Source organism: Hippopotamus amphibius, chromosome 13, assembly GCF_030028045.1.
Source record: "Hippopotamus amphibius kiboko isolate mHipAmp2 chromosome 13, mHipAmp2.hap2, whole genome shotgun sequence".
NCBI lineage: Eukaryota > Metazoa > Chordata > Mammalia > Artiodactyla > Hippopotamidae > Hippopotamus > Hippopotamus amphibius.
The window spans coordinates 97,632,404-97,704,492 of NC_080198.1; the positions used below are offsets into that span (position 1 = coordinate 97,632,404).

The 72,089-nt window shown below is 45.2% G+C and overlaps 1 protein-coding gene and 1 long non-coding RNA gene across 3 annotated transcripts; both read right to left on the bottom strand.

The window, feature by feature from the left end:
• Positions 1-14,218: 14,218 nt before the first annotated feature.
• LOC130835277 (uncharacterized) lies at positions 14,219-51,633 on the bottom strand. 2 transcript variants are annotated; one of them, XR_009048855.1, is made up of 5 exons: positions 51,360-51,633; positions 41,086-41,149; positions 26,040-26,168; positions 20,997-21,051; positions 14,219-14,586 (listed from the first exon to the last, which is right to left on the bottom strand). It is a non-coding gene; the product is annotated as an uncharacterized LOC130835277 (long non-coding RNA). The 2 variants fall into 2 exon arrangements; XR_009048854.1 differs by lacking the exon at positions 41,086-41,149 and having other exon boundaries at positions 51,360-51,625.
• Positions 51,634-58,781: 7,148 nt separating this feature from the next.
• On the bottom strand, positions 58,782-59,851 carry FGFBP1 (fibroblast growth factor binding protein 1). Its single transcript, XM_057705237.1, has one exon. The coding sequence runs from the start codon at positions 59,849-59,851 to the stop codon at positions 59,138-59,140; it is 714 nt and encodes a 237-aa protein (XP_057561220.1). The 3' UTR covers positions 58,782-59,137.
• Positions 59,852-72,089: the final 12,238 nt, after the last annotated feature.

Here is a 72,089-nt window from a genome sequence, read left to right on the forward strand (position 1 = left end):
CATTGCTGCACACGAGCTTTCTCTAGTTGCTGAGAGTGGGGGCTACTCTTTATTGTGGTGCGTGGGCTTCTCGTGGTGGCTTCTCTTGTTGCAGAGCACGGGCTCTAGGTGCGTGGGCTTCAGTAGTTGCAGCACGTGGGCCCAACAGTTATGGCTCATGGGCTCTAGAGCGCAGTCTCAGTAGTTGTGGCACACGGGCTTAGTTGCTCCACGGTATGTGGGATCTTCCTGAGGCAGAGCTCAAACCTGTGTCCCCTGCATTGGCAAGCAGATTCTTTAACACTGCACCACCAGGGAAGTCCCCATGCATTTTGTTAAGAGTGAACTGTTTAAGAAATCTGATGAGTTATTTATGGATAAACCTAACCTCACTAGCTTCTTGAAATTATCTAATTGATGTATAACCCCTCAGTAGAGAGATTTCCAGAGCTGGAAATTGTGTCTTCAGGACAATGAGACACGGGGTTGTCATCTTTTGAGTACTGCCGGGAACCAGAGGCTCACCTATATTCACTCACTCAGCCTCTACAAATCTACGTGAGATGAGTGTTATAAGCCCAGCTATGGATAAGGAAGCTGAGATCCAGAGAGGTTTTTCCATCCACCAGCATGTGTACCCACACGCTCTACCGTCTCAACTACCACCGCAGGCGATATCGGAAGCCAATGACTTTGTGACCAGCTCGTACTCCTCTTATCTATTCAAGCACATGTTCTTAGACATTCCCCTTTGTGCTCTATAAGCTCAGTTTTTTGCTTTCTGTTGTATTATCCTCATCAGCACACAAGCATGCAGTTAATTTTGCCATTTAACAAAACACAGACGTACAAACAGAAAAAGACATTTCTTCTGCCTGCCTTGGTAATTTCACTTCTCCCCTTTGCAGCAAAATTCCATGGAAGAATTGACTATACTTACTGATTCCTATTCCTTTCCTTTCTTTCTCTCTTGGACTTACCCCATCTGCTTTTTGGCCTAACCCTCTACCAAGAGAGTCCTTGCCATGTTCAAAATGACCTCCATGGTGCTAAATCCACTGGTCCTTCATCAGTGTTCACCTTCCTTGGCATGCAACATAGTTGATCACAGCATCCTCAGTAATAAACCCTCTTCACTTGTCTTCCAGGATACCATGCTCTCTTGGTGTATGACCTGCCTATTGTCTGCTCCTTCTTTGTCTCTTTTACTACTTTCTATTTTTCACCCAGATCTCTTCACGTTGGAAGCGCATGTCTCAGTCCTTGGATTTCGTGCACTCCCTTGCTTGCCTCTCATCTCATGTCTCTAAATACCACCCACACTGATGCTTAGCACAATCATCTCTCTTTCCGACCTCTTTCCTGAACTCCAGACTCAAATATTCAGCCATCTCTTGAAATCTCCACTTGGCTATTTAAGAGCTATCTCAAATTTAGCACATTCCCGATGGACTAACCCCATCCATGCTCTCCACCTCCTCCACTCCCCCAGCAAAGCCCTTGCTTAATTCTCAGGCTTCATCCATCTCAGTTGTTGGTACTTTCTCCTTTCAGTCGGTCAGCCCCAAACCCTTGGAGTTGTCCTTGGCTTTCTCTTTATATTCCACATCTACACCAGGGAGTCCAATCATTGTACTTTCAAAATATGTCTAGAATTTGCACATAAAGTGGCATTTTTTTTGTCTTGTCCCCATGATCCAAGATACTCTCACTCCTTATCTTCAACTGTCTGGTGGCCCAGTGGTTAAGAATCCACCTGCCAACACAGGGTACATGGGTTCGATCCCTAGTCCAGGAAGATCCCACATGCTGAGGAGCAACTAAGCACGTGTGCCACAACTACTGAGCCTGTGCTCTAGAGCCTGAGAGCCACGACTATTGAGCTCACGTGCCTCAACTGCTGAAGCCTGCGCACCTAGAACCTGTGCTCTGCGATAAGAGAAGCCACCGCAATGAGAAGCCCACGCACCACAACAAAAAGTAGCCCTCACTCCCTGCAACTAGAGAAAGCCCATGCACAGCAACAAAGACCCAACTCAGCCAATAAATAAATAAATAAATAAATAAATAAATAAATAAATAAATTCATATATAAAAAACAGATACTCTCACTTCTTATTTGGATTCTGGCAACAGTCTCCTAACCAGTCCCTGCTTTTGCTACTTGTAGTATATTTTCCACAAAGAAGCCAAAGTGGTCCTCTTAAAACAAAAATCACAGCAGGACACTCTTCTGCTCAAAACTCTCCAGTAGCTCCTCATCTCTCTCAAGTAAAAGCTGACATCCTTACTGTGGATCTCAAGGCCCAGATGATCCCTCAGCTCTCGTCTTCTACTTCCCCTACACGTCGGTCCCTCCTCTAGCCTCACTTCTTCATTAGCACGCCAGGCTCTCCCCTGCCTCAGCACCTTGGCACCATCTCTTCCCTTTGCCTGAAATCCTCTTCTCCAGTTAAGTCCCTCCCCATCTTCAACGTTTTCATCAAATGATACCTTCCCCATGAGAACAATCATAACATCATAATTTGCTTCTTTCTGACTCATTTTTTGTCATCTCCTCTCCCCACTGTGATGCAAGCTCTTTAAGAGCAGTGACTCTTGTCTGTTTACTAAGGCACACCAACTTCTAGAACAGGGCAGGGCACATGGTAGGTGCTCAGTAAGCCTTGATTGAATGGATAAATGAAGTCAACTATTGTTGTACCCCCAGTAGTAAGTACTGGTGTCCAGATCTGAATCCTAGTCTACTTACCTCCAATGTACTCGTACTTTTCACTTTACCATAGTACTCATAGTTCAGCTTGCCAAGGCCCAGGTAGTATCGAAGTGCTTTCTATATACTATCTCATTTGATCCTACAAACAATTTTATTAGGTAGATCCTAATCTCTCCTCCTTTCATATAAGGCATAGTAGAAAGTTCATAACTTGCACAAGGTACACAGCTAGTAAGTGGTGGAATCATGATTGGTACTCAGGCAATGTGACTCACGAATCTTTGCCCCTAGTATTGCAAGATACTGTTTCCACCAATAATGACAAGGACAAAGAGTTGGGAGATCATCAAAATGTGAATTAGGGGTGCACAAAACTTCTGAGTTGCCTCCAAGCCATTTTCTTAGTTGGAGGAGGACTGCAGTCAAAATGGCAGTATAGCCTCTCTTTTTTTCTCTCTCTTTCTTGATTCCAGGTCTGATTTTATCACATGACAGAAGTAACCACAACGATGTGCACAGTTGTCTATAAAGAGCATAAGTAACCCACGCTCAGAGGGTCAGAAAACAGCTGACGGATTTAAGCCAACTTCTTGGTTGGGATAGCTGCAGCTTGAGATTCGTCTATAATTTCTGCCTTCTTATCATTTGTCCTTGTGCTAGGAGAGCAAAGAGAAGTTTGGGGAAAAGAAAATAGAAAAGAAGTGAAAAGCAAGACGTCCCTCAGGATGCAACGGAGTCCACAGGCTGTTTCTTCTCACTCAAATGAACCCAGACCAGATTCATTCTCCCTCACCCAACGCCACCAGAGAGACTAGAGAACCAGGTGGCACGTGAAGGTCATCAGAGAAGGAAGAGGCCATTGTAATGAGGACTGAGGAAGGGACCTCCTACCAGGCAGCACGATGCAACACTTGGACAGCACAACTACAGAGCAGGAAAGGTATGTGGTAAACTGAATCACAGACCCCAAAGATATCCAGGTCCTAATCCTGGGAATTTATGAATGGTACATTATACGTCAAAAGAGACTTTGCACACATAATTAATTAAGGCTTTGAGATGTGGAGATTATTCTGAATTATCCAGGGGAACTCTAAATGTAATCATGGATATCCTTACACGAGAGAGGCAGAGGGAGATCTGACACAGAAGAGGAGGGCAATGTGACCCCTAGAGGAATGTGCTATACTTTGAAAATGAAGGAGAAAACCACAGGCAGTCCCTGCGGGTTGGCGTTTGGGTGGTTTTCAATCGTTGCCTCTGCAGACATTTCCATGGTGAGTGACCTTGCACACGTGACATTTCTTGCTGACACTGGTTTACACAGGATGGGTTCCTAGGAGCACAACCACTGGATAAAAGGTAAAGGTATCTGTGCTCCTGTCAAATACCAACCAATTCCCTTCCACAAGGATCATCCCATTTTGCCTTATCGGCAGTAGCAAATGAGAGAGCCTTCCTTTTAAAACAGATTTGTGGCGACTTCCCTGGTGGTGCAGTGGTTAAGAATCCGCATGGGTTCGCTCCCTGGTCCAGGAATATCCCCCATGCCGTGGAGCAACTACGTCCGTGTGCCACAACTACTGAGCCTGCGCTCTAGAGTCCGTGCGCCACAACAAGGGAAGCAGCCGCAATGAGAAGCCCTCGCACCACAACGAAGAGTAGCCCCCGCTCGCTGCAGTTAGAGAAAGCCCGCGCGCAGCAACGAAGACCCAGTGCAGCCAATAAATAAATAAATAATTTTAAAAATAAATAAAACTGATCTATGTTTTAAAAAAATTGAATTATTTTAGAAATCATTTTTAAGTGAATAATAGTTGAGGAAGGACTTAGACCTTGAGGAGGCTATGCAGGAAGCAAAGAGTTAACTGCATTCAACAAAATGCAAACAGGTCAGCGATGTGATTGAATGATCTGTCTGGTATGGTTAGTTGTTTTTATGCGGTTAATGATCTGTTAGTTGAATGTGACTTGCTCACTGACACTGCGGTTTGGTTTCTTCTAAATTAATCCCTCAGGTCTCAACTCTTTGTGTCGGGTCTTGTTAGCAGCCTGGCATTTTCCTTGACCATTTCTGCCAAGTCACCTGTTAAATGGATAGTAATGATATCATTGTACACGGAATTTAAAAGAACCTTTCTAGTGTGGGGAACTCTCACTAATAACAGCGAAACAGCCCTTTGTACAGTGTTCTCAAGCGCACGCTAATACAGACCACTATTTATAATAATAGCAAATGCTTCTCTACTGCATAATTTGTGCCAAGCCCTGTTATCTGAGCTTTATTGGTATAAACTCATTTGAGCCTCAAAAGAACTCTATGAAGAATATACAGTTATTATGTCTCATTTCATTTGAGAAAACTGAGGCAATGTGGGTTTAAATAATTTGCTCCTGGTCTCAGGAGTAGTAAACAATAAACTTGGAATTTGAATATAGTCCATCCTCTGAACCACTGCAGTCTTATACAGTGGATAAAGGCAGGTATCATAATTGTCCCCATTTTACAGATGAGTAAATGAAGTCTCGAAGAGCTCAAAAGACCGGACTTTCCTGGTGGTACAGTGGTTAAGAATCCTCCTGCCAATGCAGTGGACACGGGTTCGATCCCTGGTCCGGGAAGATCCCACATGCTGCAGAGCAACTAAGCCCATGTGCCACAACTACTGAGCCCAAGTGCTGCAACTACTGAAGCCTGCACGTACCTAGACCCCATGCTCTGCAACAAGAGAAGCCACTGCAATGAGAAGCCCGTGCACTGCAACGGAGAGTAGACCCCGCTCGCCGCAACTAGAGAAAGGCTGCGTACAGCAACAAAGACCCAACACAGCAAAAAAAAAAAAAAAAGAGGTCAAAAGACTTGTCCAGCAACCCACAGCTTAATAGATGGAAGAGCTAGTGTTAAAATCTTTCTTGTAACCTTACATCATGTCCTCCTACTTCACATTGTTTTACATGCCAGACTCTTTTAATGTGCTATAAAATTACCATATTATACACTCATTATAACTAACAACATTTCAATCGTGAAAAAATTACATTCTCCTTTTCTAGGATGCAGATCTTTTTTAATGCAGAAAATGATTTATAAGAAAGTTCCAAGTATGAGGAGGGAGTGACCAATCTTTAACTCACGTCACTGGGAGTGGGTTCGTGAGGGATTTGTTTGTGGTACACTTGTATATTTGGTCAGCATTTTCAATGACAGTTTGCTCTCCTCAGTCCTTGGTTTTGTCCCCCAGAGGTTAAATATAAGGGTATCAGGGGTCCACGGGAAGGTAACCCACTATTACTGAAAAACATTCGCCTTCTGCTAGAAGGGAACACAAGACCTTGGTCTCAGGACAGAACAGGCAGCATGCGGTTTAGAGTATAGGCTCTGTAGGTGTTCGACTCAGGTTTAAATCCTGACTCCTCTGTTCCCTAGATGTGTACTCTTGGCAAGTTTGGCTACTCAGAACCTATTTCCTCATTTGCAAAGTGGGAATAAAAATTCCTATCTCATGCAGTTGTTGGGTGGATTGAATGAGAAAATCTATGTAAAATACCTGGCTTGGTGCTGTGACAGTATATGTATTTCATAAACAATAGCAATTTAAACCGTTTCGATATGGCTTCCACCACTGGGGGCTGCTCTATATTCTAACAGGCTGTCTCCTCTGGCTCCAGACTTTCTTCTTTTCTTTTCTTTTTATTTATTTATTTTTTGTGGTGAGGATGAAATTTTTTTTCCATCTTCATTGGAGTATAATTGCTTTACACTGTTGTGCCAGTTTCCACTGTACAACAAAGTGAATCACCTGTATGTATACACATATCCCCATATCCCCTCCCTCTTGAGCCTCCCTCCCACGCTCCCTCCCCCACCCCTCTAGGTTATCACAAAGCATCATGGCTCCAGACTTTCTAAACGTACCTGGTGGAGTAAAAGGAAGGACAGACTGACCGAGATGGACCAGACTTGTGTCAGACCCCAGGAATTCAAGAGTGATCTACCACAGGATTGTGTGAGCAGCACAGCCAGAGGTAAGGAAGGAAGTGTTAGACTCTTAGACCCATTCCTCCAAAGCCTCCAGTCGAGTGTTGCATGAAGGAAAGTGGAAATAAGGCAAAAGAAAAAAAATGCAAGAATAAGAGATCTACAAGTTGGAAGAAGACGTCAGGGTATTATCTGGTCTAGTCCCTTGCTTTTAGGTAAGCAGGATTTCATTACCTCCTTTCTACAGATGAGGCATCCGTGGTCCAATTGCGCTATATGACCTGGCTTCATAGTGCTGGAGGCGGTGCAAAGGAGATGAAACCCAGGTTTCTGTGAGTCCCCATTGTCACAGATTCAGATGCCTGTAGAGGTGGGTGATGTGAGCACGTGAAGCAACAGTGGGGACTGTGGAGGAGGGGAGCAGCCTTCCTCTGTGGCAGTAGGTTGTTGCCATATGTCCTGTGATGCTGCTGGATCTCCAAGGCTTTTTCGAGAAGCAAGGAGGGGAGGGCATTCAGATTTTTATGCAGACCTTTTAGAATGTTGCTGACTAGTTACAAATGTTAAGAATAGTGTACAGGACTCTAAAACCACATGTCATCTTGTCTCCTTTTCTTACCTTTGCACTAAGCTCAACTCTCTGCAGCAAAAGGCTGTTCTGGCCTCTCTCTAGACTCAAGTTCCAGCGCAATGTGTTGGTAGTTTTAATATTCTTTACTTTTTCCTGTTTTGTGCTTGTGTGTGTGTGTGTGTGTGTGTGTGTGTGTTTGGTTCTTTTTGGGAGGGGAGTGACTTTTTATTACAGTATAACATACATACAGAAAAGTACATAAATCATAAATATACACTTTGATGAGTTTTTCACAAGATGAACACACTCATGTAGTAAGGCCTCAGGTCAAGAAACAACCCTTTCCACCACCCGAGAAGCTTCCTTCACAGTTTCCAGTAACTACCCCCTAAGGGTAAGCACATGCTGTCTTCCTACACCCCAGAGTCCTCTCGCATCTTTTTGAACTTTATATAGGTGGGATCATAGAACATAAATGCTTTCGTTTTGGGCTTCATCAGCTTGGCATCCTGTTGGTGAAAGTCATCCCTGTTGTGGCATGCTGTAAATTTTCTTGTTTTAATTAACGTATGGTGTTTTATTGTGTGAACAGAACATAATTTACTTACGTATTCTACTGTTGATGGGCATTTGGGTAATTTCCAGTTTGGGATTATTAGGAACAATGGTGCTACATTCTCACACATGCCTCTTGGCGGCCCTGCGTACATACTCCTCTTGGGTATATATTTAAGGAGTGGATGTCTGAATCATAGGTTATGCATGTGTTCAGCATTAGTAGTCGCTACCTGTGGCGTGCTCCAAGGGCAAGGAACAAGATAGACTTAAAGGGCCAATACTGCTGGAACAAAGAGCTACAGGACTCCTCTCGCTCTGTACGATGCAACCATTGCAATGTCCCGAAACTTTTGCAAGCAACCTGCCATGTCCCTTGCCCAACCCATATAAGGAAAGATATTTGCCCTATTTTTCTCCCGCTCAGAACGCTAAAATTATACATGCTCTGCCCAGTTAGCATATAACTGCGGGTTCCCTGGCTATAAAAACAGGCAAGCAACCCATGCTCAGGGTCGACTTTCCCTGGCTTCCAGGAGCTCGATCCCCTGTTCTTGCAGCGACCCTTCTCTCTAATAAGCTCTATCTTCCTTGCATTCTGCCTTGTGTCTGGAAACTCTTTTCTAACCCACACTCAGACCACGACACTGCCAACAAAGTTTGCCAAAGTGATTGTCACAACATGCACTCTCCCAGTGTGTGAGAGTTTGGGTTGTTCCACATGCTTGCCAGCACTTGGCACTGTTTATTGTTTCCATTTTAGCCCTGCTGGTGGGTGTGAGGAGACCGGTTTTAGATCGGTCTGCTTTTCCTTTATTTTTAAATTTTTCTTCTGCAGATCTTTATTGGAGTATAATTGCTTTACAATGTTGTGCCGGTTTATACCGTACAACAAAGTGACATACACATATGTCCCCATATCCCCTTCCTCTTGAGCCTCCCTCCCACCCTCCCCATCCCACCCCTCTAGGTCCGCACCCAGCATCAAGCTGACCTCCCTGTGCTCTGCCGCAGCTTCCCACTGGCTGTCTATTTTACACTTGGTAGTGTGTACATGTCAATGTTATCCTCACTTCGTCCCAGCTTCTCTTTCCCTCCCTGTGTCCTCAAGTCCATTCTCTACGTCTGCATCTTTATTCTTTAAGATTCCATATATATGCCTTAGCACACAGCATTTGTTTTAAATTTGTGTGACGCAGATCTTACTGTCCGTGGTACTACTAATTAATCTAGATGCTACTTAAGGAACCCATTTAATATAAATCCCTCAAAGGGTTCTCCCCTGCTTTCAGGGTAGGGCTAAAACTCTACAAACTCTTCTCCCACCATAACTTCGAAGTGCTTTACTCAAGTCGCACTGAGCATCTGTTCAGGCTTTTGTCCCACGTTTTTCCTCTTTCATGCTCTTTCCCGCCTTTCTGTGTGTTGTTCTCTCTGCATAGAACCCCATTCTCTGACATCTGTTCAGCCCTCAGGACTCAGCCCAAACACTGCCTCTTCCAGGAAGCCTCTCTTGATGTTCACAACTTAGCTGCTCACACTGCACCAAAATGGTCAATTTGCTTATCAACATCCCTCAGTTCTTCAAGGGAAAAGGCAATGTATGTGGCTGTCATAGTGTATAAGCAGCACATTTTTTTTTTAAATAAAAAGATTATTTATTTATTTACTGGCTGCATTAGGTCTTCATTGTTTCGAATGGGCTTTCTCTAGTTGCGGTGATCAGGGGCCACTCTTTGTTTCGGTGCGTGGGCTTCTCATTGCAGTGGCTTCTCTTGTTGTGGAGCAAGGGCTCTAGGCACGTGGGTTTTAGTAGTTGTGGCATGAGGGCTCAGTAGTTGTGGCTCACAGGCTTAGTTGCTCTGCAGCATGTGGGATCTTCCTACCAGGGCTCGAACCCGTGTCCCCTGAATTGGCAGGCGGATTCTTAACCACTGCGCCACCAGGGAAGTCCCTCATGTTTGTTGAATGAATGAATAAATGAATGAATGAATAAATGAATGAATGAACAAATGAGGGCATGAATGAGGGAGGTTTGGAAAGGGGAGCAAACAGAGGTTTGATTTTTTTTTAGAGATTTTTTTTTTTAAGCTCTTTATTGGAGTATAATAGCTTTACACTGTTGTGCCAGTTTTTGCTGTACAACAAAGTGAATCAGCTGTATTTATACAAACATCCCCATATCCCCTCCATCCCGAGATGCCCTCCCAGCCTCCTTATCCCACCCCTCTAGGTCATCACCCATCATCAAGTTGATCTCCCTGTGCTATGCGGCAGCCTCCCACTGGCCGTCTATTTTATGTTTGGTGGTGTGTATACGTCAAAACTTAGAGATTTGATTGTGGTGTGTATCCAAGAGGGATTTCTAATGGTAACAACAACAATAATAATAATAACGACAGCATCCAGTGTCTCCTTTTGCTCAACTGGCTTAAGCAAAGGTTGGTTCTGGAAAGCATGAGAACACATTCTTCATTCAATTCAATTCCAGTGTGGAAAGGATATTAAGAGATGCTTCTGGATTATGCAAAAATGAGTTCCTCTCATCGCAGTTTACTCAAGAAGTCACAGGGAAAGTGATTAAAGCAGATGATTCACTACTAGGTTTAGTGAAAAGTTGTTTCAAATCTGCCCTGAACGTCTGATGGGCGGAGAGGTTTGCTGTCCTTTCAGCAGTCTTCAGGCTCAAACATGGTCAATACAAGTTAGATCGCTTAGTATTTCTCTCCAGATTTCCTAAATAGGGAAGATTTTATCGTCTAAGAATTACCCAGGGAACAATGCGTCACCAATTAGTCAGCTGATTCCTCCTTCAATGTCATACCACTGTGATTTTTAATTAATTAATTTATTTATTGGCTGAGTTGGGTCTTTGTGGCTGCTGGCACGCAGGCTCAGTAGTTGTGGCTCACAGGCTTAGTTGCTCCGCGGCACGTGGGATCTTCCTGGACCAGTACTTGAACCCATGTCCCCTGCATTGGCAGGCAGATTCTTAACCACTGCACCACCAGTTCCCACTGTGATCTTATTGAATGGTAACACCTTGATTAGCTCCAGACTTAAAAGTATTGATGGACAAAAGTATTGATGAATGAAACAGACTTAAGACACACTGCTCTGAAGCAGTGACCAATGTATGCTGGTAAGATCAGACTGAAATAGGAAGAGGAAATCTTGAATCCATAACCCGGATGGGGCTGTCAACTTGATTTCTCCAACTTCAAATAGTCAGGATTGGGTGAGAGAAAATCACCTGCTGGCAGAACTCATTCATTGTTTTAAGAACACAGTATTATTTTAAAGTTATTTTAAAATTATTTTTTTACTCTCAAAAGTAACAGGATGGAGAAATCAATGTAAAACCCTATGAAAAAGCTTTTGTCCCATGGGAGACAACTCACCCCCATCGTGTCCCTCCCGCTAGTGTGAGCTCCACGAAGGGAGGGACAGTGTCTTCTTCATCTCTGCATTCTCAAGGTGTGGTCCAGTGCCTGGGTCTAATAGATGCTCAATAATCACTTGAATCAAATGGCATTTATAACCCATACATTGACTGTCTCTGACTGCAGACTTTGTTTTTGCTGTGTAGCAACTTTGAAGCACAGCTCAGCACTTTTTTTACGTTCATAAAGAATTCATTGCATTACCATCCAATGTAGATTTTACTGAAGGGTTCTCAGGAAAAATAGAAGTATTTACTTACAGAGCATGTAGCATTTCTTCCCTCAGGTCCCCATCAAATACGTACCTTCAGTCTCTCTCTCTCTTTTTTAATTTTAGACACTCCATCTCCATGTCTCCCAAGGAGTAAGATTTGAATCCATGAGAGAAACTTTTTGGTTGTATATGTAATGATTTTAGATCATTCTTAGAAACTATATAATATTGAATCTTGTGGTAAGAAAAACTATTCCCTTTAAATTTTTTTCTCAATCCAATTACATCAGAGAGAATGGTTTCAATTTGCTGCTGTTATATCTCTTGGTTTTTTTCAATGCCTTTTTTTAATTTTGATTTTATTTTTCTTTCCTTTTAACAAAGAGAAAACAGGACTCAGGCTCAGAGCCTAAATGAGGCCGTGGTTTCTAGCTAGACTTTAAAATTTTGAATTTCTTCACATTATATTTATTTTCATAATTACTTTATATACATATATATATGGTTATACTAGCTTCTATTTTAATGTAGTGAAATAAGCCTTCCTTTTAAAATAAATTTAAATTCAAAATTGAGTCAATTGAAAGATAATGGTAATTGAGAGTTTCTAACTTTAGAAAAGTAGAAAATAGTAATATTTGGGGTTTGGAAAAGTGCCATGAGAGCAAGTTGGATTTCTTGTCATTACTGTTGTTTAAAACAGAAATTCTAGTATTGTGTTATGGCTAATATTTTGGTGTCAACTTGGTTAGGCCATAGTACTCAGGTAGCTAGTCAAACATTATTCTCGCTGTTGCTGTTGAAGGAATTTTAAACATATGATTAACATTAAATCAGTAGACTTTGAGTAAAGCAGATTACGCTTCATGATGTAGCTGGGCCTCATCCAATCAGTTGACAGTTTTTTTTTTTGTTGTTGTTTGTTTATTGGCTGCATTGGGTCTTTGTTGCTGCATACGGGCTTTCTCTAGTTGTGGAGAGTGGTGGGGGCAGGGGGGGCCTACTCTTTGTTGTGGTGTGCGGGTTCCTCATTGCAGTGGCTTCTCTTGTTGCAGAGCATGGGCTCTAGGCGCATGGGCTTCAGTAGTTGTGGGCACACGGGCTTAGTTGCTCCGCGGCATGTGGAATCTTCCTGGGGCAGGGATCGAACCCATGTCCCCTGCATTGGCAGGCGGATTCTTAGCCACTGCGCCACCTAGGAAGTCCCAGTTGACAGTTTTGATAGAAAAAGACTGACCTCCCCCAAGAAAGAAGGAATTCTGTCAGCGGCCGGCCTTTCGACTCAAACTGCAACTCTTCGTTGGGTCTCCAGCCTGCTTGCCTGCCCTGAAGATTTTGGACCTGTCAAGCCTCCACAATCATGTGAGCCAGCTCCTTAAAATGTCTCTCTCCCTTCTCTCCCTCTCTCTATTGTTAGTTCCACTTCTCTGTATTACACTGATTGATACATAGTGTTACCTGCATTTTAAATATGAGGCCCAAGAGGTAAGTGACAGCCCCCAAACCAGAGTATTTACTAAGCGCTAGCCTAAGGACTCAACAACCATGGTCTGTGATACCATGTGGCCTGTGCAGTTGCAGAAACTGTTACTGAAGAAAAAGAAGACACAAATTTTCAAACTTCAGTGGTGTTGCCGAAACTCAAAACTTGGAGTTTTGGGTGAAGTAGAAAAGAGTAGCTTTTAAATTGTTTTCCCAGGCAAAGGGGTCCACAGTGGGGTGATGTCTTCAAGACAGTGACCCCCCCCCACCCCCAGAAGGGGTAGTGAGGAGTTTTAGTGCGCAAGGAGCAGGGCGTGGTCAGCTCTTGCCCCATTTGGCATCAAGGTGAAGTTTCAAGCATTACCAGTCTTCTGGTTTCAACCAGTCTAGGGTCTATGTTCTTGCAATCAGCAGTTTTCATCTGGTGGGTGTCTGCTTCCTGTAAAAACAACTTAGGAATGTATGTCAGGCCTTAATCTATATCTTTCAGGGAACTGGCAGTTTGGTGATTCTGCTATGTGGCAGATTTATAGCCTAAATTGTTACCAGTTCCCCAGTCCAACAGCTATTCTTTGTTTCTACATCTTCACAGTTCCCAATCGTTAACTCTTTTAAAAGAAAATGTATATTTATGTATTTATTGGCTGTGTTGGGTCTTTGTTGCTGAGTAAGGGCTTTCTCTAGTTGTGGTGAGTGGGGGCTACTCTTCGTTGTGATGCACGGGCTTCTCACGATGGTGACTTCTCCTGTTGCAGAGAATGGGCTCTAGGCACGTGGGCTTCAGTAGTTGCAGCATACAGGCTCTGTAGTTGTGGAGCACCAGCTTAGTTGCTCTGCTGCATGTGGAATCTTCCTGGACCAGGGCTCGAACCTGTGTCCCCTGCATTGGCAGGCAGATTCTCAACCAGTGTGCCACCAGGGAAGTCCCCAATCATTAACTCTTGAGTTGGCCTTTTACTTCAAAAGACAAGGACACGGGGGCTTGTATATGGTTTCAGTGGTGGCCCAGGAAAAGAGACCCATAAGTTTGGCTGGTCGGGAGAAAGCAGGTAAAAAATAGGTGAAACCTACATGGCCAAAGAAAGACTCCACTTGGGTATCAGTCTTCAGAAAGCGCCTGACAGCGTGTAATGTACACACACACACACACACACACACACACACACACACACACCCCAAACACATACTCACATACTAACAGAGCCCAGGTCTAGGGTTGGTTATCTGTATTTATTCTCAAGTGCTTGTTCTCTAAAAATACCACTGAAACAACTGGTTGTTCAGTCATCAAGTTTATTGCCACCCTGACAGGGTCTTAACAGAGTCTTAGAGTGGGGAGAACCAAGTTAGGATCTTTAGATATTTACGGGGTTTCGGGGTCTGGTTTAAGGTGGGTCTTTCAATGCAGGGGCTTGATGAGGACTGGTAAGGATCATGCCATAATCCTTTAGGGTTAATGGACACAGAAAGGCAGGGGTTCCCAGGCAAAGCTATAGATGAGTCTTGGGGTATAAATGTCATTTTATACTCTCTACTGAAATATCCAGCAGTCTGATGTTCACTTAAATCAGTTTGCCCTCAGGAAGTTCTAGACCCAAATAATAATGTCATTTGCGACTCCTTATCTTCCTGGCAGACAGATGTTTCCTGGAACAAGAATCAGGTTGTTAAAGACAATGATGGTGCAGTTTGTTTTTGCCACTCAGTAACTTTGAAGCATGACTCAGCAGTTTTCTCCGTTCCTATCATTGCCTTGCTGTACAATGATGATTTCACTGAGAGTATTTTTAGGGGACAAAAGAGAAAAGGGTTACCTTGCAGAGTAAAGTCATGCTGATGAAGACAGTAGAATCTGAAGGTCAAGGTAGACAGCGCATGGGCATAGATAGGTTTGGTTCCTATAATCAAGACTCTTGATTGCAGATGACAGAAAAAACAACCCCAACTGGGTTTCAGAACAAAGACATTCTGTTGACTCAGGATACTGCAGAGAATCCAAGTTGAAGCATGGCTAGAACCAGGGGCTCACAGTATTACATCATCTATTATGGATCTATGATTAGAGAAAGCTATTTCACTACTGTATTTCTCTCTATTTCTCAACTCTGCTGTCCTCTGTGTTGGCCTCATTCTCAAGCCAATTCTCCCTTCTCATGGGGAACACAGAAAATGATGGTGGGGTGTTATCTTAGAGACAGGGATCAAGAATGTCTCTAGGAAGAGGTGAGTTAATCAGCCATGTGAATATCTAGGCCAGGTCTTCTTGGCAGAGGGAAAAGCAAGGCACAAAGACCCAAGTGAGGAAGAAGTCTGAGGAGTGTGAAAATTGCAAGCAGGCCAATGTGGATAGGAACAGAGGAAGCAAAGCAAAGCAAAGAGTCAGAGCTGTTAGAAATTAGAAATGAGACCAGAGGCAGAAGCAGGGTTCAGATTATATAGGGATTTACAAGCCATGGAAAGAGGTTGGATTTTATTCTACATGTAACAGGAAGACTTTGAAGGGTATTGGGCAGGAGAGTGAAAAGTCTGTTCTGTGTTTTAAACAATGCTCTCTGGATGCCAAGGGGACAATTACCTATAAGGGAATGGAAGCAGGAAGCCCAGCTGGAGACAAGGTGCGAGATGATGGTGGTTTGATGGTAGAGCCAGCAGGACCTGTTAATGGAGCTGATGTGAGACTAAAGGAAAAAAATGATCAAAGACGGGTGCTGGGATGGCCAGCCATTGCCCGCTGCTGGCTTGTAATGTGGAGAGAACTGAATTAAAGCAATTTTATAACAACAACAACAACAACAACAACAAAAGATGGGTGCTCAGTTTACGACCTGAGTAAATGAATAATCTTGAGAGTCATTTACAGATGTGGGGGTACCTGGGAAAGGAGCCAGTTAGGAGTCAAGAGCTCTGGACACGCTTACTTTGAAATGCCGACTAGACATCCACGTCCTATGTCAAGTAGACACTTAGACATCTGAGTCTGAACCGGGAGGACAGAAGGGTCTTGGGATAGTCTGGGAGGCAGGAATGTAGATGACAACAGCAGGGCTCCCAGGACGGATCCTTGGGACCCTCCAAGAAAGAGAGGTTGGGAAGAGGAGATGACGATGTCAAGGTGACCGAGAAGAAGCGACCTGTGAGGTGAGGCAAACCCGGAGTGTGTTGCCCAGCAGCCACGCAAAGGGAGCATTTCCAGAGAGGCTGATCCAGGTGTCAGAAGTCCCTGAAAGTTGGAGTAAGATGAGCTCTGAGAGTTGGCGAATGGAAATGAGTACATTACGGTTTAGGTCTGCAAAACACATGTATTTTCTGTGAACTGCGGGCATTGTACTCAGAAGTCCCCGCTCCTGCTAATGACAGCAGGAGAGGGGGTTAGCAAGGCGGTTAAAGGTTCCTTTCTCTCTGGGTATTTTAATTGTTCTCTTTGGAGATAACGCAGTCTCTCTGGGGTAACAAGTAAGTTCAAAAATAAAACTGCTGGGACTTCCTTGGTGGTCCAGTGGTTAAGACTCTGAGCTCCCAAAGAAGGGGACCCAGGTATGATCCCTGGTCAGGCAACTAGATCCTGCGAGCCACAACTAAGAGTCTGCATGCCGCAACTGAAAGATCCTATGTGCCACAACTAAGGATCCCGCATGCCGCAACTAAGACCCAGTGCAGCTAAATAAATAAATAAATAAATAAACATTAAAAAACAAAAAAACCCTGCTCCTCAAGGTGATTCTCTCCCTCTCTCAAGGGGTTTCTTCACCACTTTAACCTCCAAAAGGCATCTGGGGGCAGAAGGGAGCATGTGGAGCAGGAGTGGGGCCCTGGGCCTTGGTACCTGTTCTTTGCTGGCGTGCGTGGCTCCTGCTGGCTGGTTCCCGGTCCCAGCTCTGTTCCTGAGCTCTCGGCCCTGGGGTCTCCCTCCTTGTCTGCATCCCGGGCCTTTTCTCATCCACCAGCTCTCCCTGCACCTTGTGGTCCCTCTTCTCAGGATGGGGAGCCCAGGAACACGGGTGGCTTTCACTGCCCTCACGAAGTCGCTCAGCCACGGCCACCTGATGCGGGTGTCACGCCCAACGAAGGCATTCTCTCAGGGTCTCGGGATTTGCCTGAGTGATGGCAGGAGGAGCAAGAACAGAGTCCCCTTTAGATTAGCTCCAAACCCACGCAGAGGCTTCTACTCTCCTTCACTCCCCTCCACCCTCGGGGCTTTAATCCTGGGGTGGGGGCCGCCAGGACACTTGGTTATGACCGCTTTTTCCTATTATTCTTGGACTTCCTCTTCCGGCACTGAGGGCATGTCACTCACATCACACCTGGGGTCTTCCCTCTGGCTGGTGGTGTGACTCTGGAGGCCAGGCTTGATAAGTAAATGGGAATATTTCCAGTACAGAAGAGCCCAAAGCCTCGTATTTAACACTACTGTCTCCCTAGGGACACTAGAAAGTCAGGCTAAGAAGTGATTTTTTTTTTAAAGATTTACTTTATTTATTTATTTATGTACTTATGGCTGCGTTGAGTCTTTTTTTGCTGTGTGCGGGCTTTCTCTAGGTGCAGAGAGCGGGGGCTACTCTTCGATGTGGTGCGAGGGCTTCTCATCACGGTGGTTTCTCTTGCAGAGCACGGACTCTAGAGTGCAGGCTCAGTAGTTGTGGCACGTGGGCTCAGTAGCTGTGGCGCACGGGCCTAGTTGCTTTGCGGCATGTGGGTTCTTCCCGGCCCAGGGATGGAACCCGTGTCCCCTGCATTGGCAGGTGGATTCTTTTTTTTTTTTTTTAATTTTATTTATTTATTTATTTTTTTTGGGGGGTACACCAAGTTCAATCGTTTTTATACACATATCCCCGTATTCCCTCCCTTCCTTGACTCCCTTCCCCTCAAGTCCCCCCCACCCTCCCCGCCCCAGTCCTCTAAGGCATCTTCCATCCTCGAGTTGGACTCCCTTTGTTATACAACAACTTCCCACTGACTATCTATTTTACAGTTGGTAGTATATATATATGTCTGTGCTACTCTCTCACTTCATCTCAGCTTCCCCTTCACCCCCCACCCCCTCCCAAACCTCGAGTTCTCCATTCCATTCTCTGTATCTGTATCTGCTTCCTTGTTCTTGTCACTGAGTTCATCAGTACCATTTTTAGATTCCGTATATGTGAGTTAGCATATCATATTTATCTTTCTCTTTCTGACTTACTTCACTCTGTATGACAGACTGTAGGTCTATCCACCTCATTACATATAGCTCCATCTCATCCCTTCTTATAGCTGAGTAATATTCCATTGTATATATATGCCACATCTTCTTTGTCCATTCATTTGTTGATGGGCATTTAGGTTGCTTCCATATCCTGGCTATTGTAAATAGTGCTGCAATAAACATTATGGTACAAGTTTCTTTTGGGATTATGGTTTTCTTTGGGTATATGCCCAGGAGTGGGATTACTGGATCATATGGTAGTTCTATTTGTAGTTTTTTAAGGAACCTCCAAATTGTTTTCCATAGTGGCTGTACCAATTTACATTCCCACCAACAGTGCAGGAGAGTTTCCTTTTCTCCACACCCTCTCCAACATTTGTGGTTTCCAGATTTTGTGATGATGGCCATTCTGATCGGTGTGAGGTGATACCTCATTGTGGCTTTGACTTGCATTTCTCTGATGATGAGTGATGTTGAGCATCTTTTCATGTGTTTGTTGGCCATCTGTATGTCTTCTTTGGAGAAATGTCTATTTAGGTCTTCTGCGCATTTGTGGATTGGGTTATTTGCTTTTTTGGTATTAAGCTTCATGAGCTGCTTGTATATTTTGGAGATTAATCCTTTGTCCGTTGTTTCATAGGCAATTATTTTTTCCCATTCTGAGGGCTGGGCAGGCGGATTCTTAACCACTGCACCCCCAGGGAAGTCCCTAAGAAATTATTTCTAATAAACCCTAATCCCAAAGCAGAGAAACCCCCCATGGTGTGGAGCCACAGGCAATAGCCTCTGAAAGGAATGAAGAAACAATGATTTAATCTATTTTAATAATATTTTGTTGTTGTTGTTGTCTGCACCTTTACAGCACCCCTTGGTGTAATCTCATGAATTGCATTGTTTTTACTTCACATGTGACTTTCAGCCACATCTGAGCAGTCGCCTCTCACTCTAAACTCCTCTGGGCACCCATTCTTGTTCTGTCACTCAAAGAATCCTCGTGCAACTAGGGGTGACCTCAACGCTCTCAGCCTGCTTCTGCCTTTGCCAGGCAGGCAACGTCACACAGTCCTGAAATCAAATTTTTCTTCATCTGTCCCACAGTGTGCGACCATGTGTCAGTTACCTAGGATTTCTGAGGCCTTGGTTTATCTTAATTGTAAAACGAGCATAAAAATACTGATCTCAAAGAATCATTGTGAATATTGAAAATAAGAGAATTAATCCATGTAAAGGAGCTGGATATGGTGTGGGCATTCCAAAAACTACAAGTGGTAAAAGAGTAATTACTTAGAATAGAAATCAGATTTTGCATTATAGCCTATAAAGTTCCTCACGGTATGGTCCCTGGGCACGTTCTGCCTCTAGAGCTTTTTTTTTTTTTTCCTTCTAACTAACAAACTCTTGAACACGCATTGGGATGTCCTGAAATTCAATTAGCTTCTGACACTAACCACGTGGCGTTAGTCTCAGACTCCGCTAATTTAAGGGCTCAGCTCTCAAGACTGCAGTCACTTCAGACACCACTCGAAAGGATCAGGTCCACAGGTTTCCCACTGTTTTGTCCAATTTGGCTACAAAGTCAAGGGTTCCCGCAACCCCCTCGCCCCAGTTCCATAATTTGCTTCTATGACTCACAGAACTCAGGAAAAAGCCCTGCTTCCCGTTACAGTTTATCATAAAGGATACAAGTGAACAAACACATGGAGAGGTACACAGGGCGAGATGGAAAGGGTCCTGCGTACAGAACCTTCTGTCCTTGGAGTTGGGGACACCACCCTTCCAGCACACGGGTGTGTTTGCCAACTTGTAAGCTCTCCAAACCCCATCGTTTGGGGGGGCGGTTATAGAGGTTCATCATATAGGCATGACTGATTAGATCACTGGCCATTAGTGATTAAATTCCATCTCCAGATCTTCTCCCCTCTCCAGAAGTGACGGTCTGGGGCTGAAATCATACAGCTGGTTTCCCTGACAACCAGCCCCCATCCTGAAGTCATCTAGGGACCCTCCAAGAGTCACCTCATTAGCATAAACTCAGGTATGGTCAGTTGTAAGGGACTTGTTATAAATAACAAAAGACATTCCTATCACCTCCATCACTCAGGAACTTCTAAAGACTTTACCAGCTCTAGGCCAGAAACCATGGAGGGAGACCAAATTATTATTATTATTATTACTAATACTATTATTCCACAGCCACTTTTCTTACCATCTTTCATTCCAGCCACGTCGTCCCCTTGCTTGAGCACAAAAAGAACATTCTCCACCAGGAGCTCTACTCATGCTCTTCCCTCTACCCCAGACCCAGTTCCCTCACTTTACTCTCTGCTCAAAGGTCAGCTTCTCAGGTGGTCATTCCAATCACCCAGGCTCTCTTCCAGGCTCACTCTTTGTTTGTCTTTGTAGCACTTATCAGTGCCTGACATTATTATATTTACTTTTTTTATTTGTTTATTTCCCATCCCCACCCTCAAAAAGATTATGAACTCCATAAAGGCAGGAATTTTGCTCTCTCCACTGTGAACCCACAGCAACGACACTGTCCCCTGACACAGGCAGGACTTCATCAAACATTAGCTGAATGGAAGGGGTGAGTGATGTTGCCTGCCTCTGACAGGCGGGTGGTCTTGGGCTCAAATGCCTTGCTTGATGAGCAAGGGGATTGAGGTGAAGCACAGCTTTGCAACCTTGCATTTCACGTTTGTGGGGGTGAGGGTGATGAGGTCTTTCCCATTCCTTTCCTTTCCCTTTTGCGGGGGGAAGCAGAGCTGCAGAGGTCTCTTCTGGCGTGACTTGCCCTCACCCAAAAATGGGTCTTCTCCACTCCAGGCTCTCCAACTGCCCAGAGCTCAGTAGGAAATTTCTGAGTGTTCCTTACCTTGGGGCAGGGAGGGAGTTCACTTCCTGGGATCTCCTGTGTCTGAAATCAGGACCTAGAAAGAGGAGACACTTACTGCCCGTTTGATCAATATAAAAATAAGTAAATGAATGAACACATGAGTGGAAGACACCAAAACCCAATACACACGGGTCAATCCATCTACAATATTTGCCAGAACCGGTGATGCGAGATCTGTTCTTCTATCTTCAAATTCTCCATCAACTCAGATTTCTCCTCACCTCAAGTTTTATTATGAGCATCTTCCAATATGAGAAAATTGAAAGAATATACAATGAACTCATTGTATGCAGAAGCCCTCCACCAGATTGAATAGGAGTAAACATTTTGTCATATTTACCTTATTTCTTTCTCTTTGCTTACTCCGGTTTTCTTTCTCCCTTCCCTTACTCATCCTTCCTCCCTTCCTTCTGTTCTTTTATTTAGAAACTACTGAATATTTGAAATTAAGCTGCAGACACCATGATACTTTAGCCCGAAATATTCTAGCAAGAATTTTTCAGGAATATTCTACTAACCATAATTCCATGATCACACCCAAGAATGTTAACAATAACTCTAAAATCTAACCTAATATATAGACTGTAATAAATAATAAATCATAAAAAATAAAAATATTAAAACTTCATTTATGTCAAGAATGTCTTTTATAGTTTTTTCCTTCTCTTTTTTTGAATCAAGATCGAATCAAATTGCTTTTGGTTACATCTCTTTTGTCTAGTTTAACCCAAAGCAGCTCCTCTCAGATTTCTCACTAGGCTAAAATCAAGGGGTAGTAGGGTTGTATTCCTTTCTGGAAGCTCTTTTTCACCTTCAAGAGGCCACCCACACTCCTTGGCTGTGGTCCCTTCTCACATCTTCAAAGCCTGCAGCATTGCATCTCTCTGACCATTCTTCTGTAGTCACATCTCCCTCTGAAGGTTCTCCTCTTTTAAGGGATTGTGTGATTAGATGTGGCCCACCTGGATATTCAGAGGACACCCCCGTCTAAAATTCTTTAGCTTAATCTGCAAATCTTTTTGCCGTGTAAGATAACATATGCATAGAGTCCAGGAATTCGAACACGAGCATCTTTGGGGAGGCAGGATTCTGTCAACCACAGCTTCATAGGTGTGTGTCATCATATCAACAGTCGCATTAGGAAACGGTCCCTCTGCCAGTGAAGCTAAGTTTCAGGGGGCATACATTCGAATTGGAGAGGAAGCAGTTGGAAAAGCTGTGTGCCTCAGAACTACCTGGGTGTGTCAGGGGGAGCAGATAAAAAACTGTAGCTGCCAGAGCCCCTGCTCAGCGATCATTAGATCAGAGCCGGTGGCTGCCTGGCTGCCGTATTAGGTCCCCTTTCCTCATGCAGAAGGGGGTGAATCACACTTGCCCAAGCTTGGGACCCCACCCTGGAAGAAACTGGTGAGAGATCACAGGTGGATGCTTGTTTTCCTGATCCTTTGTTGAGGTCTGGCCTCTCAAGGACACCTAGCTGGCAGAGTCATTTCCCAACCTGTCAACAAGTCACCAGCAAGAACAAACAGAACATGCAGACTCCAGTCCAAACAGATGAGCTTCCCTGGGGGAATGTTACTGATAGATTTCCTTCCTTAAGGGGACAGCGGACTTATTCATCCAGATCATCTGCAAAAAAGGGGGGGACAACAAGACCTCCTTGCAAACCATTTTTTGGCAATATTTAGTATTTCTGTTATAGGAATATATTTCATTACATTTTTAGTTAAAAAGCTAATAAAAATTGAAAAAATACAAATGAGTATAAAGTAAAAAGACACCCTCCCTCCCTGGTACTCCTCCCCAGAAACAGTTGCTATCAATTTCTTGTGTATCTTTCCAGAAATATATTATATATATACAAACATATTTATGTAGACATGTTCATATTTCTCTTATCCAAATGTAACCATCTTGTGTACACACTGTTCCCTATTTTGCCTTTTTCCCTTGGAGCTGATTTACTAGTCCTGGCATGTGAAATCAACTGCATAAGATCTATTCCTTTTCACAATTGTACCCTTTGTAGGGATGACTATGATTTATCCTGACACTTCCCTATTAGTGCCCTTTTAGATTGTTTCCAGATTTTGCTACTACAAACACTACGGTAATAACTAATCTTGTAACAACTAATAACTAATGTCATTTCCTGCCCACCTGAGTCTATTTTAGGGCAAAAATCTAGAAATGGATTTACTGGGTTAAAGGGTTTGCTCATTTACAAGTTTGATTCGATATTGGCAACCTGCTTTAAAAAGAGGTTCTGGCAACTTTACTACCATCAGCAGAGTGTGACAGTGTCTGTTTCAAAACGTCCTCTTTTGTACCTGCTTTTAAGCAATTGGAGTTTCATTTTGGAGTCTGTTTTAAAAGATGCCACTTGCCCCAGGCCCAGCTTTATAAGTGTGGGAGAAAAGGCACCATTCTAAGAACCAGAGCAACTAGGTCCTAGTCCTGGCTCTCTAATTCCCTAAAAGACCTCAGGCCAGTTACTTATCCTCTCTGGGATCCAGGTTTCTCATCTGATGACAGGGTCTTTGAACTAGAGAAATGCTGACTCCATGATTCCAAATCTGTGATTCCCAACTGACACGGCCGTTCACCATGTCAGTGGTCATTCACCACAATGTCCAAAAGCAGCTCAATCAATAAGCTCTGATCAAGTCCCATTAAGAGACAAGCTTGTGTGTTAGGTATCCTGTGAGATGCAAGAGGTAAGGCATGAGCATTGACCTTTTGAGAACAATAGCTAGCAAACCTCAAGGAAGTTGTGGACCACAAATGACAACATATAATCAAGTGTCACGCTGGGTGGCATAGACCATAAGGGTCAGGAGATTGACACCAGGCGCTTAGTGCCAACAGAGGATTATTATTTGAAAGGTGCCATTTACCTAAGATATTGAAGATAAGTAGAAATTTACTAGGCAGCAGTGGTAGAAAGGAAGCTGGGGGCATGACGTGGTGTGAAAGCCCCACTGACACAAGGAAACTGCGTGCTGCAGCTCAGGGAAAGCCTCCACACCAAATGTGCTTGTGCCTTATCAGTTGCTTACACAGCTGCTGAGAAACAAAAGTGACCTCCTAGGCCCCACCACAAACATGCCTTCACAGTACTTCCCATCCCAGGTGGAGCAACTCTATTCTTTCAGTTTGGTCAGACCTTCAAATTGCCTTTGACTCCTCTTGTTCATGACTGATGTCCAGTTCCATCACCAAATCCTATTGACTCGATCTTCGACGTCGATCCCAAATCAAGTCCTTCTCTTCACCTTCACTGCTCCCACCTTGGTCCTGGGTCACCATCATCTCTCAGCTGCATTGCTGTGAATGCCTCTCACCTGATACTCTGCCTCCACCCCAGACTTCCCACCTACTACTCTGGGGTAGAGTGATCCTATTCAAATGAAAATCGAATCATGTCATCCCGCAGATGACCTCCGATGGCACCCAGAGTGAAAGTCAGACTTTATAATGACCTACAAGACCTTACAGGACATGGCATCTCCCTCCACCTCCTCAAGACCGTAAATGCTACCATCCCCTCCTCGTTGCTCACTCCTTCCCTTCTTCCCAGCCCTACTAGTGTCACGGTTGCTCCAGTTATACTCCAGCCTTAGAACCATTGCATAGGCCACACCCTTTGCCTAGAAAAGTCTTTCTTAAGACAGCAGCCAACTCATCCCCTCAGTATCTTCTCAATGAATCCTACCCTGAAACCCCTATTTATAACTGCAGCCTGCTCCCACTTCTCCTATGCTCTCAATTCCCCTTATCATGCTCTACTTTTTCTCACAGCACTTACTTTACTATGTAATTGATTATTTTCTTACATTTACTGTTTATTGCCTGTCTCTCCACTCTCCCCACTAGAATGTCAGCTCCGTGAGGGCAAGGATTTATGTCTGATCGTTGCATTGCCTTCGTGCAAGTGCCTGGCTCATAGGACTCAATGCGTATTTGCTAAATGAATGAATCAATAAATCGTGAGCTTTTCTGATGGGCTGCTATGAAGATAAAATGTGTTGGGCAGTCACTGTCAACATGGTATTTTCCTTTGCCCTGTTTTCTGTCCTGTGACGGAAAAACTGTTGCCTGCCGTATCGGTAAGCAAAGGATGTTGCAGCAGTCACGCCACCACTTGACGGCTGCCCTGATGGTGAGCCCTTGGGGAACTCAGCATGGATACAGGATGCCCAGCATCAAGCCCTCTCCCGTTACAGCCACTCACTCCCCATGGTGCACTCTGAGGAGACTCAGGATGAGAAAGCACAGGATGCCGCCCCACCCAGATAGCCGAGCTGCATGTCAAAGGAATGATTTCGGTGAGCCCAGACTCTTGCCTCTTCCCGTACATAGAAAAGCGCTAAATTCCTTAACTTCAGATGTCTGGTTTTCTTTAGTTAACAGTAATCTTTTGATGTTCTGACTGTCTGGTCTTTGTTGCAAAAACTCCTCTATACCCTGGCTCCTCCTTTACCTCTTTTAGAGAGGTCCCTGAGAACGATCTGAGAGTCCCATCTCCCAGGCTTGAAGTCCTCAGAAATTCTGCCGAATAAAATATAACTCTCAACTTTTCGGTTGTGCATTTTTTTCAGTTGACAGTCCTCTGCCCAGGAAGCTAGTGTGTTCTGTGATGGTTCCCTGCTGGATGTCAACCAACAAAGTAACAGAGGTGGAAAAGTAGACTGTTTACACCAAGAGCTTTGTTTTCTGGCTCTGTCACTTGCTAGCTGTTTAAGCCACCCTTTCTAGACCTCAATTTCCTCATCTGCAAACTGGGGTCAATGATACAAACCTTTGAGGCAAGAAGGTGAAATGAGATAATGTAAAAAGCATTTTAGCAGGATACTTGCCATTTTGTAAAAGAACTTACAACAGACATCAGATCTGCCCCTGGAATTATCTTAAAGGAGGATCTCAAAGTCAGAGGAAGCTCCTGGCTCTAGGGAAACTCATGGTGGAATCAGGTGTGTGTGTGGGGGGGGGGGGGGGCGTGGGGGGTGGCCTGTCACTCACATCTTGAGGCCTTTGTCCATCACACTCTCCGGTCTCCACATCCAGCTGATTTCCCCCAGGTTTCCATTTCCTCCTCCCTGCGGTCGCCTCTCCATGACAATTTCTGCCAGTGAAGCGGAAAAAGCCAATCTGGGTTTTAGGGAAAAAAAAAAAAAAAAAAAAAGTTAAAAGCTGGCTCAAGGCCAACCTTGTAAGCCATGCCCTGCTACGGGTGGTGCTTTCTTCTCCCTCCCCATCCCCCCCCCCCTTAGGAATTAGGTTCCCGCCTTTTCATGGGAGGGTGTCGTCACAAGGAATGGGATGGGCGAGGTGACAGCAAGGGTGGGAGTCAAGACCCGGAGAAGGCCGGCAGCGAGTGCAGGTGGGGGCGGGGGGCCGGGAGAGCGCGCGCGCCAGCATCCTGCGGGCTCGCCGGCAGGTACCCGCCGCGTACCTGGTGAGGGCGGCGGCCGCGCTGATTGGCCCGCGCGCCCATGGGGCGACATCAGGCGGTGGGGAGGGAGCGGCCTGGGGGCGGGGCGGGCCCCGCAGCCCAGGGTGTGTCCAGCCCCTGCCCAGGTTCCCTTCTCCAGGTGTGATTAGGCAAGTGCGTGAGCCACCGGGGCCCCGCTGCTGCCAAGTGGGTGACGATGTCTGCCCCGGGTGGGAGAAAGATTGTGAGTTTAGAAAGAATGATAAATGTTCCCAGAGAGAGAGATGGCCGCCTCCAAAGGGACACGGCGCCCCACACCCTTGCCCCATGAAAAAAGGCGACGTGTCACCCAGTGTATTCAGTCCGCTTCCAGCTCTGGCTCTCTGCATTCTCAAAGCAACCCTAAGAAGCAGGGGTTGTTTTAATTCCCATTTTGTATATGGGCACACTGAGGACGGGAGAGGTTCCGCACTGCACACCCACAGCAGTCAGTAAGTAGCGAAGTCAGAGTTGCAATCCACAGCCTTTTGCCTCCAAGGGGACTAACCTTTATCCTGTCCTTTTTTATTTTTAAAAGAATGGTAAGTTTCTATTAATCAAACACCTCTTTTTAAGTGAAATATCATTGACATAGAACATTGTATTTGTTCCAGGTGTACAGCATAATGATTTGATATGTGTGTGTATGACAAAATGATCACCCCAATAAATCTGGTTAACATCCCTCACCACACAAACTTCCAGTTTTTTTTCTTGTGATGAGAACTTTTAAGAGCTATTCTCTTAAGTGTCATCTTACTTATCCCAGATTGGCTTGGGGACTTGAGACCAATTTCCCGCATTGTAGGTGGTGACAAGGAGACCACACATACCTCACCCTCCACCTACTGAAAACCACACTTCTCATCCTTCTACCCAAACCTGCTTCTCTAGAATCCTTTATGTCACTGAATCAGCAAGTCAGAAATTTAGGAAGGGTCTACGCTGCCCACCTGCTCTAGACTGATCTGGGAGCAGAGAGAGTGGGCTCTCTAAAATGCCCTGTCAGCCCGCTCACCCTTCTTTGTGCCTTGGGGGGTGCTTTCTTTGGCTGACTGGGAGACCCTCCTACGTCCTCTATCCGCTCACTTGTCACCACCTCCCCCGGCTGCTCGCCCTCCAGCCCGGACTCCAGCCCTGCCAGGCTGGTCTAGTCCTTGTCACATCCCTCTGGGTGGGATGCAACCCTGCTCTCTTGACTGCCAGGTCCAGTGGTCAAACAACCTGGTCTCAGGACTTCTTCACACGCTTAAAGATTATTGAGCTCCCCCAACTTTTGTATCTGTCAGCTATAGCTATTAAAATGCACTGTATTAGAAATTAAAAATAAGAAAATTTTAAACTATTATTTTAAACAATAATAAACCAATGGCATGTTAACAGAAACATTTTTGTGAAAAATATCTATATTTTCCAAAAGAAAAATAATTAGAAGAATGGGACTTTGCTCGTTGCGCAGTGGTTAAGAATCTGCCTGCCAATGCAGGGTACACGGGTTCGAGTCCTTGTGCGGGAAGATCCCACATGCCGCTGAGCAACTAAGCCCCTGTGCCACAACTACTGAGCCTGCGCTCTAGAGCCCTCAAGCCACAACTATTGAGCCCAAGTGCCACAGCTACTGAAGCTCGTGTGCCTAGAGCCCGTGCTCCGCAACAAGAGAAGCCACTGCAAGGAGCAGCAACGAAGACAGAACAAAGCCAAATAAATAAATACATAAAATAATTAGAAGAATGACATTGTTTTACACTTTCACAAATCTCTTCTGTCTAGCTTAGTGGAAGCCAGTGGGCTCCTTCTCTCTGGGACTGCGTTCAATCTGTCATGATATTGCTGTAGCCTCTGGAAAACTGCGGTCTGCTCCTGAGGGGCACGTGAAAAAGCAGATGGCATCTTAGTGTATTAGGACAATAGCTTTGACTTTGTGAACCCCTGAAAGGGCCTCAGGGACCTCCTAGAAGTCCCCAGACCACAGTAAAAACAGCTGGCCGAATTCCCTAACTATCCCTACCACCCCCCCCCATTCCCCTCTGGTAACCGTTTGGGATTGACATGTCCACACTGCTGTATTTAAAATGAATAACCAACAAGGAACTACTGTACAGCACAGGGAACTCTGCTCAGTATTGCGTAACAACCTAATTGGGAAAAGAATTTGACCAGGTGTGTAATTCAGATTCTTTTACACGCATCCACACATGTGTTATCGATATGTTGTTTTCTTTAACATTTGATCATAATACAGTAAATATTGTATTATAACCCACCACAGTTCACTAATGCCACCCACCAACTGTGAAACATTTAGGTGGTTTCCCTGTTGTACTTTCAGGTTGTTTTAATTAATCCTTATTGTTAGGCTTTTAGATTGTTCTACCTTTTTGCTCTTGCAGTCCAAACCAGTCATAATAGGCTGAAAATGAAGTAGGAATAAATAACAAAACATTAGAATTCTTTTTCTTCAAACCTAAGAAATTCTGAAATACACTAAAATGATTAAAGGTAGATTTCAAAAGTTCCAGAATGACCCAGAGCATCCAAATGACTGGTAGGTACTGAAAACTCAGCCCCTGGTGCTGTTTGGTTTCGACATGTCTTTATTACTGCCAGGTGGCCTTGTCAGCTGACTGGGTTTTCAACTGAATCATTTTTGTCCAAACCCTGGAACCAGTACATCAGTATCTGCTCCAGTGTTCTCTGAAATTTCCTCTGCCAGAATTTGGGGGTACTGCCAGCTGACAGAGAGGTCCGGGGGCTCAGGGAGGAAGGAAGTTAAATTGTAGAGACTCGCTAATGGAAGAGTTAAGGCTTTTGTCTATTGTCCTTAAGCAAAGTTATACCCGGGTCTGTGCATCCCCAGAAGATGCACTATACTTGGGAAGAGGAAGATGCACATTGACACTTTCCAAGCTCTTACTCAGAAAAAGAATTTTTTTTTTTGGAGAATGCTGGCTTGCTTTCTTCCAAGCTTTTAGTATCGAACTTCACAAAAATTTCCCCTCAGTGTCTTGAATGAAATAACAGTGTAATGACTGCATCTCACCCTGGGTGGATATTTTCTGCCTGGGGAGTAACAGGGCAGCCCACCTCCTCCCTTACTGTCACTCCATAAACCAGTCACTTGGTTGACCCCACAGAATTTGGCCATGGGCCAGCAGCAAAATAAGGTTCCTGATAACTCAGGGCTCAGGACACCTCCAAATCTCCAGAAACATTACTTTCAGCAGAAAGCCAGAGTGGAGCAGGTAAGATCTGAATGTTACTTAGAGAAGTCGTCGATGGGAAATTAAGGCACGGTAGGCATCTGCATGCGTATCTTGATATTTCAAAATTTCTACAATGAAAAAGATCACAGTCCCGGTGTGCCAAGCATGGGGAGCCATCTCGGCTTTTGATGAAGGCTGAGGTGTCAGAGAGGCACCACTTCCCACCCCAAGGTCTCTGTCAACTCTGATGGCCCAGTTTCCCAGGTTGGAGGCCAGCCCATCACAATGAGGTCACATCTATGCCATGACCACCCTCTGACTGGCAGGCTCTGACCTCTCCCAAGACATCCCTGGACTCGGCTTGAACCTCCTCTGCAGCATAAGGACCTCTGCTCCTTGGACATCATGGTGTCCCCCGGATGAGCCTCTCCAGAATGGGCTGAATACTAGAACTCCTTCTCGAACACCTGCCCATGTCAGATGCTGTGCTCAGGCCTAGAGAAACACAGGTGAATGAAACATTATCCCCAACCTGGACTCACAGGATTGTAAGATCAGGAAGGGACCTGAAGGAGCCAAGAAGCAATTTAATAAACTTTAATGAGGACCTGCTATGATCAAGGCACTGGGTGTACAGAGGTGAAGCCCTTAAGAGATGATAGCTAGATAAATGTGTGCAGTAAACTGTCATATCAGAGACAGAAGGGTGCTGCGGATCTGAAGGGCGTGACTGTTCAACTCACCTGGAGGGGTCAGGATTCAGCAGAGGAATTATAAAGAGCTTGAAACTTTGTTTCTAAAATGAGCTAACACTCATCAGAGTAGGCCCTCTCATCCACTCCTGCTGGGAGCATCAGTTGGGGTGCTTTTCGGAAGTGGAGATTTGGCACTGCCCACCAATATGGGGGCTCCTGGGTCCTTTGACCCAGCAATCCACCAGGGAAGAATTTAGCCTAGGGATTTACCGGCAAAAGTTTGCCCAGATCCACGTGCAGTGATGTTCCCTGCAGCTTTGTGTGTGATAGTGAAAGCTTAGGAAGCAACCAAAGTGTTCATCCAGGGGCTGGATTCAAGAAAGCAGGGGGCTTCCCTGGTGGCACAGTAGTTAAGAATCCACCTGCCAATGCAGGGGACACAAGTTCAAGCCCTGGTCCAGGAAGATCCCACATGCTCTGGAGCAACTAAGCCCGTGCTCCACAACTACTGAGCCTGCACCCTAGAGCCTGCGAGCCACAACTACTGAGCCCATGTGCCACAGTTACTGAAGCCTGCACACCTAGAGCCTGTGCTCTGCAACAAGAGAAGCCACTGCACTGAGAAGCCTGCACACTGCAATGAAGAGTAGCCCCCGCTCACTGCAACTAGAGAAAGCCGATGTGCAGCAACGAAGACCCAACGCAGCCAGTAAAGCAAGCAAGCAAGAGAGTAGGTACCTCTCTGTGCTGGAGGCTCCGGAACCCATAAAGAGTGAGAGAGATTTGTATGTGTTGCTCTGGAAAGATAATCAAGGTACGTTATTAAGTGGAAAAAGCAAGAGGCAAAACTGGAGAGATTATAGTCACTTTTTTCTAGGTGATTTTAGTGGGGGAGGGGGTGGTCTATGCATACAAATTAAGGGGGTGGGAATCCCAAGAAACTGTTCCTAGTGGTTTCATGTGGGGAAAGCCACAGGAAAGAGGAAACACGCTTTCTGCTTTTATTTTGTGTCTTGTTTTCTGCTAGAATTGTCTAACCATGTGTTATGGGCTGGGCTGAATTTTGTCACCCCCCAAATTTCATATATTGAAGTCCTAACCCCCAGTGCCTTGAAATGTGACTCTATTTAGAAATGGGGGTCTTTAAAGAGGTGATTAAGTTAAAATGAGGTCTTATGGGTGGGCCCTAATCCAATATGACTGTCCTCTCTATAAGAAGAGGAGATTGGACACCCACACGAGGACAGGGACACACACAGCAGACACAGGGAGAAGCGGGCTGTGCACAAGTCAAGGAGAGAGGCCTCAGGAGAAAGCAGTCCTGCCAAGGCCTTGATCTTGGATTTCTAGCCTCCCAGCTGTGAGAAAGTAAATTTCTGTTGTTTAAGCTACCCAGTCTGTGAGAGTTTAGCAAACTAAAGCACCTTAAGAATGTACTTCTCTCTCGCACTCTCTCCACACACACACACGCATATATATCTCAACAGAAAGTCAGTGGGGTTTTGTTTTGTCTTTGTAAACATATCTGCATGAAAAAAAATTCATTGTCAATGTTCTATTAAAAAATGAATTGGGCACGGCCTGGTGGAGGGGAGGGAAGGAGGGCAGAGGGAGCAGAGGAAGTCACAACATACAAGGTCAAGGTCCCAGGGAGTTCTCCTGTGGTAGGAGCATGCAGCGGGGAGGTCATATTCTATGAGATCTGAGCCTGTGGAAATTGTTCAAGGATGGGACTGATGGGCCTCTGGGTTCTGGTGGGGAGTTTGGTCTTGACCCTGAAGACGTGAGGAACTGCTGGAAGGTTTTATGCAGGGAAGGACGTGGGCTGGCTAGTGTGTGGAAAGACCTTTGAAGGGGACAAGAATGGTGCTAGAAACTAGACAGGAATCTGTTGCTGAAGTTCTGGGAGGGTCACTTAGAGCCTGAATACGCACAGGGTGAGGGGCAGGGACTCTGGACCCAGATTGCCTGGGTTTGAATCCTGCCTGTGCCACTGAGTAGCTGTGACTGTAGGCCAGTTGTTTAACTTCTCTGTGCCCCGAATTCCAAGCCTTCAGGCTGCAGGACAGGGATACTGCTAGTGCCTACCTCATGCATAGGTCATCGTGAGGGTTAACTGGGTCAACGTATGTCAAAGACTCATGGCAGTGTCTGGGTGTGATAAGCACTGTCCTGTGTCTGGGCTTGGTTTTCACTTAATGCAGGATAGACCCCTGATACACGATAGAGGCTTAATCCCTCCTTGCCATGTGATGGAGAAGGCATGGGGTCCCGGGTTGCTGGCTGGTATTAGAGAAGGGAAAACGCTGTCCCAAGGTCACATGATTAGGAAGGTGGTGGGCTGGAATATGAACTCAGGTCTGTCTAGCTTCAAAACCTGCACTCTTATGTAGCCTGGGGCCTGATAATTACTAGGACCTCAGTGAATGGTTCTGAAGTGAGTCAACTGAAATTATGGTGCACGGAGGTTAAATGACTTGCCTAGGGTCACACAACTCATCTTTCTGACTCCACGACTAAATCTCAGGACACTAGAAGGTGGGGCAGTCTTACTAATCATGTGGATGCTAATCAAATTTGCCATGTGAAGAGTAAAACTAAGTTCAAGATCAATCACTCAAAAATATGTCCTTGAAGGTGGAAGCTCTGAGGCAAAGCCTTGCACAGCTCTGGTCCCTCAACCTCAAAAGTGCAACCAGGTGGGCACTAGCCCCTTACTGAGACAAGTTAATTAAGTAGTACTCTGAAAAAATGATGTTCATGGTACTTGGAAAAAGAAAAGAAAACCAACAAAAAGCAGGATAAAACACTCTCAGAGCTGGAGAACTTCTCTTGCAGGGAAATGTCTATGGAGTAAGTTCTCCCTAAAAGAGCAACAATGTGGCATTTCATCAGGAAGTGTATTATAGAATCTACCAGCAGGAGCTTGACTCTCTGCTACTCTAAACATTCTGTGGCATTTGTTTTACTCCCATAGTGTGTCTGATGGACTTTCTTTTAGGTAAAACTCAGTAACACAGCAGCCACCCTAAGTCACCAATCTGACAATCTAGTTGTCCAGTACAGACGTAAGGTTTAGAATTTAGCCTTCAGTAGCTGACAGGTCTAATTTCAAATCCCAGCTCCATGATTTTCTAGCCACCAATCTTTGGGCACTTAGCTTCCTTTAAACCTTGTTTGTCCTGTCTGTAAATGAGGATAGGAAAGAGTCAGTAAACACATCTGATTCTTAATTATGCTAGTAAAAATTAGTATCATGCCAATAGCCATCAGGGAAAACAGTATGGAGGTTCCTTGAAAAACTAAAAATAGAACTACCATATGACCCAGCAATCCCACTACTGGATGTACACCCAGAGAACACCATAATTCAAAAAGATACATGTACCACATTGTTCATTGCAGCATTATTTACAATAGCCAGGACAGGGAAGCAACCTAAATGTCCATCGACAGATGAGTGGATAAAGAAGATGTGGCACATATATACAATGGAATATTACTCAGCCATAAAAAGGAATGAAATTGAGTTATTTGTAGTGAGGTTGGTGGATTTAGAGTCTGTCATACAGAGTGAAGTAAATCAGAAAGAGAAGAAAAAATACTGCATGCTAACACATATATATGGCATCTAAAAAAATGGTATTGATGAACTCAGTGGTAGAGGAAGAATAAAGATGCAGAGGTAGAGAACAGACTTCAGGACATGGGGAGGTGGGGGAGGAGAAGCTTGAACAAAGTGAAAGAGTAGTATTGACATTTATATACTACCTAATATAAAATAGATAGCTAGAGGGAAGCAACTACCTAACACAGGGAGATCGACTCGATGATTGCTGATGACCTAGAGGGGTGGGATAAGGAGGGTGGGAGGGATGCTCAGGAGGGAGGCTCCAGAGAGAGGGGATATGGGGATATATGTATAAATACAGCTGATTCGCTTTGTTGTACAGTAGAAACTGGCACAACAGTGTAAAACTATTATACTCCAATAAAGATTAAAAAAAATTAGTATCATGCCAATTTTCTAAAAGCTAGGAAGAAATAAAACAAGTGTCTCAAACCATCAAAACAGGTATTATCTGGACAATAAAGCTTATGGGGTCTATGACAGGTGAGTATAGGCTTTGGGCCTTCACTAAGAGCTTAAATATTCTTATTTTGGTTGCCTAGTTTATGGCCTGCTGTGCCCCCTTTGAATTCACTTAAGAAAGCAAGGATGTGTGCAATCTGTTTTCAAATACATTTATTTAAAAGGATTCACATTTCATAGGTTAGACCTTGTGAAATAATAGAAAACATATGTATTTGTCTCTGCCCCCAGTCACTGGCACACAGCTCCTAAAACCTTTGTAAATTCTTTTTTTTTCCTCTCAGATTAATGAATAGTCCTTTTTTCTAAATAAAATTCAGCTTGATATAAATTTTTTCAAGAACTTTTATTGAGATACAATTGACATACAATAAACTGCATATATTTAAAGTGTACAATTTGATTTTTTTTTCTTATTAGTAATGTATGTATGGCAATCCCAATCTCCCAATTCATTCCCCCTCAACCCTCCCCCGCTTCCCCCACTTGGTGTCCATATGTTTGCTCTCTACATCTGTGTCTCTATTTCTGCCTTGCAAACTGGTTGATTTGTATCATTTTCCTATATTCTGCACATATGTGTTAATATATGATATTTGTTTTTCTGACTCACTTCACTCTGTATGACAGTCTCTAAGTCCATCCATGTCTCTACAAATGTCCCAGTTTCATTGCTTCTTACAGCTGAGTAATATTCCACTATATATGTGTACCACATCTTCTTTATCCATTCATCTGCTGATGGACATTTAGGTTGCTTCCATGTCCTGGCTATTGTAAATAGTGCTGCAATGAACATTGGAGTGCATGTGTCTTTTTGAATTATGCTGTTCTCTGGGTATATGCACAGCAGTGGGATTGCTGGGTCATATGGTAACTCTATTTCTAGCTTTTCAAGTAACCTCCATACTGTTCTCCATAGTGGCTGTATCAATTTACATTCCCACCAACAGTGCAAGAGCGTTCCCTTGTCTCCACACCCTCTCCAGCATTTACTGTTTGTAGATTTTCTGATGATGCCCATTCTAACCGGTGTGAGGTGATACCTCACTGTAGTTTTGATTTGCATTTCTCTAATAATTAGTGATGTTGAGCAGCTTTTCATGTGCCTCTTGGCCATCCGTATGTCTCCTTTGGAGAAATGCCCATTTAGATCTTCTGCCCATTTAGGTCTTCTGCCTGTTTTCTGATTGAAACCCTTGTAAATTCTTAAGCGATAAGAACACTAGGAGCATCTTTTGTTCTACTATTAGGCCTTTGACCCCGGTTCCTGACACAGAGCTTCTAAATCCCTTGGAATTTTCTGGGTGATAGAAATGTCTTTTGTGATAATGGGGTGACTCCGGGAGGGCTCCTGGATGGGGGCTGGTCACCAGAAAGACACGATTAGAAGCTTGGCATTTTCAGATTGGCCCCCAATCTCCAGGGAGGGGAGAGGGTCTGGAAATGGAGTAAACTGTCAATCATGACCATGTGATGAAGCCTCCCTAAAAACCCCCAAAGGATGGGGTTTGGAAAGTGTCCAGGTTAGTGAACAGTGGGAGTGTGGTGCATCCCAACCCCATGCGGTCAGAAGCTCCTGCACCTGGGACCCTCCCAGACCTTGCCCTATGCATCTCTTCACTTGGTGGTTCATCCGCACCCTTTATCATATCCTTTAATAAATTAGTAAACATAAGTAAGTGTTTCCCTGAGTTCTGCGAGCCTCCCTAGCAAATTAATTGAGCCTCAGGAGGGGTCATGGGAATGTCCAATTTGTAGCTAAGTTGGACTGACGTTGTGGGTCACCCAGGGACCTGCTGCGAACGGTTGGCTTGTACAGTAGGGGGCAGCCTTGTGCCTCCCTGGTAGGTAGTGTCAGGATTGGGGTAGATGGTAAGACACCCAGCTGGTGTCTTGGTGTGGGGGAAAACCCACACATCTGGTGTCCAAGTGTTGTGAGTGTGGTAGTGATGTGAGAGTAAAGGGGAGACATCAGAGAACGGTGGGGTTTTCCAACACAGGTCTTTATGCTCCTTGACCTGTGTTATAGACACCTGGGTTTAAGAAGGCTGTGGGATTTTCTGGGAAGAATGTACACAGGCTTTGGTCTCTGACAAACTTCACTGCAAAACAAGGACACATGGAAACCTTTACTGATTCTCTGTTTTAGGACCTGCCAAATTGTCAGTGACTCACCTGTATGCCCTAGGACTTACCTGGATTTTGTTAATCCAGTGAGACAGAAGTTTCAGGACACCCAGAGACTGACGCTAGTCACTGACCCTTTGTCCCCATCCAAGACAAAGCCGAGCAACATTCCCATATTGCCAGTATTACTTCCAGCCCTCTGCCCAAGGCGGGTGTTTGAAAATGTAGGTTTCGTTATTATTCAGGAATGGTGATGGGGTACAGACCAGGAGATGACTGCCACTGAAAAAAACAGTTTGCCACCCACAGTGCCCAAGAGGAGGGGGCACATCACACCATGCAGGGCCACAGGGAGAAGCACCAGGGCTGGTCAGAAGGCAGAGAGAGTGGGAAGAAAACATGGCAAGAGCTTACATTGGGGTTTCTGTGAGAAGTTATGGGCAAGGCAGGCTTAGCATTGAATTTCATCGTGTTCTGTGGTGTAGGGGCTGTCCTGAGTTGTCTGGTGCCAGCCCTCCCTGGGGTGATCAGGGCAGGGGAACATTGGCCTGGAGTGTAAGAGTCCTATGTGAGGCCAATAAGAGAGGTTTGGGGTGTGGCTTTGGATTGGTCACTTTGCATTTGAAGGGAGCACTTGTGGGTGGAAGTTTTTCTATCTCTAGAAATTGGCTAGTTCTGGGAGCAGCAGTCTCTCCTGTGGCAGCAAGGCCCCGAGATATCAAAGCATCAGAAAATAGAGAAAATAACAAAACAGTTAAAAAGCAGGCAGTGTCCTTGGCTTGAGGATGGGCTCGGAGCAGTTGGTCTGCAATGGACAGCCAAACTCTGTGGCCTCAAGCAGCGAGCAGGGGACCACCTCAAAGGTGTGAGGTGTCCTGAGCCCTGTTATGCCCTCCTTGGACCAGAGTTCCATCTTTTCTATGTCATCTGTAGGGTTGGGTGTTCACTTGTCTCTAACAGGAATATAGCACTCAGCCAGCACTATCTCCCCAACAAGAAGTCTTTGTGTAAGAACTTCTGCAGGTGGTCCATTTGATCCTTCCTTGTAACCATCCTGGTTTTTGTTCATTTGTTTGTTTTCCAGGGAAAGGACATGCAGAGGTTGGTGGCCTTGCTTCAAGCTTTGTTAATTCTATTTGCTTCCCAAGAGGAGGAAGAGCTTTGTCACAGGCCCTCCTCTAGGGTCTAGGGAAACTTTAGAGGCCTGACTGAGGTGAGGACAGGAGCCCTGTTCAAGGCATTAGAGATGTGGGCCTTCTCCATCCCCAGGATGTGCTGGGGATGAGGCAGAGTCCAGCCAGCAGTTATGCATCCAGGGCAAGTAGTAGGAAATGACCCCAACATCATTTGGTGACTGGACACTATTCATTGGTATGATACATCACTCATTCAGCATTATTTTATTGATTGATATATTTAAAAAACATGAACAATACTTGTTAGTTGCTTTAACATTCTAGAAAGGGCATTTATACGTATTCATCATTTAGTTTTATTTGGAATGCTAATTCTACCCATATAGAGGTGTCATCGGGAGCTGGGTCTCCATTTCTGTGGGGGAGAAAGATCAGTAGGAGAACTGACACTTCCCCAAGTGTCTGGAATCCCAGCGCTGGCGTGTAGAAGCAGAGGGTTGGAAATCCCCTGGCCATCAAGTTCATCAGAGACACCCGTGGACCCAGGCAAAGATGTCTCTGCTCTAAATGACAGGGCAGAGCCAAAAGGAAGAGGGAAGGGACCTGCCAAGGAGTGAGATGAGTCCTGGCACAGGGTGAATGGTCTGTTTTGTCCTCTCAGAGTTCTCCGAGAAAAGGTTAAGTAATGGATTAGCTGAAGCCACAATTCTCAGCTCTGTGAAGAGTGTCAGGAAAGGCGATGGACTGAGTTGGAGAAAACTGATGGTTATTTTCACCACCTGCTTCCTCTTCAAAAGAGGGTGAATTCTAAGGAGGGTTGACCATCTGCTAGGACCGTCATGTGTGCCAGACTACAGACTCTAAGAGGCTGAGAGGGAGCACTAAATCGCTTTGCGAAAAGAAAAGGAAGAGCTTTAGGAATGCTGGAGGTGTCTGTGTCAGTGGCCTGGGACAAGGAAGTGAGGCAGATTGCCGGTGGTTAGAGCACAGGTCGGGGAAGAAGAGCGTTGGTGGATGGGGCTTGGTAACCTTGGTAACCATACATTCTGCTGTATGGTGTGTGATGGAAGACTCTTCTCAGACTTCTCACAACATCTTCCATAAAATGTAGATCTTTCATTAAAGAGACATCTCAGGTTTGCTTTTTCAGAGATACAAGTAAGCTGCATCTTCCTATAAGGTGGGCACAGGGGTGAGAACAGAGGCAGCCAAGTGACGGGCTCATTTCTACTTCTTTGGCCAAAGCAAGTCCAGGGGCCACATCCGAGGTCAAGGTTAGTTAATTCTACTTGTTTCCTAAGAGGAAGAATTGTTCATGTCTGTCTCACCCACCAGGATTGGAAGTGCCTTCACAGTCATTCTAATCCATCTCTGTGCCTCCAGAGCCTTGCACAGTGCTTGGCACAGAGTAGATACTCAATTAGTGTTTATTGCATAAAAATGCCTCTGCAGAATTGCCTTATCTTTCCATCACCACCATCTGAAGTCCAGAATGCACCCGGATTATTCCAGTATCTTTTCCTCAGCTGCCATCTTTTCAGGTCCTCCCACTGCAAATGCACCTGCGTTCTATCCCCATCGCCACTGGTCCCCGACACAGCTTTGGTCATTGCCTCTATCGACTTATGGAACTTCACCACTTCTAACCTTCCTCCCGGGGAAATCTTAAAGGTTCCCCATTACCTAGAATCACGTCTACGTTCTTCACCCTGAGGTTTAGAGTCTAAAGATGGAGAGAACTCAAGGATATAAAAAGCTCTTATAAAACATTCAGAGTGAGACAGTTATGAGTTATTTCTAGGAGTCACCACTCCCTGCAGTTTTCTCCCACCCAGCTACACAGTAAGATGGTGTTTTCCAGCCCCCTTAAACTTGGGTGTGGCCACTGGACTTGCTTTGACCAAAGAAGTGGAGACAAGTGTGTCCCTGGCCGGAGGCTTTACCAGCCATGCCTGACTGGTCGTGCTCCTTCTCTCCCAGGAGGAAAGTGACCAGGGCGCTCCATCAACCCACGTCCTGGGGGAGAACCCTGTAGAAGAAACGCCTGGGCTGATCTGAGACAAGCATCGTAGGAACTACTATGCCCATGTATAAAACAGGAGCCATTGCTACCTTGTTTGACAGAGGAGGGGAGGAAGATAAAAGGTTAAGTCACTTGCCCAGGCCACTCAGCTGTTCAGGGGGAGAGCCGAGATCTCCCCAGTTCTAGTGGGAGAGCACATCACTAATACAGCCCCACTTGGTCCCTCCAGGAAGACACGTAGCCGGGGGAAAAGCACAAAACTTTGTTGTTAGACAGACCTGGTTCCAATACCAGCTTTGTCATATACCGAGGAGTTCTGGTTCCCCACCTATAAAAGGGCAACAACAGCAAGAAAAATCTGTCTCATAAGCTTCTGGGAAGGATGGAATAAACTAGGATGGAGAGCTCAGGCAGGCATGCAGTGCAGACATGGAATAGGCCAGTTAACCTTGTCTCCTTCCCATAGTCTGGCTCTCCTCTTTGTCCCCTGGATGGACCATAGCCATCTCACCTCTGAGGTCCTGCTCATGCTGTTCCCTCCCCATCGCCTCCTCTCTCCCCTCCAAAAGCCCAGCTGGAGTCCCAGCTTCTCCACGATGCCTCCTTCCATATTCCTGCTCACATCCCCCCACCCCCAACCTTGGGACTCATGAAGTTTAATCAGCCACACGGATTTAACTGTTTCACCAAAGAGCGGGTTATCGCTCTAATGACATGAGACATACCTTGAGGCATTGAACAGCCTCACGCCCCTTGCATCTTAGCCCTGCCCCAGCTCAGTCTGTTACTGAGTGAGTGGTTTTGGGTACCTCCCTTCACATCACTGAACCTAATTCCTCCCCTATGGACGTGGGGAGTCGCTGGAGGAGCTCTGAAGGCTCTCTCAGGAACCACAGGTGAGTGAATTCAACGGGGCCATGCAGGAAGTGATCCGCAGAGCTAATGGGTCCTGAGAACCTCCATGGACCAGGCATCATAGCCAATGCCTTGCACTTTCCTTGGCTGTCAGCAGGCCCCTAGGTTGTGGGGTGTTGACAGATGCAGAAAAACTTTGAAGGGATTCTGCAACTTAATTGGCCACAGTCAGCCAAGAATGATTTCTTATTAATAAACTAAATATTTATGTGTGAGGGACTGTGCTAGGGGTTCAGAGAGGTGAATACAGCGGAAGGGGTATCTGGCTTCATGGAGCTCACAGCCCAGCTGAGAAGTGAGACATTCAACTCCACGATCATTCTGGCAACCCTCCTCCTCCCAGAGCATCCTTGTATCATTCTTGTCCGTGTATGAGAAGCACCATCATCATTGCACTAACCTCTCATTCAGCACCTCCAGTGAACCATCACCAGGTAATTCGATGTGTACGATCTCATTTACTCCTGAAAGCATTCCGAAGAAGGGGTACTATTATTGTTCACTGATGTTCTCTAAGTGCTTAGAATATAGTGTGTGGTGCACTGCAGAGGCCAGTTAAATTTTACCTGAATGAATTGCCAGATGAGCTTCGTGGGGGTGTACCTGTCCCAGTGGGAGGGGTGAAGCTGAAACCCAGGGAGGGAGTGCATTTTGCTCTTCATGTTACTTCTCAAAAGAAATACTGGTTTGTTTTCCCAATTTACCCTCACTTTTTGCCCCAAATGACTCCGTTTCTTGTCTTGTTTCTCAGCATCTTCTCAGCCAGTCACCATGCACGTGACTTCCCTGGTTGATCCAGCCAACTGCACTCCCAAGATCCTCCTATTGCCAGATAGGAGGGGTGCATAATGGAGACCACGGTCCACAGAGACCTTGGCCAGAGACGAGAACCCCTTCCTCCACTCTCTTTGCAAGTGGCCAAACCATTAGTCGCTCTGGGAGAGAAATTCAACTGAAAACCTAAAGAAATGCCTTGAGAAGAAATCTGACTATACCACTCACCTAAGATAAGAAGCGAGACACATAACCACGGTAGCCTCTTACAAGCCAAATTTAATGAGCTAATAAAAATCAGTGCTATTAAAATGTCCAGTTAATTTAAAGTTTGTTGGTTTCCAACCTCTCTGATTTTAATCCTACAACACTCACCATAGAAGTTGTCATCCAGCGTGATGTGGTTGGGGGATTTAAGTGTGTAGTTATAAAGTAAATCTAGATGATTTCCTGACTGCCAATCATTATTTTGTTTGAGAGGTCTGGAGCTCTGTTGGATGAGTTTGTGTGTTAAACCTTGGCCATCTCACGCAAGTTGCTCTGATCTTATAGCATTGAACGTATATGTACATATACATACATATATGTGGCACTCAGCCACCCACGCTTTCATTCATTCATTCAGCAAGCGTTGGTTGAGCACGACCATGTACCAGGCAATATCAACAGATATGAGCTCCCAGCCAACTAGTGGGGTTTGGAGGGATAGACAAGTATTCAGGCAAGTAGAGCACAGAGGATGTTTGGCTTTGTTCTCTCCTGGTGCCTCCGTGTCTGGACTCCATCAGTGATCTTCCCTCCTCTGAGGGAAGTATCATCAGTTTCTCCTTCTTCTCTGCTTCTTCTCTGCCAGCTCTTCTTCAAAGCCTCCCTCATACCGTAAAACTCTCTGACCTGGAGGTCTTCCAAGGTGTCATCCTACCTTGCTCCCACCTCATCCAGACCTCTGAGCAGAGGAATCTACGTGCTCAGTGTTTCCTTCATCTTCATTTCATTCCTCAATCCATGGCAATGCATCCACCAACTTCAGTCAACGCTGCTCTTTCTAAAGTCACCTACAACCTCCTAATCCAACCAGCAGACACTCTTGTCCTTTTCTCTCTACTGGATTAATGCTGTTGATCACGCCAGCCTCTGCTCTCAGGAAGCTTTATTCTCCTGGCTATTGTCTTCTCTGGTCTCCCTCCTCGTTTGTCTCCCTTGTAGGTGATTCTTTCTCTTCCCACCTCTCAGTGCTCACGCTCCCCAGACAACTTGGCCTCCTTCTCTGGACACCTCCATCTTCCTGGAACTTCTTATCTACCCTCATGGATTTAACTAGAATCTTCCTACGGATGGTTTTAGTATCTAAACCTCTGAACAGAGACTGCTCAATATTTGGACTCAGATCAGAATGTCTGCTAGATGTCTACACTTTGATGTCCCATAAACAGTTTACTCTCAACTTGTTTCGAACAAAACTCATTAGTTACCTTTCTCTAAATCTGTTTGTTGTTCCTCCGACATATATTTTAAAAATCTCACTTGCTGGCGCAGATAATCAGTTGGTCACTCAAATAATAATCCTGGTTTTTGTCTTCACTGAGACCCATCAGTTTCTTTCATTTTTAAGAATCAAAACATAACTTTCGGACTTCCTATGTGGCGCAGTGGTTAAGAATCTGCCTGCCAAGGCAGGGGAGGCGGGTTCCATCCCTGGTCTGGGAAGATCCCACACGCCACGGAGCAACTAAATCCGTGTGCCACAAGTATTGAGCCTCTGTTATAGAGCCCGTGAGCCACAATTATTGAGCCTGTGTACCGCAACCATTGAAGCCCACATGCCTAGAGACTGTGCTCCGCAACAAGAGAAGCCACTACAACGAGGAGTCTGTGCACCACAATGAAGAGTAGCCCCCGTTCTCAGCAGCTAGAGAAAGCCCGTGTGCAGCAACAAAGAGCCAATGCAGTCAATAAAAAAATAAAATAAATAAATAAATAAATTTATAAAAAACAAACTTAGCTTCCATTCTTTCCTTTCTATCTATGCCCTTTTTCTTCTCCTTGCCATCTCTCACCAGGATAAGTGCCATCTTTTCCCCATCTATGCCCTTTCTCTGCTCCTCATTGCCTCTCACCTTGGCCCTTCTGGGCCCTCGTCCAGCTGGTCTCCCTGGCTCATGCTTTACTGCCTGAAGCTCTACCCACCGAACTACTCCCAGGGAGGTCTTATGAAAACCCACATCTGACAATATTGCCTCCCTATCTGAAACTGTTCAGTGGTGCCTGTCCCTGATAGGATAAAATATCAACTCCTGAACCTGGAAGTGCTAGGTGGTCTCCATCTGCCCTTCTAGATTCACTTGCCTCCTTCCCCTACCTTTCTCTGATCTACAAGACTGACCTCCCTGGATAGGCTTAGCTGGGCTCATTTGCCTTTTGCTTCTGGTTGGGTTTGACCATTAACAGACACCAGAAGGATGTCGGGGGCAGAAGGAGAAAGAAGTGGGATGTTGATTCTCCTGCCTCCTTCTGGGCTGGCGGTGAGCTCTTTACCGAAGGCTCCAGCTCCAGCGGTAGGGGCGCAGGGTCTCCAGGGTTAAAGCCACAGCCGCTATGCCCTCCTGGGTTCTGGTAACAGTCTCTCCCTTGACCCCTTCTTGCCCAGGGGAGGTGGTGGCCCTTGGTTCGGAGTTGCTAGTCCAGGTGTCTCACCATCCCTTGGTGGTTTCCCTTAAACTGCCCATATCCTTGTAATAGTCCCTTCATTGAACTCTCTTCAGTCAACCTGCATCTCCTGCCAGCACTTTCACTCCTACGCTGACAAACGAGGCCTTCCCCATCCATCCTTAGGCATTGCATCCCAGCTACGTCCTGCTGCTGGGGTTCCCTGTGGGAGCCATGCTTTTCCTTACCTCCAAGCCTTTGCCCATGATAACCCTCTGTCAGTTCCTTTGAGGCATCCCTTCATCCTGGAAGATTTCTGTCTGTTCCGAGCTAGGTTAGAGTTCTGTATGCTTTTATTGCCTTCTTGTTAAATTCCTCATTTATCTAGCACATAGGAGCACAGAATTTCATGACAGATGCCTTGGGTTCAAACCCTGATCCTGCCTCAACTTCCTCCTCTGAGAAACAAAAGTCCTTACCTCTTGGGACTGCAGTGTTGGTTAAGTGAAAGGGTATATGCTGAATGTACAATGCAGCACTGGACCTGTAGAAACGTTTGGTAACTGTGAGCTTTTAGTTTCTGTCTGCCTCTTGCTCTTGACAATTAGCTCCAAGAAGAAAGGACCTCATCTTCCTCAACTTTCATCCTCCAAAAGTAACTGGTATAGAGTAAGTGCTGATACTAGAAAGCAGGAGTAAAACGATGAAAGGAAGAAGGGAAGGAGGAGATAAGGAGGGAGGGAGAGATGGAGGGGGAGAAGACAAAGAAATGCCGCACTCGAGGGAAGCACGGGGCCACAGAGGTCAGGAAAAGGAGTCCCTGCTCCACTAGGGATGGGAAGGGAGAGGAGGATGGGGAAAGCAGCACTGGAAAAGCACAGCCACCTGCTGGGTGATGGGAAGGGTGGTCCAGGCAGGAAGCCTATGCAGCGGCAGAGGCAGGAGGCTTGGGAGGGCACGGGGCACGCTGCAAAGGGGCGTGGCTGGGCAACAGAGTCTAGCAGGGAAGAGGGGAGACTGGCAAGGCAGGTGGAGCCCAGAGCCCCTCCTGTACCGTGCGCCGACTTTGGGTGATATTCTTCGGGCGATGGACGGGGGGCTGCTGTGGTGCCTGATGCAGGGGAATGACCGGACCAGCCGTGCTGCTGGCTGCCCCTCCCACCCCCAAGCAGCCACGCCCCACAAACAGCCTTTCCATTACCAGCTTTTAGGTCACCAGCTGTCATCTTCAGCGCTTGTCACACCCACGGTGACCAGTGGGAGAATGAGCTTTGGAGTAAGACAGACCTAGGTTCTATGTTATTCAACCTCCCAGAGCCTCATTTTTCTTGCCTGTTAAATGGGCGCAAAGGGCCACACCTTCCTGCCGGGGATGCTAGGCGATAATGTGTGTAAGATGCTTAGGGTTCTGTCAACATCGCCTGCTTCTCCTGCTGTTATTGGTACCCCATCCCGTGCTTTGCTGGCTGGGCTGCAGCACTCACCCAGCCCTCCCAGCCGTGAGATGCTGCTGGTGAATCAGAGCAAGTCTGGTCATCCGTGGGGAGCGCGCCAAGCCCCTGGCAGTTTCTGAAACGTGAAGAGCCTGTGGGTGGTTTTCATCAGAAGCTGTCAAGATTGCTTAAGTTTCTTTTTTATCTCTCAAAGTGAAGAAAATGATACTTAAACTCTGGGAACAGAAAGCTACACATCCTCAAACAGTGGCAGAGGGAGAATCTGCCTCCTAGTCTGGGTTTGTTTTGCAACTCCGGTGGCCTCCAGAGCTGATGGAAAAGCACACACAGCCCCAAACTGCCTCTCAATTCTCCTTCCTTTTAAGCAAGCTGATATCGTCTTGACAATCACGAAGGCTTCCTTGTGTAACTAATTCTCCTAAAAGCACCGAGTTCATGGGATGTCACCCTGGCTTTCCTAACTTAATTCTGTGAAGATATGGGATCACCCTGACACTGAGTTGGGTGACTTATCACTGGTCACCTTATCATGACCTCCAAATTCACATTCTAATGTCATAGCTCTTCCTGAAGACATTTTAAAAATTACTTTTTTCATTGTTAAAATGATGTCAGTCTGAGCCATGTGGAAGTGCTGTTTTGTGGGTCAAAAATGACTCCACGTTGGCAATTTCACATGGTTCCGCCTAATGCAAAACATAGTGAATACATTTTTGAAAGTGTAAAGGGTACAAAGTTCTCTCTCCTGTTCTAATCCCTGCTTCCTCTCCCTGAAGGTAACAGCTGCTGCCAGTGATTTGAGAAACAATTGCACACAATCTGAGAACTATTTTAAACACATATTATCTCGGAAACACATGGAAGCACGATATGCACACTTTAAGTCTTTAGCTGCATCTCTTAGAAATCATTCCAACTAACCCATTCATGTTTTTTTATCTGGTACTTATGACTATGCCAGTTCTTGCCAGCATTTTGCTATAATAAACAATGCAGTAATGAACATCCTCACACACGCACATCTTTGTTATGTGCGAGTATATGTGGCCTACATCTCCAGAAGGGAAATTATTAGGCCAAAGGCTTGTGATTTAAAAGTTTTAGAGATATTGACAAATTCCCCTCCAAATGGGTAGCACTAATTTACGTTCTCCCCAATAGCATGTGTCTTCTCCTCTGTAGTCTACACTTTACACTTGTCAATCTTATGCCTTCCCTGACGACGTGCAGATATTTTTTGACCCATACGTAGCTCGTGTTCATTAAGAAAGTTAAAGTCAAGTGGCGATGCTCAGAGTGCTGGTTATTGGCTTGGCTCTCAGATGCGTTCGCCATCCTCTCCCGGCTGCTTTGCTTAGTGGTGATTGCGGGGAGGGACGGGAGGTGGGGCCTGAAGCCAATTCATAGACCAGACTCTTGTCCACTGGCCTCAGGTTAGGATTGGCCAGTGGAGCAGAGGGAGGAGAGAAGGTAGGACATTGCTCCCCCTTTCTTGTTTCTGGTGGCATCGCTGGCAGCCACTGACTCCAATTCCCCTCAAGGGGTTCCTCCTTCTGGGGTTCTGCCTCCAGTGGGTGCCCTGGCCCTTGGGCTCTGGTTACTTCACCTGTTGCTTTTATCCCTCTTGCCCCAGGGCTGCTAGTGGGAATCTTCCGGCTGTTGGGCTGCGTCACTCTGCCTTTCTGTCCTTTCAGCTTTTCCAATATCTTTGTAACTGGCTCCCCATTTAAAATCACCTCTATTGAACTCTGTGCTTTAGCTTTGTGCATTTGATATACTTCCCTGTCATGGGCACTGAATGCATACACACAGAGTTGAAAAAAGTGAGAAGAAATTGCCACATTTTTACACTGATGGTGGGAATGGAAATTGTTGCAAAATGATCTGTTGGCAGGCAGTTTGGCAATAGGTTCCAGGAGCTTTACAAACAAGCCTGCTCTTGCCGCATCTTCTGGAGATACATGTCAAAATATTTATGAGTGAAATGATGTATGTCTGGGATTTGCTACAGAACAGTCCAAGAGAGAGGATAATTGCGACTGCGTGTAGATGAAACAAGACTGGCCTTGAGTTGATAGTTGTTTAATCTGGGTGAAGGGTACTTAGACTTGAATTACACTCCTCTTTTTACTTATGAATATTTGAATTTTCAGTAATCACGTGTCTTTCCAAAGCAAAATCTTGGACCTTGTAGTCTACTTTCTAACAATTTATCCTAAAGAAAAAAAATTCTAAATGTGAAAAAGAAAAGCTTTATCTTTAAGGATGGTTTCTAACAGCATTGTTTATAATAACAGACAGCTGGCAACCATCAGATTTTCTGACTGTGGGATAGTCCCATCACAAATTATAATATTAATATATCACACTCTGGAAGAGGTTTAAGCTTAGAAAGATGTTGCGTTTCAGAAACAAGCATATTGTCAAAGACAGTCATGAGTTTTTTTGTCCATTTAAGTGAAAAAACTAGTTATAAGCGTGTGATGTTATAATCCAGTTAAACATATGTCTCAAGAAGGAGGTGAATGATATGCAACCCAATAAGAACAGAGCAGTCTCTCAATGGATGGGACTGTGCTCTTTCTTCCTTTAACTTGTTCCCACTTTCTGGCTGGTTTGTTGTAGTTCTTGTTATTGTGGACATGTATTACTCTCACGTTATCAGAAATGAGTGACACGTCCTTTTTTCCTCACTCCCTCTCTTCCATCTTTTAATGTCCCTTTTTAAATGGACATCCCTTGGTTGAAGGGATGCATGCATCGGGTAAGGTAGGAAATCACCCCTTAGCTTCTTTTTAGTGAACGCCAGTCATCTGTTAACCTTGGTCAGGCATGGATTAGTAGGAAATGGGCGCAGGTTGGGGAGAAAGGGAGGAAGGAGAAAACGGGGTGCCAAGGGAGAGGGCAGTGGCCATAAACCTTCCACACTGGGCTGATGCCACGTTTACCCGAGATCAGGAGCGTGGGGGTGAGGGCGTGTGGGTGACAGACGGAGGCACTGCTTAGCACGGTCCCCTTCACACGCCCCTGGCTGCCCTGCCCTTGTCCCCTCTTAGCTGGTCCCCCTCCTGGAATTGGCCTCAGCTTTGCCTTCGCATTCCATTCCTGCTGCCTGCCCTGCAGTGAGTCCGGGTTTTGAGTGATGCTCTTGTTTCAAGGGATGCTCCCTTCTCAACATCCACTGTCTCAGCGGCTGACCCGTTTTTGGCCACATGGTCTAATAATAAGGATACACTACCAAGCACTGGACTCTGTGCCAAAATACCATAAGGAGCTTCATAAACATTGTCTCATTGAATCCTCCAATATTCTCTAAAGATGATAACACCCCCACCCCACCAATTCTGCAGACAAGAGGCTGAAAACATCAAAGGAATGAAATGACTTCCCCAGGGTTCCCCCAGGCACTGGGCGGCAGAAGCAGGGTTCACACCCAGGTCCCTGCTCTTTCTGCTACACGGTGGGTGCCTTCACGTCTGTAAGTATGCCTGGCAGTGTGGACTCTGGAGGTGGGCAAATGCTGAACCGCCCTGTACCTTGGTTCCTCTCTGTCTTGACAATAGGATGGTGGTGAAAAATCCCCAGTGGAGTGCAACCCTGCTGCACATTGCAATCGCTCTCAGAGCTGGAAAAATCCCTGAGGGGTCCACCCCCATGATTCTGATGTCATTGGTTCAGGAGCAGCCTGGACACGGGGGTTTTCTAAAGTCCTTCAGGTAATTCTAATCTGCAACCAAGGTTGGATCACATTGCCTAGCGTGCAAGGAGCACCTAATAAATATTTTGTCTTGCCTGGCCATCACATCTGTTTCTGCGTGTGGTCCTGCCTGGTTCCCAGAGGCCAAGGGCTCCAGCCTCAAGCTTCCCCGACGGCAGTGGTGTCTATTCTGGGGTGGCCCGTCTGCGTTCCTGGACTCCTGCTCTTGCCAAATCCAGCCTGCCCTGGGGCTGTGGGTACTTGGCTTAGAGCAAACCCTGTGCCCAGTTCCAAGAAGGACAGTTCCAGAACACTTGTGCTTAGTAGCAGTGAGTGCAGAAGGAGGCCAGGACCTTGAGGCTTGAGGGGCCCTAGATGCTCTGGGGACCTTCCTATAAGAGGAGCAGCCTCCACCTTGGCTGGTCTCAATGAGGCTGTCACTTGTCTTTGGAAGCCAGTTCTGACAGCATTGAGTACAAAAGTGCTGCTGCCAAGTCACATGGCAACAGGCAGTCAGGTTCTAGAGTTAGTGCCTGGGTTTGTTAAAATGGATTTCAGTCAAAATTACCTTTATGGCCTTTCTTTGGGTGACTACCAGAAAAACTCACTGGTTTGCATTTAGAGCAAACTAAAATGCGTAACTGTGAACAATAGGAGACCAGAGAGAGCTGAGCAGCTGCAAACTCACATTTCCCATGTTGTGCTCATCCCTGTGCACCCTGGCAGTTGGGATTATCTGCAGAATTCATGTCTTTACACTTGTCTCTCTGCACCCCCTGCCCGCCCAGCAGAATGCATGGTGTTCCGTAAACCTAAGCGCATTTGACAATGTGCTACGACTCCCCCGAGTTCAGTTGTTCTGTACTGGGGGGATTTCAACTCCAGGAAACCTGTGGCAACTTCTGGGGATACTTTTGGTTGTTACAACTGGGTGGAGGTTGAAGGTTGCTGCAGGTATCTAGGGAGCAGAGGCCAGGGATGCTATAACCATCTAAAATGCACAGGACAATCTCCCACCACAAGGAATAACAGTCCTGCCTATGGACAGTGTGGAGGTTGACAAACCCTGCTGTTTATTGATTGGTTGCCATATGTCAGGTTGGTGCAAAATCCCGGGAGCAGAAGTGGCCCCAGACAGGCTTAGGCTCTGCCCACCGGGGTCTCCCAGCAACCGAGTCCTGAGTCCTGCTTCTTCTCCGTGGTTCCACTGGGCACCCAGTTCTAAAAGCAGCCATGGTGGGGGCTGCTCTATCCACAGGAAGGTCCCCAGGGCATCTAGAACCCCTGGACTTAAGGGTGCTGTCTCCTTGTGCAGGCGAAGCTGGAGGAAGGAGGGGACGGAATCAGAGCACGCCAGCGCGGCCAGCACTGCCAATCAGCTCTTTGGTCCTTTTATTGTTACGGCTGAGAGTGTGCCCTCCACAGTGCCTCCTGGGCCGCTCTCCACGGCCAGGTAACCCCTAAAGTTCTCAGTTCCGTTATCATCTCTTTGGAGAACACTTCTCTGACCATCTGACGGCTGTTGCCCTCTCCACCAGCTGCACCTGCAGCTCTACGCTGATGGCCTCTCCCGCCAGCCCTGCAGCATCGCTTGCATCCCAATGACATTCACATCAGAGTTTCCAGCTTCCTGAAAGTGCTGTAGTGGTCAAGTGCACGGGCCCTGGAGCCAGAATGCTGAGCCTTGACTTCCACCTCTGATACCTGACCTTGGGCAAGTTTCCTGATTTCCTCGGCCTCAACTTCATCATGGGAATAGCGTCGTGCTTCCTCGTGGGGAGGGTGCGCAGATTAGATGAGATAATACGCACGTGTAGAGCAGCGCCCGGCCTGTACGTGCTCCACAAACACTGGCTATTCTGATTGCTCCTCCGGTCGCTTCTACCGGCCCCACATGGGAGGCCGTCACTAGCGCCTATTGAATGAATGAAGCTGAGTCTCTGAAATGTTAAGGGATGTGCCTGGAATCACGCAGCTAGTAAGTAGCAGGGCCAGCATCCAAATCTGCATCTCTGCAGCCAGAGCCCTTGCTCCTTCTCCATGCCACCCTGCCTGCAACTGCACAGCCACTCTGTGCCCTCCACCCCACCTCCCTCCACTTACCTGGAGGAGACGCTGAATTGAAGAAGATGCTGAGCTGGGCAGGAGCTCTGAGGCTGCAGGCAGAATGGCCCACCTCCTAGAAAACAGAGCCCTTTGTTCCCGCCTCCCAGAGAAGGCAGCCTGCTCCACCCTGGGCCTTTCTGATCCGAGGCCTGTGTCTCTCTGCTCAGTCCGTGCTGCCCTCACTCTCTCCTGACCCCCTTCTGCTAGTGAGGCCTCTTTAATGTTCTTGGCAATCAGATTATCTGGGAATTCACATTACCACCCATGTCTTCCTTCAATTATTATCTTTTCAAAAACCTCTTTGTAAAATTAAATAACAAGGTTAGTGGGATGGAAATCTCGAAGGGAGGCTCTTTGTAATTAAATGCACATAAGCTGGCAGCGATGTAGACCTTGTCATCTTTGTCATGAGCCTGCAGATCACCACACCCTTTGGAGAGGAGGATGTTCAGTAACAGTAGTCAAAGCAAAACAAGAACAGCTAACATATTTTTGATCAACCACTAAGTTCCAAGCAGAGACTGCAGTACCTTATATTCCTGGACTCATGTAAGTTATAAAGAAGAGTTTTTTGATTGCTATTTTCCAGGTAAGGGCGTTAAGACTTATTAAGGGTAACTAATTTAGCCTCAATCACAATTCTGGAACAGGAATTGGGGCTGAGTGCTGTCTGTCGCTAAAATGACTCTCGTGTTAAATCTGCTTTTTTTTTAGTTCTTTATTGGAATATAATTGCTTTACACTGTTGTGCCAGTTTCTGCTGTACAACAAAGTGAATCAGCTGTATTTAAGCATATATCCCTATGTCCCCTCCCTCCCGTGACTCCTTCCCACCCTCCCTATCCTAGCCCTCTAAGTCATCACCCATCATCGAGTTGATCTCCCTGTGTTATGCAGCAGCTTCCCACTAGCTATCTATTTTACAGTTGGTAGTGTATATGTGTCAACGCTACTCTCTTACTTCGTCCCAGCTTCCCATTTGCCTCCCACCCCACCCCACCCTGTGTCCTCAAGTCCATTCTCTGCATCTGCATCTTTATTCTTGCCCTGTCACTGGATTCATCAGTACCCTTTTTTTTTTTTAGATTCCTTATATATGAGTTAGCATATAGTATTTGTTTTTCTCTTTCTGGCTTACTTCACTTTGCATGACAGACTCTAGGTCCATCCACCTCACTACAAATAACTCAATTTCATTTCTTTTTATGGCTGAGTAATATTCCGTTGTATATATGTGCCACATCTTCTTTATCCATTCATCTGTTGTTGGGCATTTAGGTTGCTTCCATGTCCTGGCTATTGTAAATAGTGCTGCAACGAACATTGTGGTACATGTATCTTTTTGTATTATGGTTTTCTCCAGGTATATGCCTAGGAGTGGGATTGCTGGGTCATATGGTAGTTCTATTTTTAGCTTTTTAAGGAACCTCCATACTGTTTTCCATAGTGGCTGTACCAACTTACATTCCCACCAACAGTGCAGGAGGGTTCCCTTTTCTCCACACGCTCTCCAGCATTTATTATTTCTAGATATTTTGTTGCTGGCCATTCTGACCAGTGTGAGGTGATACCTCATTGTGGCTTTGACTTGCATTTCTCTAATGATTAGTGATGTTGAGCATCTTTTCATGTGTTTGTTGGCCATCTGTATGTCTTCTTTGGAGAAATGTCTATTTAGGTCTTCTGTCCATTTTTGGATTGGGTTGTTTGCTTTTTTGATATTGAGCTGCATGAACTGCTTGTATATTTTGGAGATTAATCCTTTGTCTGTTATTTCAGTGGCAAATATTTTCTCCCATTCTGAGGGTTGTCTTCTTGTCTTGTTTATGGTTTCTTTTGCTGTGCAAAAGCTTTGAAGTTTCATTAGGTCCCATGTATTTATTCTTGATTTTATTTCCATGATTCTAGGAGGTGGGTCAAAAAGGATCTTGCTTTGATGTATGTCATAGAGTGTTCTGCCTATATTTTCCTCTAAGAGAGGATTTTATTGAGATCCAGGCTTTGTAGGAAGGGCTTAAAGAAACAGCAGTGACCAAAACAAAGTCTGCTTTCAGGGAGCTTATATCCTAAGGGGAGACAGACAATAAGCCAATAGCAAGTGAAACAGGCAAGTCGAGTTTGTGTCAGGTGGTGACAAGTGTATGGGGAAAATAAAGTAGTGTTGGGGACTAGGGTGATATTTGAGTAGGGGTCTGAAAGAAGTAAGGGGGCTCTCTGGGGAAAGGGAAGAGAAAGTGCAAAGGACCTGGGGCAGGAGAGTGCAGGGTAAGCTCTGAAGACGGCCAGGCCAGTGCAGCTGGAGCAGAGTATCCCAGGGGTTGTGTCATAGGAGTTCAGGTCAGAAAGGAGTGAGGGACTCGGTCACACCAGGCTCTGCAAGGCATCACGAGCATTTTGGGCATTTGCTCTGAGTGAGATGGTGAGTCACTGAAAGGCTTTTAGCAGAGAAGCAAGGTGGTCCTACTTGCTTCTTTCGGGAGAAGGGAGACATTGAGAAGAGTTTCTGGCTGCTGTGCTGGAACAGACCACAGGACGCGAGGCTGGAAGTAAGGCGAGGGGTCAGGACACAATTGCAATAATCCAGGCAGGAGAGACTGGCAGGAATTAAGTGGCCAAACGCCGTGTTCCAGATGGTATTCTAAAAGTGGAGGTGGAAGAACTTGTAGATGAACTAGATGTACAACGTGAGAAGAGTCAGATATGACTCTTCTAGGGTTCTGCCCTGGGTGATTAGAAGGATGGCATCACTGGGAACTAAGTTGGGAAAAAGCACCAGAGGAGCAGGCGTCTAGGGGGAAGGTCAGCGGTGCATTTGGATGTGTGATGTTTGATGTTTAAGATACCTTTTGGGTATCCAAGCAGTGATGCTGAGTGGGCAGCTGGAGGTCAGGGAACAGGTCTGGCTGGAGATACAAATGTGGGCTTCGTGAGTGGGCAGATGGTGTATAAAACGGTGACCCCAGGGGAGATGACCTGGAACCAGGTGCTGGGCGGAGTCCCGCAGCCCTCAAGCTGTAGACCTGAGGGAGAGGAGGAGGAGGCAGCATCGCAAAGGAGCTAGAAGCTTGTTAACAAAGTCCCAGTTTGCCCTAAAGAATCAACTTTGTCTTCATCTTCCTCCTACTCCATGGAAAGTTCAGGGCATGAGCGCGGGATGCTTAAGGGCTATTAGGTAGAGGGTGGTCTTTGGGAGGAGATTAGGAATAGCCAGCCTCCATTTGACAGCCAGGCCCTTGGCCTGGCATGTCTTGAGACTTGCACGGTCTTCTTATAAAACTGTCTTCTTGTCTCCTCTCTCAGCTCACGGCCTCTTTCATTCATTCATTTGTTCGCTGATATAAAACCTTAATGATCCATTTTTGTAAGGCTCATGCTTTTCTCTTTTTTCACTCTGAAGCCCATAATCTTTGCTCTTGCCATAGTTTCTCTTCTCTTATTTGCTCAGCCAGTGCTTTTTGAGGATCTCTTATGTGCTGGGCTTGTGCTGGGCTTGTGCTTGGCTGTGCCCTAAGGGCTGGGGCCATAGTGATAGACAAGACGGAAACCATCTTCGCTATGTTATTACCCACATCTCCAACTATCTGATGAAAATCCTCCCTGAATAACACACCTCAAACTCACCAGGCCCCCAAACAGCCTTCCCCTGGCGTCTTCTCCCCCATCCTCCATCCTGATCCCTCACTTAGCAGGGCTCCTAGTAAGTGTTTTCTGTTCATGAAATGTTTTCGAGTGAGAGATTTCAAAGTGGGCATTGAATGTGGAATGCTATGAAAACCAACCCCGCAAGTGATGCCTGGCCTTGTATTTGCATGACAGCTGTCAGCCCCAAACAGTTTTACCTCCTTCACTTGTCCTGCCAAGGACATTTTAGTAGGGAGGCTGAGGGATGCCATGGCTGGGTGGGAGGCCGGGCGAGATATACTGGATTCCAGAGGTTCCAGCCGGCACTGGTTTTGTTTTGAGTTACCACGATACAAAAGCCACGGCCGCTGGAGGGAAGAGGCTCTGTTTCTTTCTTTCTGTTTTCTTTTTCTTTCTTCCTTTCTTTCTTTCTTTCTTTCTTTCTTTCTTTCTTTCTTTCTTTCTTTCTTTCTTTCTTTCTTTCTTTCTGTCTTTCTTTCTGTCTTTCTTTCTTTCTTTTTTTCCTGCTGAGAGGTAGTTTTTTAAGGAACGTGAGACATTCTCATCACTGAGAAGCTTTAGGGGATGCAGAATTTCCATGCCTGAGAGATTCGCATGCTTTGTTACCCAGGGACTCTTTCCTTTAGGGACACCACACACACACACACACAGCCCCTCCCAGAGCACCAGGTTGGGTAGAAGGTAATGTAAAGTCTGTGTTGTCTTTTTACATTTTTTATCCTGTTTTAAAAACATCCCCCCAGGTTGGGGTGGGATGAATTGCGAGATTGGATTTGCCACATATACATTACTAATAAGAAAAATATATATATCAAATTATACACTTCAAATATGTGCAGTTTATCGTATGTCAATTATAACTCAATAAAAGTCCTTAAAAATAAAAAATAAAAATATAATGAAAATAAAAACATCCCCCAGATGCAGCTTTGATGAAAGGCTGAGCATGAAGGGGAGCTGGAGCTCCTGAAACTTTCTCTGTGTAAGAACATAGACGGGGCTGTACACATGGAAGGGGCAGATGCATCCTGCTCACTTTACAGCTTGGCCCACATCTAAAAACCACAAATGTTCCTCTTCTCCCACCCAGTGAAGAAATCCTGGGATGCAGAGGCAGAAGGGGCTTGGGGGCCTCCAGACCTGGCTTTCCCCCAGGCTTGGCCTCTCCCAGGCTTTGTGACCCTGGGAGCCTCAGTTTCCTCATCTAGAAAATGAGGATGAAACACCTACCAGTTAGTTGGTTTGGAGTAAAAAAGAGAATGGGGCAAAACCACAGGCACATACAACTGATCCGTGATGGTTTTGACGCTTTGCCTATTGTGTTAGAAAAAAAAAGAACTTCCAGTTTTAAGAGTTTACATGAGGCAGTTCTCAGCTCCATCCACAAGCTAATCCTGTGCCGTGAACTTTAGACAGTCAGTTGTCTTGAACACCCAGTACGTAAGCCGTGGGGCACTGGGCACTTTAGATTTATTGACCCATGCGGTAAGGTGAATTCATTACCCTGGGTCATTGCGGAGTCTGAGGATGAAGCAGCTTCTGGGTTGCTTTGGCTTAAGCAATCCAATAATGCTATCAATAGACTATTATTATTAATATTATTCTCCTCCCCGTTGTTGCCCCTCCTTTCTCCCTTCCTTCCCTCCTTTTTTCTTCCTTTCTTCTTCCTTTTTTTTCAGCCGTGTTAGCGTCACCCAAATGACCCTCATTGTTGAGATGAACTTCCTGGAGCTCAGAGGGTTAAATGATTGGCTCAGAGACCTTGGTTGGGAGACATCAGAGGCAAACCTCCAGCCCAGGTCCAGCTGACTCCACCATGTTGGAAACAAACCTCCTTCCAGCTCTGCCAGTGGCCAAAGGCCAGGCGTGAACCAGAAGAACCATCAACTTCAGGGCCTGGAAGGGATCATAAGACAGCTTTCGGTCTGGTCTAGTCGGTTCCCCAATGTTTATGTCACCCAGACCAGACAAGAGTTATTATTTAATGACCCCTGGAAGTGTTTGACTGTCTTTTCCTATCTCAGGACTACATAGAATTGAGATGTCTCAGTGCGGGAGGGGAGGCCACGGGGCTGACAATCTGTGCAGCCCTTCAGGGTAAGTGTCCTTTCTGTCGTGTGGCTAGGGGGAGCTCTGGGAGAGTCTGGGGTGTTGGTTCGCTTCTCCGGAGAGAGGATGTCAGGTTCACAGGTCGGGTCCTGGGTCCTGCCCTGCAACGACACTGCGATCTCTAATGTTTCTGAACACGCCAAGCAGGATCCAGTCATTGGAATGTAAGCACCGCTAAGACAGACATTTTTTTCTTTTTTGTTTGCTGTTATTTTCATCCCCTAGAACCATGGCTGGCACATAGTAGGAGCCCACAGCTCATTAATTAATTTCAGAGCATTTGCATTGACTGTTTGGAACAGTCTCACCCCACATAGTCACCTGGCTTGGTTCTCTACTGCATTTGTATCTGACCTCAAAAGTCACCTCCACTGAGAAGCCTCCCTTGACCATCCATCGTGTTCACTCCTTTCCCCTCCTTGACTTTTCCTCTCTGTCACTTGTATGTATGTGAGTTTTTGGTCACTTTCCCCACTGGTAGCTTCACGGAGGCAGGGCATCCGTCCCTGGTGCACTACTGTCTCTCTAGGTGCTGGGACTGAGGCTGTCAGAGTCCGTCATCGACGAGTTATGTGCTGGGTGAATGAGTGAATGAAGGAACCATGTATACTCCGTGGAGAGAGCTTAGCACAGTGCCTGGTGCACAGTGAGTGAGAGAGGGCTGTTAGTGCTGATGGTGCTGAGGATGATGTCCAAATGTACTCGGAGACTGTCACACTCTGGGTGGGTCACTGACGACTGACTCTCCGTGTAGGTCCTGGTGGGCTGGTGAGTGTAGGAGGCCCCTCTTCCACCCCATCTGCCATTCCTCCCTGACAGCAACTCTAAAAAGACTCCAAAGAATAGTACTTTTACCAACTTCTGCTCTTGACTTTTTGTTCTTTGTTAAATAGTGATGCGACACTGGGGCTACTTTCTCCTCTCTCTCTAGCTCTTGAATTCAAACCCTTTGAGCTCCTTTAGACTAAAATGTAAATGGCTAACAATAATGTCACCCCTGCACGCCACCACCTTCTACCCACGTGGCCTCTCCCATCCTCTCCCACATGGCCTTTTAGGATTTTTCTCACCTCTTTGCTCTCATACATCTGTCATTCTGCCTGATGGGCCTCCATTGTGCCCATGTCCTACCTAAAGAAACTCTCTTCAAATTCCAACTCCAGTCTCACCTCTTCTGTGAAGCTCAACCCGAGATCTTCCAGAAGTTTCTGCCTCTTCTCTCTGATTTTCCGCCCTGCCGTTCTGCCTTGCATTGGAATCTTTATCTCAGACCCATCTCCCCCAGGCCTGAAATGAGCTCCCCAGGTCAGGATTCCCACATCTGCAAGGGGTCATGGGCAGCCCTGACCTGAATTCGTAGAGGGTGTTCCTCTAGCCTGTGGGCATGGTGTCCTGGGTTCAAATCCTGCCTCCCTTCTTACCGTCTGTGAGCTCCTGACAGGGGTCTTCATTGCATTACGCTTCAGGTGTCCCTCTTGAAATCAGTTCACTAAGTATCAAATACCACAGACCAATGCATGGAAGTATGAAGATAGGGATTCAGGAATGGGTCACCTTATGGGATGATTTGGGATGAATGGTGAACAGGAATTTTTTCCACTGATACATGAGGACCCGTTTATGAGTTCATTGGAAAGAAACACAGAGAAACAAAACAAGGGTTGAGCATATTTCTGAAAAATGCACAGAGCTTTATTATCTTTGTTAATTGGGCAGAAAGTGCATTGCACTGAAATCATCTCTGACTCGTTCAGCTCAAAAACTGGTCCTTACTGCTCATAGAAACATAGCTTTGTGGGTCACAATAACATACAGAGGTCAACAGCCTCTTAAAATCACATCCAAGAAAATGAATATAAAACAAATTCCAAAACACAGAAGCAAAAATTACAAAATCTGTTTAAATAATCCATTGCACTTCCACAGCACAAAAGTTCATCTTACAGAGAACTGGGAGATCTTTACAGCATGTGGAGGGCTTTGACATGACACCTCCTAATGGACTCTGTTCTCTTTTGACCTCTTTAGCATGAACTGCCGTGTACCATGGAGAGGAATAATTTGCAGAAAAAGCTCCAGGACTCCCCACAGTACTCCATGGCAATCTTACTGTGTTCTACCACGTCTGGGTCCTCCACACATGCAGGATCTTTAGTGGTCATGGTCTGGGTCTTCACTGGGCTGGAAGGGGTAGTCACTTTGACCTCCCTCTGCTCCTTGGAAGAGGGTTCCATTAACTCCTGGCTGGGCTTCTTGCTCCTAATCAGAGTGGAGTTCACCAGCTTGAGATTGGATTCTGGAAACTTCTTTCTGCACACCCTGGTCTTCAGGATGCTCTTGGCGTCACCACAGATGACCTTCTGAGAACGCAGTTTCCGGCCAATTTGTTTCCAATAGACATTCTTTTTGTCTGACTCTAGGCATGGGATTGGATTGCCAGTGAAGAAACATGAAAAGTTGTTGTCCTGTCGACTGCACTCGACCTTCAGGGCGATGCCCTCCTCCTGCTTGGTCACCACCCATCCGCAGTCAGCATGGTCTTGGGTGATGAACTTGCCTTTGGTCAGGCTCTTGGGTGACTGGCTCCTCGACTCAATCTGGGGCTTACCTAGAGCTTGCAATTTATCCGTGCTGGCTTTGCTGCCCTGTCTATGGGTTTCTTCCTTTGTGGCCTCCACCAGGAGCATCGGAGCAGCCAGAAGGAGGAAGGAGAGCAGGGTGAGGCTGTGGCTCCTCATGGCTTCAGCTTGGTGGGAACCTGTTTGACAAAAGGCAGGTGAGTCAGTGCTGGGCAGCAGTTCAGCAGCGCTGGGCTGCGGGGTGACCCTCCCTGCAGCCTGACACATGACTGCCTCCTGCGGAGTGAGACCAAGGAGCCTCCTATTTCCTGGAATTAGCAGACAAGCAGCCTGTCTATTCGCAGGCGGCTTGCCTACTTGACTTGAGTCTTGAGTGGCAGAAACGTCCTACTCTTCTTTCATTCTTCCCCACCCTCTGCACCTCATTAACTCTCTCTCCGTCTTCCACTCACTCAGTTACTTCTCACTCCTTCACTCGTCAGTCAGTAAGCATTTAAGGGGCACCTACTACCAGCTGTGCACTAGACTAGATGTTGGACTTATCAAGGTGAATAAGGAAGTCTCATGTCTTAAGAACATAGAGGTAACTCTGGGGAATCTGAATAGCATTGATCAGGAGTCTGTCCCGTGTTCCCAGCTTGATCTTGGGAAAGTCGCTCTCCCCCCGGGTCTCAGCTCCTTTGTCTGGAAATCAAGGTGTGGGATGAGATAACTGTCCTTCTAGCTCCAGTGGGCTGAATTCCTATGACACTGTTCCACATGGACTCAGACGACCACACAATGAGAAAGGACATGGTAAGTGACACGAAAAGTGACGTTTGACCCGAGGTTAAACGTGCATAAGGTTTGGACATTCTGACATGGGAGGATTTATGAGGAGGGGCATTTGGGATTCAGTAACAGCCTAAGGAAAGGCATGAAGGAGGGGACGTCATCCAATTTGACTGGGCAAAGTGAACCAGGGGAATACATGTGAATTTCCACCAGCTCATTTAGGCTGTGTGAAAGCCCTCAATCAACGCTTTTAAAAATAAATCATTGAGTAAATAGGATGACCTTAACTACCACACTGAACTGCATAGATTTTATCAGGTAGGCAACAAAAACCACACCACAAAGAAGAGAGGTAGTATTTCTATTTGACACCTACTACGTGCTGAGCTCTAATTTGCACAAGAGCCCTGTCTAGTGGTAATAATACATCACCACCAGGTAACAGAAGTGACAGTTAAGGCTCAGACTAGCAAACAAATTGCTCAATGTCCCATAGTGAACGAGTGACAAAGCTGGGGCAGGCAGCCGGAACTTTTCTCTCTGCTCCTTTACACCACCCCTCCCTCACTGAATACCTCTTGCCTTCACCTGACTCTGCCTCTCCGAAAATATTGGCAAGAAATAAACAAGCAATTATGAACAGCTCATTTGGTTTGGCTTAGTGTGTAATGACAATTCACATTATCAGTGCTCCATTTGAAAAGAATACAGAAGTTCGTTTGAAAAGAGGCAGGTCTAGGTCTGATCTCATTTCTACGCTGGGCATATGGCCTCCCTTTAGGACCGATAAAAGCAAGATGGTCATAAAATGTGAGCTCCGGAAAGGAAGCTGGGATGGGAGCTAGGTCTATCAGTCCTCACTCATTCCTCATGTCCCTGAGGGGATCCAGACCTCAGGAATCTGAAGTCCTCGGGAATCTGAAGTCCTCATGGGAGCTGGAAACTCTTAAGAGAGCCAGGCTCTTACCTTGTTCTGAGTTTGCCCGTCCAGTGCGATCCCAGGTGTCAGAGGGAGCCTGCAGGCTTACCACTGTTTCATCTGCAGTGAGGCAGGGAAGGCCCTTTATATAAGAGCCCAGGCAGACAGGGGTTTTACAATTCACATACTTGTGTAGCCTTATTCACATGCCTCCCAGCCACGCCCCTTCAGAGAGAGCCACTTCCTGCAGGGAAAGTGGTTGGTGTAATCCTGTGGGAGGCGGATTACATGCATGGCATTAGACCTGGTTCTTCCAAGCCCTTTTCCTTCCCCCAGGTGGCCAGTTGAGGAGGACAGCTCAGCGTCGCAAAGACCCTCCGTGATGGGATGAGGACCCCAGCAGCAAAATCTGTGGGGGAAGTTATAAACAATAGGCCCATTTTACCCAAAGCTTTCCCTTAATTTTCATCACAGCCCCTCCATCATATGGTAACCTACAATTCATCCCATTTTACAGATGGAATATTGGAGCTTGGAGACACGCAGGGCTGGTCCCAGGTCCCAGGGCTAAGAGGATGAGGAGGCTAGCGTTTAAAGCTTGGACTCTGGGAGTTCACTCTCTGATCTCTTCTTACCTAACACTCTCAATAAACATTTGGTGAATGAGAGACTGAGCTGGGAAAGCCATTTCAGTGTCTGCATTCCTGTTTTCTCTGAAGCACCTGAAGTTACTGTGTGGGCAGAGGAATCCTGGGGCCTTGAGAGGCTGATACAGAGGAGATTCCTGATCTGGGTTCTTGTTAAAAGTATTCACTTTCTGGTCACAGGCGGGGACCTCACTCTGGTGAGCCTTCTCTAGGCAGAGTCCAGTAGCAGGATGACCTGGGGAACCCTGGGTACAGCATTTGTTTAGCTGGATCTTGACTTCTCTGACCCTCCATTTGTTCATCAACTGATAGCTGACAATAATACTACCTCATTAGGGTTTCATACTAAATTATTTAGGAGGCTGCGCTGTTAACATCAAGTCAAACAGAACCGATTTGGTTCATAAGATGGCCTTCAGTTCTATTTTTAAAAAACAGATATATATATATATATTTTTTTTCATCTTTATTGGAGTATAATTGCTTTACAGTATTGTGTTAGTTTCTGCTGTACAAAAAAGTGAATCAGCTATATATATACATATATCCCCACATCCCCTCCCTCTTGAGCCTCCCTCCACCGTCCCTATCCCACCCCTTTAGGTGGTCACAAAGCACCGAGCGGATCTCCTTGTGTCCTGTAGCAACTTCCCACTAGCTGTCTATTTTACATTTGTTGAGCATATAAAGAGAACTCACTTCCACAAAGACATGGACCTCACTATATTCTGCCACTTTACTTTTCATCATGTTTGGGCATAAGAAATTATTCATTTTCTTCTTGACTCAGCTGTAAGGAAAATAGTAGCGCAAGAGCTATAATAATAATAAATGGCAACTGACCCTTGCCTTTGGGACAGGAGCAATAAGGAGTCATGGGGACTGTGGCAAACGGTGTAGTTCCCGATACCTAAATGTCAATACTCAGTGCCAGGTGACCAAAAGCATGTTGGCATGGATGGAGGTCACTATTTTCAGGCCTAATGAATCTTTTTCATATACTCACTTTTAAAAATAAAATGGACATTCATGAACTTTTAAGAGATTCCCCAACATCCAGATGTGTGTACATAGAATTGGCATCTAATTGAAATTTTCTAAAACAAAAGATACAAAAAGTCATAACGGTGGTTAGATTCCATCCAAGTTCCGCCGGTTCAAGGATTCCAAGGGCAGAGAGTTACGGATGTTGACTGGTTCATTGAGTGGCTCAATGGGTTTCTTCATGAATTCCATCGAAGGAGGCTATTTCCCCAAACTCCGAGCCTCATGTAAAATTGGCTCACCCCGAGATCCACTCCCATTGTTCTGACAACCGCCTTATTGAACCATGACCTGCACAAACAGGCACTCACGTGATGGTATTTTGAGGAATTATTTGGACCCAGGCAAGACAAATCTGCTTTGTTTCACAAGGAGGTATAGACCAAGGTGGTCTTCTGCAAAGCAAGAATATCATCTTGATCCGCAGGGGGCAGCCGGATTCTTTCTGGAGAAAGACTGTAGGTCAGAAGACAAAGCGAATTTATAAGGAAACACATGGACTCCAGGACCTTTTCTGAGAAGTGCCTCCAAGCTCTAGCAGGGAACATGGACCTTCCCCCACTGGCTTCCCATGGACCTTCAGCCTTCCTGTGATCCCGTCCCAACTTCTGCCTTGACCTTTCTTTTCCAAACAGGGGGCACAATATTAGACCAAGCTGTGTAGCCCTCTCTCTGTTAGCTCAGCCTGTTATTTCAAACTCATTTCTAGACACACACACACACACACACACACTCACTCCAATCTGGCCACACTAAAGCACTCACTCACCATTTCCTGAATACTTGGTGAGCTTGTCCCCTTCCTGCCTTTGCTTGTCTGTTCCCTTTACTTGGAATGCCCTTCCAGTCCTACTTTGCCAGATACACACAAACTCATCCTTCAAGATCCAGCTCAAATATCATCTCTCTGTTGGTGTCATTGGTCCCCTGATCCTTTCCCATGTCCCTCTTTTCATGGATGTTCATGGAGAGAAATAGATTGGCACTCCCAATGAGTGTTTACAACGTGGCAGCATTGTGCTAAGGCTGTGTCCACACGTTAACTCACAGCTCCATATATTGAGAAAATGATACACTTGTACTACGATGCACTGGGGAAGTGGCGTGGGCTTGGCGCCCCAGCAAGGATGCCCACTTCAGGTTCCCCCCACCTCTTCATACTCCCAGGACAAGGGGTTCCCTGACTCCTGGAGAACTGACTCTGGATGCTTGTGGTACAGATGACATGCCATTAGAGAAAGACTAAATGGAGGCCACTCTAATATTTTTATTAAAAACAAAGTAATGTACTCATGCTTGGATAAATTACAAACATCTCTCTCTTTAATATATATATTTAAAAACATTGGAATAGTATTACCTTTATAAAATATTTGCAAAGACAGTTCCTTTGCCCTATGTCTCACCCAGGTTCACCTACCATTGACTTTTTGCATTGTGATGCTACATTTACAAAACTATTGAACCAATATTGCTATGCTTTTACTGAAGTCCATATTTTGTTCAGCCCTCCTTACTTTTTATCTAATATTCTTTTTTTTAAGCTCTTCATTGGAATATAATTGCTTTACACTCTTGTGCCAGTTTTTGAAGTATTAATGTTCTTTTTTAAATGATTAATAGACTTTATTTTTAAGAGTAGTTTTGGTGCCCAGAAAAATTGAGTGGAAAGTACAGAAAATTCCCATATCAACCCTGTCCTTCACAAACACAGCTGCCCACGCTGTCAGTATTTCCCACTAGAGCAGTACAATTGTTGTAATTGATGAAACTTCTTCGACACATCATAATTACCCCCAAGTCCATAGTTTTCATAGTAGCTCACTCTTGGTGTTGTATTATCTGTGGCTTTTGACAAAGATATAATGACATGTTTTCACAGTTATAGTTTCATACACAATAGTTTCACTGCCCTAAAAATTCCTCCGTGCTATTCATCCCTCCCTCCCAGCAATCCCTGGGCATCCCCCCATCTTTTTACTGTCTCTGTAGTTCTGCCTTTCATGGAGGTCATAGAGTTGGACTAGCATAGAATTTATTCTTTTCAGATTGGCTTCTTTCACTCAGTAATATGATCTTAAGTTTCCTGTGTGTCTTCTGGCTTGATAGCTCATTTCATTTTAGCAGTGAATAATATTCCATTGTCTGTTTGTACCACAGTTTATTTATCCATTCACTTCCTGGTGGACATCTCAGTTGCTCCAATGTTTTGACAACTATAAGAAAAGCTTCTATAAACATTTGTGTGCAGGTTTTGGTGTGAACATGTTTTCAACTCCTCATGGTCTTTTCTGTCTCGGAACCCATCCAAGATTCGACGTGACATTTAATAGACATGATTCTTCAGGCCTCTCTTGGTTGTGACGGTTTCTCAGAAGTTCCTTGTTTTTGAGGACCTTGACAGTTTTCAGGAGTGCTGCTCAGAGGTTTTGAGAATGCGTCCCATTTGGAATTTGCCTGGTGTTTTTCTCACGATTAGATTGGGGTTATTCCATTCTTCTCTTCATCAAAGGTTTAAATGATGGACTGCAGATTTCCTCTGGGGGTTCCATGGAAAGCCTGAACAGATGTGGTCGCACACATGTCTTAGGCACTCTGGTCACCGATATTTGTGAAGTTCAAAGCTGATTTTACTCTCATGCATGTTACTACCATATGGTTCCTTGGACTAGAGGACTGGCCCTTGTGTGTGCAGTCACCAGAGATATATCAGTGGGTGCAATTTTGTTCTAAAGTGAGTCTTAACTGTGCATTTTGCCAGGCCAAATTTGCTCAATTGTTAGTCCCTTCTTCAAAAGTGACCTCATGTACAGACAAAATGCTTAGTCACTGCATCAAAACAATATTAATTTTTTGGGTCAAATTCTGTGCATTAAAAACTTATTCATTGTCAGAAAATGAGGAAATTGGCCAAATAAACATCAGCTAAAATATAACTAGCCTGACAGGAAGCCTTTATCTTAGACCTGTGGAACAGTATTTGCATTCCAAATTCAAACTGCTCTTTACTCATGAGATTTAAGAATTCCTGTTCAGCAAATCACATGATATGTAATGCTAAAATTTTACTTTAGGACAATAAGAGATGGTGAAGAGTTGATGGCAAGGCAAGCCCTCTGTACAGATGCAAATGGAAAATATATTCATTCCTGATTTATCTTAAAGGTGTGCCCTATGTCACACCTCATAATATTGGAACTATTTTGCTCGAAGCCATGTGCAACGCTTGGTTTGGATTCTGAATCCATCTAAAAAGTAACTCATGGTTTTTGTATTAAGTTAAGCCAAATGAAATTGCTGTTGGTGGTAGGTTAAAATGGTAGAAATATCAGCAATTTTGAATACATCAAACTAATAAGTAGACATTTTAGAAGGTTTTTTCTCAAGTAATACAGCTGTTTCAGAGCCTTATATAGTTTTTTAACTTTTCATTTTATATTGGAGTATAGTTGATGAACAATGTTGTGCTGGTTTCAGGTGTACTGCCAAGTGATTCAGTTATACACATATGTGTATCTATTCTTTTTCAAATTCTTTTCCCATTTAGACTGTTACATAATATTGAGCAGAGTTCCCTGTGCTGTACAGTAGGTCCTTGTTGGTTAACCATTTTAAATATAGTAGTGTGTAAACTTTTTTTAGTGTTTTATAATAAACTCTCCATACAAGTTAAGTTCATTAATTATCTCTGGGTTTTTCATATCTCTTTTTTTTGGTAAAGGAAATAACTCTAAAACATCTTAATCATTCTTTAAAGATGTCTGCTCCTTTTGGATAAAATTGCCAAAGCACGCAAATGGCTGTGCATATCTACACATATGCACATGTACACGTACCCCACTACACATATGCACATGTACACGTACCCCTCTACACATATGCACATGTACACGTACCCCCACACACTCTCGTGCAGGCACATCACATACGGGAACACATACCTACGTACGCCCGCCAGCCCTGCATCTTGGGGCGGAAGGTCTCAGAGAGTCTCCCTTTGGAATTATCAGTCTCTAACCTGTGTCTGTAACCCTCAGCCTCCTTTGTTACAAAGAGTGTCAGTTGCCATCCTGGGAATCTGGAGAATAGAGAAGACAAGTTGCCCTTTGCATTAATGCTGTGGGGCACTGTGCATGTGGGCATATGTTTTGCTGCTTTTGTCACATGAAAAGATGAAGATGTTTAAATGAAAGATGTAAATCGCAACAATGTGAGGGTGATTGAAATGTTGGAGGGAAGGCTGGAATGCCCAGGGTGGGGACATCTAACCTAGCCACAGGCAGGGAGAATTTCTCAAGAGCCTTCAGTTGGTTAAGAGACAACTCAACGGCTGGAGGGAAAAGAACTGTATTTATTCAGTCATTACTCAGTAACGCTCTGCTCTGCAAAGCACGGTATTAGTCACTGTGCGGAATGCAAGGTGAATGTGATTTGGCTTCCGTCTTCAAGACTGCCAGCTCAGTCGACAGCTCACTCTCTGATGACTGCTGTAGGGGCAACATCTCATCACGTCCCAGCATCAAGCCTCTGATGCTATTCATCTGCTCACAGAAAAGGTCCAAATCTCTGAGTCTCACCCTGAGGTCTTTCCCGTCTTGATCCTAGCCAACTTCAAGGTCAATACCCACCAACATCCTACACATGTCCCTGGGCTCCAGCTATATCTTACTGTCCACTCCTCTCCGCACATGTCACACTGTTGCAGGACACATTGCCTCTGCCATGCTGTTATCTTCGCCTGAAATTCCATTCCACCCTTATCTACCTGGCAAAGTCTCTCTCTACTTGACTCCCTGTGCCTCCAGCAGAATTCCTTGTTCCTTCATCTGGGGTCTCACAAGTTTTTACAGACTTCAGCATTGTCACAGCTGAGGTGTCACCTTGTTTTGGTTCAGTCGTCATCCTGACCAGTGATATTGTTAGCCCAGAGCTCAAGTGTGAAGCTTAGAAAGTACTTAGCAAATATTTGTAGGATTGAATTGGATTTTGTGTTTATCAAGATTATTCTGACTGTAATAATTAAAAAGCTAAAACAACAGAAACAAAATTGAGAATGTATTGGACGTTTCTTATAACTCACGCAAGGCAAAGTTTGTGTAGGACCACTGTTTCAAAATGTACCTTTGGTATTTTAAGGAATTTATTGAGTGACTATATGGAGAGTATAAAGCTATTGAAAAAAGAATTTATAACTTATATTTTCCAAAAGGGGACATGCCACACCATGCCAGGGCACACGGAGAAGCACCTGGTAAAGAGCTTTGAATTGGCCATGTGAATAGCTCCAATGGGATTTGGGGCACAGGGGTACTGCTAGCTGTCTTGTACCAGGCCCTGGGTGGATTTAGGGCAGGGAGAACATCGGCTTGATGTATGAGTGCTGAATAAAGGAGGTGCTTAACTTGCAAATGAGAGGTACGTTCCCAATTAAGTTGTTTGCTGTCATTAGGAATTCACTACCCTGGGAGATGCAGTCTCTCCTCAAGTTTATAAGGCCCTGCAAAGTATTGAAACATCATAAGATACAGAATATTTAAAAAAGCGTAATTAATTCAATCTATCCTCTGATGTTTTAACATCCTATTAAGGAAATCTTGGTGTGATGATCATGGACATTTTTAGGGAGTAGGGCATAAGTTGCTCCAAACAGCAAAGAAAACATTTTGTTATGAAAGTAGAATGGAGGAACACAAGTGGGGGTATATAGATTTCCTTATAGGCCAGTCCATAAACAGGTTTTCAATTTATATGATGCAACCCAAGAGGATAGATCTGGAATTTGGGGAGGTTTCTAACAATACCTTGGTGAAGCTGGAAATCACTAAAAGTAAGAGTTTGACAATAATGTCTTTGTGTACATGCCTTGGTTCAAGGTGGCAGGTCTGGCACTTATGCAGATGGAGGATATAAACTAATAAGTTAGTAAAGTACATGTAAAGATTAGTGGTATCATGTGTAATTACGGGGGATGACTGGTTATGGTGATTGCCTGGGAAATGCGATGCAGGAGGTTATGGTGGTAAGCTTGGGGGGGATGGGTAGTAGGAGAAGGTCCTGAGGAATGGGTGCTCCTCTACCCAGAGGCCTGAGGGGATTGACTGATATGAGGCAGGTGTCTCTTGGGGAAAGCAATAATCTCTATTAATTTCTAGAATGGCTCAGACAGCAGTAACCTCTACCAGACTTCCCTTTAGGCATGAAGTATAGGTGATTATCTCTTGGCAGAGAACGAGGAGTGTAAACTCTAGCATCATGGGCTAAGCAGACAGTGTGCTCAGAAACACAACAGAATTTCTAACATCAAAAAAAAAAAATGCAAAAATGTCCTGTGTCCAAGACAAGGTTTTGGGTAAGATCAATGTCATTTCCGGCAGTGAGCTCCTAGGTCAGGGTAATGTTGTCTGGGATATGAGGCTGGAGTATCCTTCGCAAGTGGGTATCCACTCAAACTGATGTGGGTCTAAGCATTTGCCATGTGTGATTGAAACAATGGCTTGTTTGGAGGGTTTGGACCTCTGGATAATGAATCAATGAAAGCTCCTAGACCAGGAGTAATAATCCCAATAGTCTACAGAATGGGGGAGGCAGAATGCACCTACCCAGTCTTTGTTTTGAAGGGAAGCGTACATTTAAATCAGTCTTGTGTTGCATGGGCATCTGCTGGTCCTAGATCAATGTCTGGTTAATGGGTTTCGGAAGAATATGTGCTCTCGATCTGGCCTCCAAATCTTACGGGATGGGATCAAGATAGAAAATTTATAAAACTAGATTAAGGTCTAGCGCAAAAGATCAATAGACACTCATTTAGAGGTTTATTGGCTGGACTGGAACACTAAAACAAGTTGTTAGAGGAGACCATTATGTCTCCAATTACTCCAGGTATCTAGGAACTATTAGGGACACAACGGTTCTATTGAATGTCTCTTCCAAGATCCCAGCCCAGTATATTCTGAGAAGTGAAATGTGTGTCTTGGTTACTATTAGGAATGTCTGTAACTCTGAGGGGGATACTGAGTCCTGGCATGGTCTTGGACTGTGGCCTTAGTATATGCAGGGTCATGTGTGATTTTGCTTGATATTTTGGGTATCTGTAAGGCGAGAGGTTCTCAGAGTTCTTTACCCTGAAGGGGAAAAGTTTTAGGCAATGGACCAACAGTTTATAATAAATGTGGAAATGGAGCCCCTTACCAGCCAAGGCATCCAGTGCTAAGATGACGGCCTGTCCTTTGGCCAAATGTGTTGTTTCTTGGGTTCAGTCCTTTACTGGGGACATCCTGGTTAAGGGATGGGAAGCAGTGTCATTCTACCAGCTCCATCACGTGTGATGGCCAGTGGTGTCATTGGCGTAGTCTGCGAAAATCCTGTGCTGTTTACTCAGTTAATCTCAAGGGGCTTCTCAGGTAACAAAGGGGTCTAGGGGAGGGGTGACCTCCAACACCAAGGCTTTAGGCAAGGGACAGAGGACAGCAGAAGCCACCCCTCCTGCCGGTGGAATATACCAGAGAGCCTAGGTTTGCCTCCAACCTGTCTCAAGGACATCTGTGGGGTATTGTTTACATCACCCAAACCATAATGGGAAGCTGGTCAAAGGTTCAGGGTCCAGAACAGCCCAGTACACAGCCAGTCACTTGTTGTGTAAATGGTGTCTAGCACGGCTGAGAGGGCAGTTTTTTGCCTTAAAGCCCTTGGCTAATTGATGGCCTTCATAAGTGGTCTAGAGACTTCAGGGGGCATGAGAAGATGTTGCCAAAGACACTACAATGAAGGAGTCTCTGAGGGCACTAATGGGAGCTGATTCATCTTAATTTGGAAGTAAAAATTGTAAATGAAGAATATATTGCCACCAGAATCCAAAAAAGACTAAAAGATGTTGGAATTGTATGTCCATAATGAATGTGTCAAATCTCTTTGAAAGAGGATGTCATCGATCTAATGTCACATCTGTGCTCCTGGAGAAAGGTGGATGTGGTTAAGCTCTTGTCTGCAAAGGTGGTGTGACGACAAAGCTGTTGGGTAGTCTGCAAGAAGTACATTATCTCCGTTTGGAGGTAAAGGCAAACAGCAGCTGAGAGGCTGTTCAAAGAGGCATTGAAAGGATCATGCTAGCCAAACCTATAGGAGCAAAATATTTATTGGTGTCAATTGGGTAGAGTCAGTAGCTTAATAATATTGGATACTGGGTATGAGGGCCTTGGTGGTTGGGAACACAGTGTGAAAGTTGTAGTGATCCACCATGAGGTGCCCTTTATTTTCTCCAGATTTAAGAGCAGACAAAATTGGGTTGTCAAATGGAGAAGAAGTAAGGATAATCATCCTTTCGTTAATTAGGTTTTATATAATGTTTTCAACTTTGGAGGTCATGTTTTAACTTACATCGGGCCCCATATTAACTATTTTAATGGGGGTCATTGGCTCCCATTCTATCCAGCAAATTTGTAAATGCAAAGAGCTATTTTAATTTTAATCTGTTATTCATTATGTTAGAGCATCTATGCCCAATATGGGCTGCTTTAAGGCAATGGGTGCTGTGACTACGGGGAATTGAGACAAAGCTACATTTACAGGGAGGCATATTTATTTTTCTTCTATTATATGTTTCCTTACATTTTTAAAATTAATTTTTTTTGTTTTTTGTTTTGTTTTGTTCTTTTTTTTAACCTTTTTTCAATGAAAGCATTTATTAGTCATCTATTTTGTTTATATTACTATAGTTTTTTATGTTCTATTTCTATACAATTCTAATTCTATTATTAAACTTTCTACTTCTATGCTATAATTTCTGTTTCTAATGCTCTAGTTTTTTATTTTAGTGATTTTCTATATAATATTTTTAAACACATGGGTGATATAGTGATCTATATTAGGGTCAATGTCAGGTAGTTTAAGTAGTACTTCCAGTTTGTTGTAAGAGTTAATCTAGTTACTAATAATTATCTATTCATTCCCTGTCTTGACCTCTTTAAAAAATAATACTCATTACTCCAACAACTTCAGTTTTACTGTAAAATTAATT

What these genes read in the sequence shown, in the direction of transcription:
- FGFBP1 (XM_057705237.1), bottom strand. Translation starts at nt 59,851, where the DNA reads ATGAGGAGCCACAGCCTCACCCTGCTCTCCTTCCTCCTTCTGGCTGCT.